Source organism: Ovis canadensis, chromosome 23 (assembly GCF_042477335.2).
Source record: "Ovis canadensis isolate MfBH-ARS-UI-01 breed Bighorn chromosome 23, ARS-UI_OviCan_v2, whole genome shotgun sequence".
Taxonomy (NCBI): domain Eukaryota; kingdom Metazoa; phylum Chordata; class Mammalia; order Artiodactyla; family Bovidae; genus Ovis; species Ovis canadensis.
This window is the reverse complement of record NC_091267.1, coordinates 39,546,567-39,618,655: the sequence shown is the minus strand read 5'-3', so window position 1 is coordinate 39,618,655 and position 72,089 is coordinate 39,546,567. Positions and strand designations below refer to the sequence as shown.

General features: G+C 38.5%; 1 protein-coding gene across 2 annotated transcripts; it reads right to left on the bottom strand.

Moving 5' to 3' along the window:
* Nucleotides 1–14,794: 14,794 nt before the first annotated feature.
* DSC1 (desmocollin 1) lies at nt 14,795–48,607 on the bottom strand. 2 transcript variants are annotated; one of them, XM_069569298.1, is made up of 16 exons: nt 48,545–48,607; nt 45,403–45,487; nt 43,311–43,513; nt 41,920–42,036; nt 40,076–40,231; nt 37,492–37,636; nt 35,583–35,749; nt 35,061–35,195; nt 32,877–33,062; nt 30,563–30,822; nt 30,013–30,155; nt 21,689–21,904; nt 21,120–21,362; nt 19,724–19,845; nt 16,947–17,189; nt 14,795–16,056 (listed from the first exon to the last, which is right to left on the bottom strand). In XM_069569298.1, the coding sequence occupies exons 1-16, from the start codon at nt 48,605–48,607 to the stop codon at nt 15,859–15,861; spliced, it is 2,682 nt and encodes an 893-aa protein (XP_069425399.1). In that variant the 3' UTR covers nt 14,795–15,858. The 2 variants fall into 2 exon arrangements, with proteins under 2 accessions (XP_069425399.1, XP_069425400.1); XM_069569299.1 differs by lacking the exon at nt 14,795–16,056 and adding an exon at nt 16,150–16,185.
* Between the last annotated feature and the right edge of the window lie 23,482 nt (nt 48,608–72,089).

Below are 72,089 nucleotides of genomic sequence, written 5' to 3'. Positions count from 1 at the left end.
TCGCTGTGGTGCCTAAAACGGAAAAGGCTTGTGCTCCAAACACCTAAGGCAAACACTTCTTCATCTGCAATTCATCTCGTGCTGATGCTTTTGTAAAAGAAAAGGCTAATCTCAAGTTAAGAGATTGTATGTATGCATACATCATTTATGTATGCAAAATGATACATAAACAGCATTCTATAAGGATGGAAAATCACCTTGCATAAAAATCATTTGTTGCGATGTTAATCTCTCAATTTGTACTTCCCTCTCCTTCCCCCACTGTGTCCATAAGTTTGTCATCTATGTCTAGGTCTCCACTGCTGCCCTGAAAAATAGACAACCAGTGGGAATTTGCTGTATGATGCAGGAGCTCAACCCAGTACTCTGCGACAACCTAGATGGGTGGGATGGGGTGGAAGGTGGGACAGAGGATGGAGGAGGGGACATATGTATACCTACGGTTGATTCATGTCGATGTGTGGCAGAAACTAACACAACAATATGGTAAAGCAATTATCCTCCAATTAAAAATAAATTCATTTTTAAATCATTTGTTAAATCTGCTCATGAATCGCAAACTGTTACCACCTTCTGAGGGCCTCTCCTGGGTGGCTCAGTGGTAAAGAATCTGCCTGCCATTGCAGGAGAGCCATGTTTGATCCCTGGTTGGGAAGATCCCTTGGAGAAGGAAAGGGCAACCCACTCCAATATTCTTGCCTGGAAAATCCCATGGACAAAGAGATCTGGCGGGCTACAGTCCATGGAGTTGCAAAGAGCAGGGTACGGCTTAGTGACTAAACAACAGCCTTCTGAAGTGGACCTAGGGACAGGAAGCTCACTCTTTTGTGGGATCACTTCATCTGGAACCTATTTGCTCTTGGCTTCTCTGACAGCCAAGTCTCCTGTTTTCTTTCTCTGCTGGCTGTGTCTCTGCATTCTCATTGCCTGGCTTCCTCTGCACGATCTGATTTCTAAAGACTGCACACAAACACATCTTTTCATATCTTTGGACTCAGGAGGCTCCTACCATCGCTGGGTGCTTTGCGTCTGCTCTTCCCGCCTCCTAGAACTCTCTTCTCTCTCCTGTCTCTCCTCCCACTCATCCTATAAATAGCAACCCTTATTTCCTTCCCCACAAGGTCAAACCCTCTCTGATAGGGTCAAATCTTTCTTACCAAACAGCTGCCTCTTCTTTAGAACACCTGTCACAATTACAATGTTAAATTTGAATCATTATTTGATTAATATTTGCAGGAGACACCAGAGATGTGGTTTCCATTCCAGGGTTGGGAAGATCCCCTGGAGAAGAAAATGGCAACCCACTCCAGTATTCTTGCCTGGGAAATCTCATGCACAGAGGAGCCTGGTGGGCTACAGTCCATAGAGTTGCCAAGAGTTGGACACAACTGAATGACTGAGCATGCACACACATTCACCAAAGACTACATTTTCATGACTGCAGTTGAGTTTGTTTGATTCTGCCCATCTCACCAGCATTAATCATCATGAGTCCTGGCACATAATAGATGCCTAATAAATATTTATTGAATGAGTGAGTAAATGAATAAATGAATGAATGATTCCTGACAAGCTCTTTGTTTACCTAATTTTAATGCTTATTGGCCTATTAAAATAAATCGTGTCTTTAGTCAAATTCAGCAGGGTGGGCATCCCTCATCTGATCTCAAACATGATGGAGTATTGGTATATTTGTCAAAATGTAAGCTGGGCCAACCAAGAATTTCTAGCATGGTTTTTGCACAAAAACAGACTAATAGGCTAAAGAGCCTATTTTTAAATTAAAATTCAGAAAGACACCAGTGCAGAAACAGGAACTTATATATGATGAAAGTATGGACAGTATACACCACCGGAAAAGAAAAGAAAATTATTTAGTGGTCTTGTTAGGAAAATTGATTCATTATTAAAGAAAAAAAAAACTGATTCTCTGCTTAACCTCAGTTAGAGATAAACTCATGTCCAAGTTCAGGAGTTTCCCTTTAAGGTCATGAGCAGTATCTTAAGTAGGTTTTAGAACCGCCCAATAGTCTTACTCTATGTCTAGTCCTTTCGCTTTCTCACTCTCCTTGGCAGTATTTTTGTATTTCCTTACTTCTGCTCAAGCTTCCCAAACACCCTCCTTTACCCTCAGTTTCTGTTACTGACTTAGCTTTCTATTTCACAGAGAAAATAGAAATTATTGAGGAAAACTATCAAGCTTCCCCACACTGACCCAGCTGTCTGCATCTGTGCCGTGTACATGGCCTTTTCTTCTATATGTGGAGGAACTCTCTGCTCATGGCTAGGGTCACCTTTTCCATTTGGGCATCCATTCCCATCTCTCACCTACTCAAGAACATCGCTCTAGCAATTCTTCTCCTTCTTTCCTATGTCTTCAATTTATTCCATCTCTATCTCCCCTGGGCCTCCCAGGTGGCACTAGAGGTGAAAGAACCCTCCTGCAATGCAGGAGACCCAAGAGATGCAAGTTCTATCCCTGGGTCAGGAAGATTCCCTGGAGGAAGACGTGGCAACCCACTCCAGGATTCTTGCCTGGAGAATCCCAGGGACAGAGAAGCCTGGTGGGCTATAGTCCATAGGATCACAAAGAATCAGACAAGACTGAAGCAACTTAGCACACACTATGTCCCACAAGTGTATATATATAAACAAAATGAACTTCTAGTTACAATATTGATTTGTAATTACAAGCATAGAAATTTAATTGTCATAAAGACAATTCTGTGTAACTCCCTCCGAAGAAACTGATAGGAGGGATTAATTTACTAAACTGAGGTTAAATGTTTTTCATCTGATCAGTGTTGGGGAAGCCAGCTTAAAAATGTGGAGAGATACACAGGTAGATATATACAAAGAGCTATAGATAGATAGATAGATAGATATTTGGTATGTAGGGAAATAGGGAAAGCTGGTCAACAGGTGCAAGCCTTCAATACAAGATGAATAAGCTGTGCGGATATAATGTACAGAATGATGACTATAGTTAATAAATTATGATTGTTGTTCAGTCGCTCAGTCATGTCCGAGTCTGTGATACACACAAAAAAATTAAAGTATGTGAGTTGATGAATGTGTTAACTTGATTCCAATAATCATGTCATAAAGTATACAGATATGAAATCATCATATTGTACACTTTAAACATATCAATTTGGTCAGTTGTACCTCAATAAAACTGAAAACAAAAACAATCCAATCATTCTCCAAGCATTTACCTGGCCAGATACCACGTTAGTATTTTTAGCCTAGCTCCACACGGAGCTCAGTCCCAGCAGAGTGGGTTTTCTGGGAGACATAGTCACTAATCTAAAGTTTGTTTTTAATTTTGAAAAGCTGTTCAAGTATTTCAAATATTTTTTATTGCTAGGGCTCAGGGCTGCTGCTGCTGCTGCTAAGTCTCTTCAGTCGTGTCCGACTCTGTGCGACTCCATAGACGGCAGCCCACCAGGCTCCCCCGTCCCTGGGATTCTCCTGGCAAGAACACTGGAGTGGGTTGCCATTTCCTTCTCCAATGCATGAAAGTGAAAAGGGAAAGTGAAGTCGCTCAGTTGTGTCTGACTCTTCGTGACCCCATGGACCGCAGCCTACCAGGCTCCTCCATCCATGGGATTTCCCAGGCAAGAGTACTGGAGTGGGCTGCCATTGCCTTCGGCCATCTCAAAACATGCCTCCATGGCATAGTGATTATTTTGAGTTAAAGTTATTTAAGAAATGTCCAATACAGGAAGGACACTCTGACCCTCCTCTCTGTCTCCCTGAACGTGAGAAATAAATCTCTCTATGCCTTCCTGGATCTGGAGGTAAAAGGTCATCCTTATCACAGAGACAAGGAATTTGGGCTGAGAAACCTGTATAAACAAACCTTTTACTTCTTTAATTGACTACCCCAAGCCCAAACTCTGTTTAGATTCTTTACCAATTAAGAACCAAAACCTAAGCTGCTTTGTCCTGTCAATTCCTCACAAATTTCTTGTTTCTTTGTCTAAAAAAGTATAAAAGTTGCCTGCTTTCACCACTCTATGACACTTCTGAGCTTGCAAATTAAAATGTTTTTTTTTTCTCCCATTAATCTGTTTCCTGTAGATTTTACTATTAGTCTGGGCACAAGAACTCAAGAGGATAGAGGGGAAATTTCCTCTTCCCTGACACTAACTAGCCTTTTCAGGAATATTCTCAATACACAGCAATTGCCTCTAAATTGTCTTCTTAGGGACTTTCCTGGTGGTCCAGTGGTTAAGAATCTGCCTTGCAGTACAGGATTTGATTCCTGGTTGTAGAACTAAGATCCCACGTGCTGAGGAGCAACTGAGCTCTTGCTCCACAACTGGAGAGTCCTTGGGCCACAAGGAAAGATCCCATATGAAGCAACGAAGCTCCCATGAGCAGGAACCAAGACTTGACACAGTCAAATAAATACATTTTTTAAAAATATTTTCTTGCTGTGGCTAACCTTCTGAGTGCCCTTTATACAGTTTGCTGCTGGTTCCTGAAAATTTAAATGTACCTTTTTTCTACTTTTTGTTTTCTCAGCCTCAGCAATAACAATCATCACCACATAAATAAAATGAACCTCCTCCTCACTCTCTGAAGTCTTTTTTTTTCCATCTTTTTTCCTTCACTTTTTTTAAATTTTTTAATTTTTTTATATTTTTACTTTGCAGTACTGTATTGGTTTTGCCATACATTGACATGAATCCCTTTTCCTTCATTTTTTGATAAAAGTTTCATCCAGATATAATCCACATCCTTTCTCACATTGATTTTATTTCACCCGATAGTAATCCTCACTGACATGCCATTGACAACTTGATTTTCATAACAAAACCCTCTAGCTTAGAGTTGGGGTGAGGAGTTGGGGGGGAGAGTTGGGGGTCAGAGAATGAAAGAGGTATAAGGGGAATGCCTAGTCAGTCCTCATCAAGCAGAGGAAGGAAAAAATGCTTTGAATATACATGCAGGAAAAAGTAGTTATACCATTTATTAACTAGATAGAAAACTAAATGTTAATAAAAAGTGCTCCCTGCCCTAAGTGAGCATCCAGTGTTTGGGGAAGGATTACATGGGTATTAAGCAATAAAGAATGCGTAGTGGGTGTGCGGAGCATCAAGTCTGTTCATTGAACAGGAAGTACCTTCCTGAGACTCCTGTAAACACCACAAGCTCAGAATATTCCGAACAGCAGCCACTATCTCTCCACAACAAAACAGCTTTGCTTCTCTCCTTGTGATTAATGGTTTCATGATCCTCCCACTTACTCAAGAAAGTATCTAGGGCCTTGTCCTAACACCCTCACATACTGTCAGTCTCCAGATTCATTGCTGTGTTTAACCACTCAACCCTTATCTGGACCATCTTCGCTGGTCCTCCAACCCCTCCAGCCCCGCCCACGCCCCCAAGTGGTTTTCAAACTGTGGTTTTTGGAGCTCAAGTAGACCTTGGTTTTTGCTTGTTTCATTTTGCTTTGGGTCACTTGCTTTTGGCTTTGCTTGGTTTTGGAATCCTTACTTTCGTTCCACCTAGAATGTCTTCTACCACTTTATTCGTGGAGCTTTCTCTACTTGCCCATGGAGGGGAAGCATTGTGAGCTTTCTGTGTGCTCACTAGCTTTCATAGTGTGCCTCTGTAATCTGTTATCTGGCCCAAAGTGTTATAATTATTCACTTCATTAATCTATCTCTTTTGGATGCATTCATGTGCTATTCTTCTTATGCTCTGCTAATTGCAGAATTCTGGGTTTGATGTTTGTTTGGACAAAGAGGCGATGGTGTTGTTACTAACAAAGTTAGGGATGGCAGGAAAGTATTAGTGCATGTAGGAGTTAAATCACCTGCTTTTGAAGGTACTGAATTTGAGATTTCTGGGAGCCATCAAACCAGAAAAAGCAGTGAAGTGAAGTGAAAGTCACTCAGTTGTGTCCGACTCTTTGCTTCCTCATGGAATGTAGCCCACCAGGCTCCTTTGTCCATGGAATTCTCTAGGCAAGAATACTGGAGTGGGTAGCCATTCCCTTCTTTAGGGAATCTTCCCAACTCAGGGTTCGAACTTGGGTCTCCTGCATTGGCAGGTGGATTCTTTACCATCTGAGTCACCAGGGAAGCCTGGAATAAGCAGTATGGGTATGGAATTCAAGACAGACATCTGCTTTGGAAATGCAAATTTGCATACTATCAGGATATGAAGAGTTAAGAGCAATTCCAAATGGAAGCCATCTATTTAACCCATTGATTTTGATGTGGAGAGAATGGGTCTGATGTGAGGAAGATGATGTGTCTTCCTCTTTACCACAGAAATGTCCCAAGTGAAGATCAAAATTTATATTATAAAAGGTTGTATGTAAAATATTAATATTTAACACAGATTCATAGGAAGCATATTTTCTTTCAGGATTGATAAGCTTAACATGCTTTTCCCACTGTATTGTGGACCTGAGAGAGCCATTTCAGGAACAATGCTCATGGGGTCATCTTTGCTCAGACTTTGATTTAAATCTTTGCTCTATGGAAGCCTAGCAGTCTGATCTTAAGTGAGTTAACCTCTCCCAGCCTCAGTTTTCTTATTGGTCAAAGGAAGAGTAAACATCTAAACTTGGAAGTATGTTAATAATTTTTGTCAATGAGATAACATTTGTATATGTATCCTATAATGTTTTCACAGAGTAGGGGCTCAATAAATGTGTTCAACAAATATTTACTGAGTTCCTTCCATGTTTGAGGCACTGTTCTAGACACAAAGATCTCTGCCCTCATAGAGCTTCCACTCAAATGTGAGGATGGGAGTGAAGACAATAACAACGAACATAATGAAGAAGCAAATTACACTGTACAGAAAATGGCAACATAATCCATTTTGTATTGAAAAGTCATGGAGTGCAAGCAGTCATAACCTTTAATGCCTGCAGGGTCCAGGAAAGTAATTAAACATATTAGGTTGCTTTAAAAAAGCAGTGCTTTTTCATTACTCTGCTCTTGAGAAGATAAAAGCACAGAAAATACGTCTCTTTTCTTCACTGCATCCACCTTCAGAGAACAATAGTACAAATGTCATGATAAACGGCAGTCGACAGCCTTCTTATCTGAGACAGAAATGGCAAGCCTCAGAGGGCACTGGCGCTGGCAGGGGCCCTCAAGAAGTCACTTGTCACTTCTTAGCATTTGGTAGCCTTTGGGAATATAGACTCAGTGTTGCCGCACCTGCCAATTTTTCAAGGGAAGTCACAAATTTGCACGTGGAGTGAAATGTCCTAGTTTTTTAACATAGCAGTTTACTCGTAATATTTTCAACTGTAAAAGCTTCTCTTCTCCTCAACCTCAGCTCCTCCCTCCCCTCCCCCAACAAAATTTGCAGGTCACATCTGGCTTAAGGATGTAAACAGGTTTTAATCTCTGAAAAGACTGAGGTTTTATTTGTGTGACTTTTAAAATTTAGGCTTTGCAATATTTTTTAAAACTTGACAAGTGAAAGAGCATGACCCTTCAGCCTAAATATTCTGTAGGCCCTTAACTATTATATAAGGGATAAATATTTTGCTAAGAATCTTACTTGCCTAAAAAAAGTGAAAGTATTGGTCACTCATTCGTGTCCCACTTTTTGCAACCCCATGGACTGTAGCCCACCAGACTCCTCCATGGGGTTCTCCAGGCAAGAATACTGGAGTGGGTTGCAATGCCCTTCTCCAGGTGATCTTCCTAACTCAGGGATCGACTCCAGGTCTCCTGCATTGCAAGTAGATTCTTCACTGTCTAAGCCACCAGGGATGCCTCTTCTTTGTCTGGAGCAGGATAATACTGGTTAAGAAAAGAAACCATGGGCTTCCCTGGTAGTCCAATGGTTAGGGCTCCATGTTTCCACTGCAAGGGTTGCAGACTCTGTCCCACATGCAGTGCAGCACAGCCAGAAAAATTAAAATGAGGTTTTTTTTAAAAGACTAAGAAACCATATTTTTCCATTGTGTTCACCCACAGATTACCTCCTATCATTATTAAACATTTTCCTTAGTTACAGTGCCCTGACTTTAGTCAGCTGAAATACCACATTTCTCACTCTCTTAAAGATAGGGATAGACAAGTGACTACGTTCTACAAAGTGTATGTAGGCAGAATTTGTTGGAGGAAGTCTCTGGAAATGCTCCCTAAAAAGAAAGTCTTCCTCCTTCCTTGTTTTTCTCCTTCAGACTCAGATGTGATGGCTGGCATTGCATTACCCATTTTGTGATTGTGAAGCAACTTGTACAGAGGATGGTTGAGCAGAAAAGGGGAAGGCTCCTGGAATACAGATGACATTAAGAAGCCTTTGTGCAAGTCTAAGACTCTCTAAACTTGTTCTACATTAGTGAAAATCAACTTTACCTATTGATTTTCTTAAACCACTTTATAAGTAATTGATTAAGAGATAATTAGGAGGTAGAGTGAACTGGCTGTAATTCTATGTGGGATACTGATGTGGGGGAAGGAGTCAAGGGTGTTGCCTATGGTCCTGGCTTGGACTACTGGGAGACACCATGCCCTGAACTGGCAGGATCAGATGGTGCATGACTTAAATATAAATAAATAAATAAACCACTTTATCTCTGTCATCAAATAGTCTAATGCAAGTCCTAGCTAATTCACTGAGGTCATTTTAAAAATATCTTTTTGTATAGTCTCTAATATGAAAGAATAGAATTCCATCTAAGTCAATCAGTGTATGGGATCACCATTTGTCATACAGCAAAACCATAAAGTTGTCTTCTTTGTCACCTGCTGAAACCTCTTCAACTTCCTGTGTTTGTTGAACTCACCTTTACTCATTGTGAAGTCTAGTTGAGTTGGCACAAGAAGCATTTTAGATTGTGATGTAATTCGTTAGATTGAATAATAGGAAAATAAATTGTATTTATTTTTATTTATCGGTATAGTAATTGGGGCTTTCCAGGTGACACTAATAGTGAAGAACCCGATTGCCAATGCAGGAGGCATAAGAGATGCAGGTTCGATCCCTGGGTCAAGAAGATCCCCTGGAGGAAGGCATGACAACCCACTCCAGTATTCTTGCCTGGAGAATACTGTGGACAGAAGAACCTGGTGGGCTACAGTCCATGGGGTCACAAAGACGTGACTGAAGCGACTTAGCATACACCTATAGTAATTAACTGAAAAACAGTGCCTTGGGATATTAGAATGCAACCAAACATTGAATCCCTCAGACTTAAGGGAGCACATCCATTTGATCACACAATTTACAGGGACAGAGACTGAAGCGTAGAAATAGTATGTTAAATCTTTAAAAGTGTGTTTTAAAATTAGAGAAGATATTTTTATTGAAGATTTTTACTTAATGCATCAATTAAATATTAAATGTCATGTATATATACTATAAACATACACACAAGCAAACAAATAAAAACCCTTATCAAGCACAGGTATAAGGGAGAACACAATGATGGCTGAAACATCATCCTTACATTGAAGAACATCTGTCTGGCTGATAAAATCAACAGTAAAATCCTTTTTATAGTTGAAGAGTTGAAGTAAATGAGATTCGATGAATTGTTAAAGATCATACACCAGATTAATAGAAGAATCCAGATCCTTTACTGCTAAAAACATGGCTTCTGACAAAGTCAGGCTTCAGGAGTTTTAAAAAAAAAAAAAAAAGAGTGTGTTCAAATGACTCAGAAAAGGTACACCTTCTGGACTTCCAACTTCCCAAGTAACGCTCAGTGGTAACGAATCCACCTGCCCAGCAGGAGATGATCCCTGGGACAGGAAGATCCCCTGGAGGAGGAAATGGCAACCCAGTCCAGTATTCTTGCCTGGGAAACCCCACTGATAGAGGAATCTGGCAAGCTACAGTTCAGTCACAAAAGAGTCCGACACAATTAAGCAACAAAACAACAAATAATTAATGCTTTATTTTGTCTCGGGACTGCTCAGAGAACACTGAACCATCTTCAAATCAACCATTTTTGACATCTTAGCCTAAAGAAAATGAGTTCCCAATGCAGATTAATTTTAATTTTATTGAATCATAACTTAAGTAAAACAATTATTTCTATCCAACCTCTATTCTCCCTACATCAGATTAGACTAGCTACTTTTAACAGAAAATCTAAAATTGCCTTGCTTAAACACAGAAAGCTTTATTCACTCAAGTGGACAAGTCTAGAGGCGTGAAGTCCAGGCTCCACAAAGCCACTAGGGATCCGGGCTCCTTCGTCTTTGTGCTCTGCCACTCTGAACAAGTGGCTCATGGCTACCAATTTGCAGCATCACAAGATGGCTGCTTGAGCACCAGGTATCACATCTATGTTCCAGAAATCATGAAATGCAACTGAGGGAAACAAAACAAACGCAGAAACTAAAGACATCTTCCGGCTAAATCAGCTCCTTTAAAACACCTACTCAAAAATTTCAGACACAGCAATTCACTTACTTCTCACTGACCAGAATTCAGTTTGAGGGATTGGGACATAATGGTTTCCTATAGCAATCTCAAATGAAATTAAGCTCAATCTGTAAGCGATAGCTAGGTTAGGGGATAGTTGGTAGACAATCAGCAGGGTCCCCCAGTGGACTCTCATGAGCTATCAAGGGATATATGTTTGTCAGTGTCAAATGTCTCCTTAATATTTAACTTTATTTTCTTTAAGATTTTTTTTGATGTGGACCATTTTTGAAGTCTTTATTAAATTTGTTATGATGTTTAGGTTCTGGTGCTTTGGCTGTGAGGCATGTGGATCTTAGCTTCCTGCTCAAGGGTCCAACCCACACTCCCTGCATTGCGGAGCTAAGTCTTAACCACTAGACCACCAGGGAAGTTACTAATATTTAGCTTTAAATAGGTTTAATATTAAAACCTCAACACTAAATTAACATTTAATTTTTAATAAGTATTTGTAATATTTGTTGCTGTAGTAGATAAGTCATATCCGACTCTTTGCAACCCAATGGACTATATCCCTCCAGGCTCCTTGGTCCATGGGACTTCCCAGGCACTAATACGAAGTGGGTTGCCATTCCCTTCTCCAAAAGATCTTCACAATCCAGGGACGGAACCCATGTTGCCTGCACGGGCAGATGGATTCCTTACCTCTGCGCCACCAGGGAAGTACATTTGTTATATATTTAATATCATGTATAAGGGGCTTCCCTGGTGGCTCAGAGGTTAAAGAGTCTGCCTCCAATGTGGGAGACCTGGGTTCAATCCCTGGGTCGGGAAGATACCCTGGAGAAAGAAATGGTAACCCACTCCAGTATTCTTGCCTAGAGAATCCTATGGACAGAGGAGCCTGGCAGGCTACAATCCATGGGGTTGCAAAGAGTCGGACACGACTGAGAGACTTCACTTCACTTCAATCATGTATAAATATTAAATTATTAAAATGAAAATAACTCTGAAAATTTGTTTTCATTTTCTTCTGCTTGATTTTCCAGTTTGAAACTAAAAGAAATAATAATGAAAGAATATGTTTACTCAGTAAAACACAACTGGTTCTGACAGCTTCCTAGCCACACCTATGATACTCTAAGTCAGCTACACCCAGAAAAATAAAAGGTTGAAAAGGTACGTGGTGATGAACTGGCTTAGTAAGAAAAGAATATGTCAAGACACCTATTTGCTAAAATGATCTCAGGGTACTGCATGCATTGCTTACACTGTCCAGGTTATTTAAGTTGGTTTTTAAACATAGTTTGGTAAATTTGTTGCCTAGACATAATCAGAAATAATGTCAAAGTCTACCATTGTATATTCTCCGACATACGGCACCATAAGGTACAAAATTCACAGGGAGTCAATTATCCAAGTACAGAATAACACAGAGTGGGGTGGAGGGTTCTGCTGTGTGGGTGGACAGAAGACAGAAGACAGCTGGTCTTGAACTGGGGTCACGAGGTGAGCCGGGACAAATTTCCCTACCCTTTGGCCCCCATAGACCTGCTGTCTGAGACTATCTGTGCACTCACTTTAACTGGCTAATCGTGTTGTTCTTCTATTAGTTTTTTCTGATTCCAATCATGGGATCGTCTACACAGTGCATGTCAAAATTTCACATACAGAGGGATTTCCTGGAGGATCTTGCTGAAGTGCAGATTCTGATTCAATAGGTCTGGGGTGGGGCCTGAATCCACCTTCTTCACCTGCCCTCAGGTGCTGTGAACAGCACTGAGTAGCAAAGACCTTGTACAGAGTTGTGAACTTGTACCCTGCAAACACCTGGAGGGCCTCCCCTGGGAGTTTTTAGTGAATCTGAGGAAGAACCCAAGAATTAGCATCTCTGGCACATTCCCAGGCAATGCTGATGCTGCCAGTTCAGGAATCACACTTCAAGAACCACTGGTTTAGAGTTTTCATTATGGATCTCCAAGAGGTGAGAAATATGGTGAATGTAGAACAATAATCTGTCCCCCTTGTGGAATGCCTAGTATGAACAAAAGGTCTTTGTGAAGTTGGATTTTAAATTTTGTGTAAATGAATTATATAAAAGTCATTTCACTCTTAATTTCTAAAAAGTTTTCTAAATATTTTAAGAAAGACAAAATCAAAACAAGAAAATTCTTTCATTTCCACATTGGATCAAAGGGTTCCTTTTAGTTTTTCTTGAACTATACCTGGCAGAAAATAATTCTATTTGAATTTTTGGTATGAATTCTAGGTAAAAACTCAGGTATCTCAAAGGAAGCATTGAAGTTTCTTTTTAATAATAATTCCATGTTTTAGCATTTAACGGTCCCTAAATATGAACAAATAAAAACACTCCATGATTATAGGTATTCACTGTTGCACACTGACAAATAAACTTTAAACATTTTGAAATCTCATGTATTCTCAGGCCAAATACAGAGGACAGTCACACTTATTTCTTAATTGTTTTTTCTCTAACATTAGTAAATACACATCTTCTCTACAGATTGATTTTATAGAATGCTTTTTATTCCTATTGTTCAAAACACTTACTTTAAGAAGTAAATATTTTTAAATAATTTTATCTACCTGCATGAAATGCATATTATAAATATACTTGGCACATAACATTTCTTAAACAATTATTCCACTTATATATTAGAAAGTGGTTATCATTTCATTTGTAGTGGCAAGGATTTGAGATCAAGTGTGGTTTTTACTTCTCATGCAACACTATCCTTTCAAAGAATTTTTTTGATACTATGCTCACTCAAATTTACTAGGCCCTATGAAGTAGGCAAAGGTCTATCCATTCTTAGTAATGCTTTCTGCTGCTATAAATAGTCCTCTTTTCTTTAATCTAACCATGTAGTAAGACAAATGCAGTGTCTGGCCAAATGAAAAATGTTCCTTCAGATTTATTAGAAAAGCAGATAAAAGAGACCAAAAATATGCAGCAATATACAGTTTGTTTCATTAATCTAATTAAGGAATTTCAAGTAGTACAGGACTTGTATGACTAAACACAACAAAAAAAGTTAGCTTTTCGTCTCTATGATGAAAGTCTTCAACTCTAGAACAACTATTGTGAATATTTTCCAAATAATAGCATATTCCATTCTCTAAAAGTAAACACATGCATAGATATCAAGTTTTACAGAATATTTTTTTTAAAACCTAGGAGGAATTAGAAGCTCAATAAAGTTAAGGAAGTATTTAACAAAAGTTCATTTGTAACAATTCTGCCAATTTTCTTCTATTTTGGAGTTTCTTGATGGAGTTTCCATTAAGTTTTTCACATGAAATAGTTTGAGATCTTGATAAAATAAGAAAGTTTTAATTGTATGTTTTCCATAACTATAGATTTCATTACTGAAAACAATTCAGAATGATTAACTTACCAACAATTAAGTGAAAATTAACATACATGAAATAATTCATAATATATAATATTCTATTAACTAAATTCATAAACAGTCTAGCAAAGTTTCATAAATTTCATTAATCATACAATTAACATTTGATTTTGAGTGTAACTAGAGAATAACTTTGAAATTCCTAAATAAATCAAAAGACATCATAGTTCTTCTATGAGACGAATTTTAATGATATTTTGAAACATCTTAAAATAGTCAAATTCCTTAATACAAATTCATTTCCTACACTTTCTAACAATTCTGGTCATAGTTCTAAAGTATCTTCTCTTGTTGATTTGAGAAATCAGCCTTTGGCCTTTATTTGTACCTATGTTCAGATACAAATTTTCTCTTTCACACTTAAATTTAAGAAATATGAAGACATAAAACAAATGTAAGCTAATTTTCAACTAATTATTTTTAATTGCTCAGCAAACATTCTGCATCTATGTTCAAAAATATAACTTAGAACATTATTATGATATATTTCCAAAATTTTAATATTATAAAATTTCAAAACTAGCATCATTGTCAGAATAACATGTACACCAGATAACAGATATTCAGAAGCTGCATTACGCTCCAAAATTATTTTACTGACAATGCCCATAAAAATAATACAGAGAGGACACCTTTAAAAATAAAAATTTTACTTGCTAAAGCTACTTATTTATTCTGCTCTACTATTCAATTTCATTTCAAGAAACATCTTTATTTAGATCCTGTGACTAAGAAGGAGAATAATTCACAAAATTTAAGAAAATTAGTCACTCATGGTTTTTGAAGATTAAGTAGCTAAAAGATGAAAAAAGTTTTTTTGTCTGAATGAAAAATTTCCTTGTGATATATAGTGCTAATGTTTTATGAATCTATCGCATTTGGCACAAAAAATTAAAATATTATTTAAATATATGGTTTTTTCTAAATTAATAAAATAGAATATTTTATTAAAATGCTATGTATTCAAAATAGCTCATTAACTCATGTTTTCATTCTTTTATCCAGCATCACTCAACAAATGTTTGGTAAGAATTAAGTTAACACATTTCAGTTTTTTAACATATATATGCCAGACACTTTTTCTTATTTAACATTTTCTGAAAGTGATTACCAATGTAGCCTGAGTATCCATTCCAGTATGGATAGCCATTCAGTGTTTAGCATATTCAAAGGGCTATCAGGTTGTAAGCCTAATGCCTACTGGTCTAGTTACTCAAATGCTTGAGGATGGTGGGATGGTGTCAAACTAGAGAGAACATGTCCTTGCCAAGGTATTTACATTTTTTAAAAGTAATAATGCATCACAGTGGACCAACAAAACAGATTTTCGTGTTTCAGTCAACCCGTGGGCATTAAGGCTGCAAGTCATTCATGGAAATGCTTTTCTAAAAAAATCTCAGTGACTCAAATTTCTGTGAGCCTCTTCTGGTTCACATCTTTCCAACAGTTCTAGAACCTGTAGGAATCTGATAACCCATCCACATCAACAGAGATCCCAGGATCAAGCTGGGAGCACCTCCACAGGGTGAAAACACAATGAAAGATGAGCTCTTATTCACCAAATCAAAGACTGCATCAGAGAATGCATAAAAAATTCTTCAGCATAAGCCATTCAGGTAAAGGAAGCAATTCTGTAGCACCAAAGACAATACTTCTAAAAGCATAATTGTCCCCAAGATTCTGAAGAAAATGTTTCATTTTCATTTAAAATAACAAGGTATTTTTCTTTAATCTCCACAATCCCTGACTCCCTCACATACTCTTCCAGAGCATACCAAGTAACATAAGTTTTCAAACAGAAGGTGTGAGAAGCACACAGTGCAAGCCCGGAAAGGGCAAGAAAATGTACATGCATAGAAAAGGAAATTAACAAATGAAACACTGATTTCTAGGGAAGACAAAAGTTATCTCAGACAAGAAGAATTTAGGGGAGCCTTATCTGTACACAACTGGAAGTTTATCTCCATAAACAAATACTTTAGCAGTTGCTGCTATTGTTTTACATTCAATAAGCTCCTACACATGCGCTGGTAGATGTTACGCTATTAAAAGGCACATTTTATTTTTTTACACATGTTTTCGCTAGCGTCCTAAATTTGGGTTCCAGATGATCTAGGAAGTCAAGCCCCTCTTCTTCCTGCCGATCGCTGCAACAGCCCACTGAGCCGGCCACAGACCCTTTCCCTTCATAGTTATAGGAGCGAACGTAGTCTTCGCAGAGCTTGTGTTCCTCGTCTTGTCCGCACAGATACACCTTCTGTGTCGAGAAAGAGCACATTTTATTAGTTTTTTTAAAAAACACCTAAATGTATTAGCTTAAAAATAATGGCTTTGATTTACCTTTTACTGTTTAATTTTTAACCAGAGTGTGTCCTCTAATGGATTCCTACATATAAAAAATGCACATGATTGGTCTGTATTATATTCATTCTTAAAATATAGCAAATATATAAATGCTCCTACTGAACACATTGATAAAAACTAAAGCTCCACATGCATCACACAACTAGCTTACAATTTCCCATTTAAACATGAGATTTGTATCACTGAAATGTGTCTACAACTTTTTTTACATATTTAGGGGAAACAAATATAAGCTATGACCCTTATGTTTATACATTATTACATACTTATAATAATATATATAACTGGCTAATATTAATCTACATTGACTGATCTGAACATAAAATGAGGAACTAAAACCCAAAATAAAAGCTTAATGATCCGTCTGGTTGATGGCAATCATTAAGATTTCATAATCACATGGAAGATTCAGCATACTAAGAATATTTATAATTTGTGATCCACATAGTGCCCTGTAACATTTCACTCTAGGTGATTTTCCTGGCAATTTTTAGGAAAGAAGCTATGCTGCTGCTGCTGCTGAGTCTTTTTATACTTACTAAAGTAGAGAAATGCCTACATATGCCACTCCTAGGTCAAGTTTTGGAAACCTTATTTTAAAAACTGATACGAGGTCATTTTCTCTTTGGGTTAGGACCTACTATTCATGTATCTATGATAATTCAACATGAAAAAGGTGGTGAGCTCCAGATGTATAAGGAGTGAAACTTTGGGGAAATCCTGATTTATAAACAGAGTTTAACTTTCACGTAAAGAAATGAAGATGAAGACACTGGCACTTACTTCGCCGAGCCGAGGTTGGGTGAAGTTGTGCCAGTCACTGTATGTGTATCTGCCAGTGTCCGTCACTCCCTTAACAGATTCCAGGGTCTGATGTCCGCCTCCTTTGTTGGTATCCAAAGTGTAGCCGCCTTTGACCATCTCAAAACTTTGCTGTGTTTTGACTCCTTGGCCACCAAGGGTGCCAACAGACATGCTTGTGTCACAAACGTTGGAGGTCTGTGTGGGGAGTCTAATATTTGCATCCTAAAATAAACAAATCAAATTGTAACGAACAGTTTTCTTTCATTTATTTCCCACCATGGACAAATCTCATAGGGGTAAATCTGAGGGCTTCCCTGATAGCTCAGAATCTGCCTACAATACAGGAAACCCCAGTTCGATTCCTGGGTCAGGAAGATCCCCTGAAGAAGGGATAGGCTACCCACTGCAGTGTTCTTGGGCTTCCCTTGTGGCTCAGCTGGTAAAGAATCTGCCGGCAATGTGGGTGACCTGGGTTCGATCCCTGGGTTCGATCCCTGGGTTGGGAAGATCCCCTGGAGAAGGGAAAGGCTACCCACTCCAGTATTCTGGCCTGGAGAATCCCATGGACTGCATAATTCATGGGGTTGCAAAGAGTAGGACATGACTGAGCAACTTTCACTTTCACAAGGGCAAATCACTTAACTGCTGTGGCTCTCTAATTCCCCATATGTAAAATCAAGATAATAATAATACTCATATCATTGGTGTTATAGGTCAAATCGCATCCCCCATCCCAATTCAATTGTTAAAGTCCTAACCCTCAAGTGTCTCAGAATATGATCTTATTTGAAGATAGAGTCATTTTGAGTTGAAATTAGTTAAATTAAGACAAGGTCTTGATCAAGTAAGATGGGTCTCTAATCCAAAAGGGGAAAGTTGGACACACACACACATACACAAAGCCATATGAAGACTCAATCAATGATGTCATAAGCCAAAGAATTACCAAAAGCTGGGAGGGAGAAGTGTAATAGAATCCTAGCACCTTCAGAGGGAGTAGGATTCTGTCAACACCTCATCTCTAATGTTTAGCCTTCTGAACTGTGAGACAATAAATTTCAATTCAGTTACATTCATTTTGTCATGCTTTGTTACTGCGTTGCCATGCCCTCCTCCAGGGGATCTTCCTAACTCAGGGATCAAACCCAGGTCTCCCGCATTGCAGGTGGATTCTTTACCAACAGAGCTACCAGGGAAGCCCCTGTTTGGCTTAGTAAGTGCTCAAAAGTATTCAGTTCATTTCAGTCACTTAGTCACGTCCAGCTCTTTGTTACCGCATGGACTGCAGCATGCCAGGCTTTCCTGTCCATCACCAACTCCTGGAGCTTGCTCAAACTCATGTCCACCAAGTTGGTGATGCCATTCAACCATCTCAGCCTCTGTCATCCCCTTCTCCTCCTGCCTTTAATCTTTCCCAGCATCAGGGTCTTTTCCAATGAGTCAGCTCTTTGCATCAGGTGGCCAAAATATTGGAGCTTCAGCTTCAACATGAGTCCTTCCAATGAATACTCGGGGTTGATTTCCTTTAGGATTGACTGCTTTGATCTCTTTTCAGTCCAAGGGACTCTCAAGAGTCTTCTTCAACACCACAGTTCAAAGGCATCAATTCTTTAGCGCTCAGTCTTCTTTGTAGTCCAGCTCTCACATCCATACACGACTACATCCATACATGGCTAGAAAAACCATAGCTTCGACTATACAGACCTTGGTCAGTAATGTCTCTGCTCTTTAATATGCTGTCTAGGTTTTTCATAGCTTTATTGCCGACAAGCGAGCATCTTTTAATTTCATGGCTGCAGTCACCATCTGCAGTGATTTTGGAGCCTAAGAAAATAAACTCTGTCACTGTTTCCATTGTTTCTCCATTTATTTGCCATGAAGTGATGGGATGCCATGATCTTGGTTTTTTGAATGTTGTTTTAAGCCAGCTTTTCACTCTCCTCTTTCATTTTTATCAAGAGACTCTTTAGTTCCTCTTCCCTTTCTACCATAAGGGTGATGTCATCGGCATATCTGAGGTTATTGATATTTTCCCTGGCAATCTTGATTTCAGCTTGTGCTTCATCCAGCCCAGCATTTCTCATGATGTACTCTGTATATAAGTCAAATAAGCAGGATGGCAATATACAGCCTTTTTGTACTCCTTTCCCAATTTGGAACCAGTCTGTTGTTCCATGTCTGGTTCTAGCTGTTGCTTCTTGACCTGCCTACAGATTTCTCAGGAGCATTAGCTATCATCATTATTTGGGCTTCCCAGGTAGCGCTAGTGTTAAAGGACCCAATTCCAAGGCAGGCAGGCTGAAGAGACTCAGGTTTGATCCCTGGATCAAGAAAATCCCCTGGAGGAGGACAGGCAACCCACTTTAGTATTTTTGCCTAGAGAATCTCATGGACAAAGGAGCCTGGCAGGCTGCAGTCCATAGGGCTGCACAGAGTTGGATACGTGAAGCAACTTAGCTTGCATGCAGGTTACCATTATTACTATTTTACATAATAATCAACTGTTATCATTGAACTTGGGCTTCCCTGATGGCTCAGATGGTAAAGAATCTGCCTGTAATGCAGGAGACCTGGGTTTGACGAATAAGAGAATGGCAACCCCCTCCAGTATTCTTGCCTGGAGAATCCCACGGACAGAGGATCCTGTGGGGCTACAGTCTATGGGGTTGCAAAGAGTTAGTTGGACTTGACTGAGTGACTAAGCACAGCACAGCCTCATTAAACTACCATACCAAAAACGGTGAAATCTGATTTACCATCACTTCTTCTCCAGGTCCTTCAGTATTTGATACAATTAAATTTTGCTGGGCTACATCTTCTGGAAAACACTTCTTTACTGTTTTCTTAACAGTAACACAGAAACATGTGAACAAAATACCTAAAAAATAAAAAATATATAAGTAAAATCACAATTTTTCATGCTGGCACTGTAGATCATTTGATTTATAGTAAATTATTATAATCATTTGAATTATATAGTAAATCATTTGAATCAGATTTTTTTTAAGTTTCTTCACAGAACTTTAAAAAATTGGCTCCATAAATTGAGATTTCTTTGGGTCATACAATTTAAAAGAGATTATTAACAAATATATAGAGACTATCTCTGTCTTAGTGAGGTTATGTTATTAGGCTAAACAAGAAACAAATCAATAGAAAGAGGAAGTGAACATAGTCTGTGAATAGCTCTCTTCCCAGGTTCAGATTTCAACATTTTCCTTCTTTTCTCCACACTGAAATAGTAACTTCATTTGATTGGACTTTAAGCTAGTATTATTGGCATTAAAGTCCATAAGGAACAACTCAAAGATCTTAGAATCACAAAACAAAGAACATTAGACATAAATCAAACAGGAAAAGCCATTACATAAAACCAGCGCTTGGTTTTGAAAGCATCCATCAGGTGCTAAGAGGAATATCCAGTTTAACCCGAAACACAAATCACTGAACACAGCAAAGGCTATGGGAAAGGTCTGTAAATGCAAATAGACTGCGTGCAGTCAAACAGATTTTTGAAAAAGAAAGAAGGAAGGAGGGAAGGGAAAAGAAGCAAAGGAAGGAAAAAAGGGAGAGGAAGGGAGGGGAGAAGCCTGAGCCAAGATTTCCATCACTTTTGCATCTCCAAAAACCAGTTTGCAGAATGCAAAATCTTCCATTGCTTTCCTCAGCGACTCATCATATGCCCGTTTCCCTCACACTCTGGAGTCTAATTAAGATGTGTGCTAAATGATGTCATTAATATTCATTAATATCATTGAACACAAACATCTAAGTAAATTTTTAAACTGCTCTTTTCACTAACTCTTTTTATGCATCCACTCCATGAATGTGGCTGGTTGAAAGATAATCATACTTTGCATGGGAGGGAAACTTATTAATTTTACCCAACCTCTTCATTGCACCATTAAAAAACAAAAAGAGCTTAAAGAAGAGGAAATGATTTATCCAGTGTCTCACAGCTAATTATTGGAAGAACTGTGGCCATAGTTCTGAAAACTCCTTTTCTTCTATGACTCACAACTCCAAGCCATTGAATTTGCACAAGATTTTTAAAAGGACACACTTCTCAAAGGCTATCATTGTCACTAATGTAAAGAATTGTCATATATTTTTTAAAATATTAGATAACACATTCTATATAATTATACTTACATAACAACAACACAGAACCCAACACCATGGCAAGAATTGCCCATTTTCCAAGGAATACATTTGCTAGTGACGCCTCTCTCGAAAGTTTATTAGGCATTCTACATTCGGATGGAATTGTACAATCACATACTCTCACTGATAACATGTGTGTTGCAGAAGCGCCATGTCTGTCTTTTATTTGGATAGGAACAGTGTAATAGTTATAATCAAGATCTTGCCGCCCCCGAAGAATGGCAGTTTTACCTATGCGAAAAAAAAAGATTTTGATTTCTTGAAAAGACAGGAAAAGTAATGGATATTGCTTTATGCTCATCTTTACTATTCTATATTTATTATGTTATTCAAATATTTTATTAAAATGGATTTGTCTGTTTTCTTAAAGATATTCAGAATAAGAATCTAATCATATTACTCATTGTCTCAAGAAACAAGGTATTATCCTTTATCTGGGATCAATAAAATATTTTACTAAGATTAAGATTTATTTAGTATAAGTAACTAAGGTAAAAGTCTAGGCCACCAAACATTCTAAGGTCCTATTGATTAGAAGGTTTAGCATAATTACACACCATCCCTTGTCTCTACTGTCCAAAGTTTGCTGGCAGAATTATCGAGAATGAATTGAAAAGGTGGCCCATTGTCAGGTCCATCTTGATCTGTAGGTTCGAGGACAACATAATCCTTATCATGCCGGCACATTGTCAGTTCTTCTTCTTTTATCTGCGGTGGGTGGTCGTTTTTATCTTCCAAAAGAACTACTAACGTTCCAGTGCAAGATCTGCCGTCTAAGAAAAATAAAAGATAGGATCTTTCTCCACTTGAACACTTATTTTCAACAATCTCTATGATGTACAGTTGACATCTGCTTTCTACTAGTTGTCTGAACTTGAATTTCACACACTTTCCAAACCACAAATACCACTGCTACCAGTACAAAACAGTGACATTACGCTTCCCTGGAGATTGGTAGCTGTATCAGATAAGTGGTTTTTAAAATTAAAAGGTATGAGATTATGAGTAATGTCACTACAGAATGACCGATTTAGAAGATAATGGATTTCTTCCATCCTTCTTTGAAAGTGCATTCGGTGTTTAAAATATGAACACTTTACATTAGGTCACAATCACTTCCTGACTTTCTCTCCTGACCCTTTTCCTCATATACTCATTGTTCAAACTTTGTCATGTGTGTGCTTAGTCAATCAGTCATGTCCAGCTCTTTGCGACCCCATGGACTGTAGCCTGCCAGGCCTCTCTCTCCATGAGGATTCTCCATGCAAAAATATTGCAGTGGGTTGTCATGCCCTCCTCCAGGGGATCTTCCCAACCCAGGGATCAAACCCAGGTCTCCCGCATTGCAGGCAGATTCTTTACCATCTGAGCCACCAGGGAAGCCCAAACTTTGTAAAACTGATCATCAAACCCAGAAACTGTGCTCCATCCTGTGTGCAGCTTTGGCACGTGCTATTGCCACTGCTGGGAATACTTTTCTCCTCCCCTTCGCCTGATAAAACCTTATTATCCTTTAAGAATCCATTCAAATGTCACCTCTGCATGAAACTTGCCATGACTTCTATGGACAATGCTTGCCACATTCTCCTTCAGTTTCTCAAAACCCTTGTTCATCTTTAGCTCACGCACTTAACTTTTCATCCTAAGGGCTGCTTTGTTTTCATCTTGACAGTTCAGTGATCTGCCCAGTATTTCTTGGCTAACTGAACACTTGTAGTTCAGTTGGTAAATTGTTTTGAACTCTTTACAACCCCATGAACTGCAGCACCCCAGACTTCCCTGTCCTTCACTGTTTCCCAGTTTGCTCAAACTCATGTCCATTGAATTGGTGATGCCATCCAACCATCTCATCATCTGTCACCTTCTTCTGGTTTTACCTTTGATCTTTCCCAGTGTTAGCTAGGTAAAATAGGGAAAAGGAGTCCAAAATGGCGGTGGCTAAAAGACAAGGAAGGGAAAAGCCCACGAAAACAGAACAAGAGAAGGTCTGAGGACTGCAGTGAGGACCTCAGGTAAACGAAACAACACTCCTGGCTGGCCCAATTTACATAGGACAGGCCCAGGGAGAGAGAAACATATAAATAGAGGAGCCAAAGCTAGCTCTCTCTCTCCCCCATGCGCTGGGGCGCTCTTCTCCTTGTGTCTTTGGATCGATTTTCCTGCTATCTTCTAAGTAAAATAGAGCTGTAACACTGATTTGTCTAAGAGCTATAACATGGTCCATTCGAGACCTGAGAGCTATAACACGGTCTATCCAAGACCTAAGAAGCTGTGACACGCCTAGGGGGCTTTAATGTCCGTCACTCCAAATCTTTGTTGTGACGAAACAAAGAACTGAGGAACATACACTCGAGTGACACCAGCATCAGGGTCTTTTCCAATGAGTCAACTCTTCGCATCAGGGGGCCAAACTATGGGAACTTCAGCTTCAGCATCAGTCCTTCCACTGAATATTTGGGGTTGATTTCTTTTAGAATTAACTGGTTTGATCTCCTTGCTGTCCATAATTTGAAAGCATTAGTTCTTTGGTGCTTAGCCTTCTTTATGGTTCAACTCTCACATCCTTACATAACTACTGGAAAAACCATAGCTTTGACTATTTGGACCTTTGTCAGCAAAGTGATGTCTCTGTTTTTTACTGCTTAGGTTTGTCATAGCATTAATTTTTATACTTAAAAAAAAATCAATTGAACAAACTGTAAAAACGTTGTATCCCCCCACCCTAATCTAATTAGTATGCTTTTGAGAATAAGAACTCTTACCTCCAGAACTCCACTATTAATGGCCTAATGCTTCAACACATAAATCTAAATAAATATCTTAAATTAGCATAATGCCTATCACGCGTGTTTAAAAGAGAATGAAGTTCAGAGAACATGTTCAAATTTTAAAGCTTGTGATAAAATTACAAACTACTGTAAATAGTAAGGTTTCAAAATTGAAATAAACAGAAAAATAACTGATGATATTCCTCTCTTTTGTTGCTTTGAATGCTGGTCTAAATTTTGGTGTATAAACATTGAATTTATCATATAGACTACCATAAATCATGTGCAAATTTAATGTTCTTTCTTTTTAGATTAAAATAACAATTAAGCCATATCAAGTAACATATTTCAGTGAAATTTTTTTCTGTTGAATAAGAATTTATTCAAAGTGACTTTTAAATTAGTTACTTACAAGGTAACAGCAGTATATACCTATTTAAAAACTATTCAATCTAAACAAATTTAACAACATCTAGAAATTGAAGAGAAATAACAAGTTTTGTTTAAAAAAAAATCTACAACAGCATGGATATCTCCCTGGTGATTCAGATGGTAAAGCATCTGCCTGCAATGCAGGAGACTCAAGTTTGATCCCTGAATTGGGAAGAGCCCCTGGAGAAGGAAATGGCAACCCAATCCAGTACCCTTGCCTGGAAAAGCCTATGGATAGAAAAGCCTGGTAGGCCACAGTCCATGGGGTCACAAAAAGTCATACAGGACTGAAAGATTTTACTTTCACAACAGCATATAAACATTTTGAGATTGCCATAAATTTGTAAATAAATTTGAGTACAAATGACAACTTCAACACCTAAAAAAGTGAGAAGTGGGAAAAAATAAGCTTTTTTTAATGTAAAAAATAGTTACAGGTACTAGCATGAATCAACATGTGTATTAGGATTTTAACTATTAAAATATAAGAAGAAAGCTATTTCTCTTTCAGGTACAATAGAAATCACACTTTAAAAAGTGAAATAAAGAAATAGGGCAGCCATCCAGAAGCAAATAAAGACTCATTTAATTCCGTATTCAACCAACATTTATCACATAAATGATTATTTTCCATCACAGTCTCTGTTTTAAGCATGTTAAAAAAGGAAAACTCGAAACTGTTAAAACGGCTAGTAGGCAAAGCCACAGCTGAAAAATAAGTCCTAGATGTCTTCTGAAAGTATGAAAGCCTGATTGCAATTTTTTTCCTTCTGGGAAACAGAGCAAAAAAAAAAAAAAAAAGAAAAGTAATTCCTGATAATAGTTGAAGACTGTGAAAAGGTAATTAAGTATGTTTGTTTGCCCGTTTCTAAACCTTATTTTGGGTTTTCAAGGTGGCTCAGTGGTAAAGAATCTGCCTACAGTTCAGGAGACACTAGTTCAATCCCTGGGTCAGGAAGATCCCCTGGAGAAGGAAATGGCAATCCATTTCAGTTCTTTCTTGGGAAATCCCATGGACAGAGGAGTCTGGCGGGCAATAGTCTGTGAGGTCGCAAAAGAGTCAGACACAACTAAGGAGCTAAATAAGAACAAACCTTATTTTAAGTTAAACACATAAGCAAATGCCAAGAATCAGTGAGTAAGGAATGTCATAATCTCCAGGCTAGAAAGTACATCTTGGGTTAACTAAAATCTAAATTTACAACAATAAGAACTCTGAAAAGCAAGAGTTCCCCATTGTTATTTAAATGTTTCCAGGAACAGAAAGTTCACTGGGTTATAAATCAGCCCACTCCATATATAGAACTCTTTAATGAACGACTGGAAAGTTTTCAGATTCTTTCTTACCAAGCTGTAATACATCTCCTAATCATTTCTAATTTTTTTCTTTTTTTGGACTATACACGCAAAAAGTTTACTTCTTCCACATGACAACCCTGAAATATTCATTTTAAGAAAATTCTTTTTACACTCAAGCATATCAAAGCATTTGTAAACTTTTGAACTCAAGTTTCTACATTAAAACTAAGTGATCCAAGTGCCTGTTATGCACCTGAATTTGCAAAGGTCTAAGCAATAAAATTCACAACCTGGAACCTGGAGACTCACAGAACAGCAGAGGAATGGCGAATACCAGTACCTACATGAAGCAAACATGCCAAGATCTCTGCTAGATGCTTGGTAAAAAGATATTTAGCAAAGATAAGGGTCTTCATATGAACATGAGTTCATAGCCTAGCTAGAGGGAAAGACTGTATATGAGAAACACAGAGCTCCATTTTATAGAGAAGACACATCATCTATATGTGTCTTATACTTAATTATATATAAGTATATATACTTATACTGTGATAATTACAGTATTGTTCCCAGGGAAGCAGGGTTAAAAACATATTCAGAGAGGAACTAAACAAAGATTAGTGAGAGTTATCACAAAAGTCATCACTGCCATCCATTTGAAGAAGCAGAGGGACCTGAATTTCAAACAGAAGGGGCAGCCTTATTGTAGGTGGAGAGGGTACAAAACAGTGCTTTTAGAACGAAAGCAGAGAAGCAAGCAACCTGGTTGACAAAAAAGAACTGACACAAAAGATACAAGGAAATTAACTGGATACCTAGATGATCATCATGAACTATATATGAGCATCAAAACTAAATATTCATGTAGAAATATAAGTAATTACTTATATATTTGACCCTTGGAAGCATATATTAAAATGGATTAAAGTTTAAATAACCAAAATCCTTCACCATATAATCTTCCATTAAAATTCCTAACACCCTATCTTTCCTTCTTGAGCACAGCCAGGTTATCCATGAGCTTGAGACATAGATATGACATTTCATTTGTTTGTACTATGATCACTATACTTACAGACATCCTTTTATCACCAAAAGACAAAGTTAACTTCTTATATCTCTGTTTTCCATATTTTCCTTCTCCCCGAAGAGTATTTCCTTTTTTATCACCATTTCTGTGAAATCACCTCCCTTTATCCTTTCAGCTTGGTAACACTTTAACTGCTTTCCACTTCTTATGATATTCATACATTCTTTGATGGGGAAAGTTTTTATACCAGAGAATCTTTTATAAGAATATAATCATCCTTCAATTGATATTATGTGAAAAATTTGATTTTGTCTTATGAATCCTAGTTTTCATGGCTTAGAACTTAGGACTTAAAAGACAATCAACATCGGTGCAATAAGTGAGTAAATATAAATCCTTGTTTCACATCATAATTGTGTTCCTGAACCAATCAGATTTCACCTTTGCTTTTTTATAAGCAGCAAATCACCATGATTATAAAGCAGTGGAAGTTTTAAGTGTATTTCTCAGTTCTTGTTTCCCCCAGGGTTTAGTAGGGTATTTTCTTTTCCTACTTATACTGAAAGGTTTATAATAAAAGATTCTGTGAGAGCTGCCAAGAGGAGAGGAAGGGCTTGTCTAGTGGTCCAGTGGTTAAGAATCTGCCTGTCAGTGCAGGAGACACAGGTTCAATCCCTGGTCGGGGAAGATTGCACATGCAGTTAACCCCGAACACCACAACTATGGAACAAGCGCTCTAGAGCCCCCAGAGCCACAGCTACTGAAGCCTGCAAGCTCTAAAGCCCATGCTCTGCAACACGAGAAGCCCCCGCCATGAGAAGCCCTCACATGGCCACTAGAGAGTAGCCCCTACTCAGTGCAACTAGAAAAGAGCCCATGTAGCAATGAAGGCCCAACACAGCCGAAACTAAATAATAAGCGAATAATTTTAAAAAAATTAAAGGAAGATCATATCACATGATTAGGCAACAATATTCAAATTGTGGATTTCTTTCAGACTTTGAAACTGAAATATTTTCCACTCGTGGGCATACTTTTTTCAGACTGCTTGGTTTTCTCATTGATTACGACGTGCGACAGACCATTCCCATTCCCAGGCAACAAGAATACACCAAGGCTGAGAGAGAAAGTAAAGAAAAAACCTAAATGGGACAGATGTGAATGGACTGGCTTGCCCTTGCCATGTACATCATAAGCAGCAGCATCTTTATTAGTTTAACCTTTGTCTCTCAACAGAGAATCTATTTTTTTTAAAGTAGATGTGGCTTTTATTGTAAAGCTATAGAAAAAAGTAGAAGTATAATATGTGAGAAAATATTTGTCTTTATCTTATTATCAAACTATTAAAGGGTAAAATGAACAAGCATGAAGAAGTAATTTTTCATAAAATGAACAAGTCATTTCATGACTTTGGACCATTTCAGCTTTTTTTTATTTCCATGGGATTGGACTTGTTTATTCATGCGCTTGCCCATTCCTGCTAAAGAAATTCAATGGTTCTATAGAAAAAGACCAAAAACAGAGAAAAAGACCACAGCATTGCTGTACCAGCTTGTTTGTTTTGAATATCCAGTGTATAAAAATATGCTAACCATACCATTGTAGAGCTCTATACCAAGATTACAGGTGTAGAACCCTGCAGCAGTGTCACAGGACAAAAATCTCTGAAACTGACCAAGCCCCATAGCAACTGTTGCCATGAGCCTCTAGATCTAAACTGGCCAGTTCCTTGACCCCATATTAGGTAAAATACCCACCCTATAGCATCCTAACCAATCACCTAATGCCACCATTTTCAGTAGGAATTTTCTCTGTCTTGAGGCCATAAAAATCAGCTACTAGCCCAAGAAAAGAGTTGATTCTCCCTTGAGCCGGCCTGTTCTAACAGCTTCTCCCACTCTAATAAACTTTATTCATCTCTCATTCTGCCTCATGTCTGGAAATTCTTTTCCAACCCAGGTATAGACCATGACAACCATCTTGGATTAAACAGATAGTCAAAAACATAGGCTCTATCAGAAAAACCCAAGTTCACTCATCTTTATCATTTATGGAAATTTACCCCAAATGAGTGAGTGGATAACTGATGAGATGAAATGCCATATTGTCACTTTTACTTATGTTTTTTATAATCTTCTCTTAAAGTCTATTTTTATAATGTATACATAGTATGTTATGATGTTAGCATATTAGTGTATATATATATATATATATATATATATATAAACACACCAATAAATATCCTGGGGTAGTTGTTTGGCAGGTCTCAGTCTATCAATAATCAAAGTCCCAGCTGAACTGACCCTTGTGATCATAATGATTGCAAGACGCCCTAAGTAAAAACCATCAGGAAGCTCTGGGGGCAGGGGAAGTTTTATTATTTACCAGTCGTGGAAATCATACATCACACAGCCAGAGTAAGTTTGTGGGGGGCGGTGTGGGACAAGGGGAGTGACATCTGGGATTTTGTTTGCATTGAGGTGGAGGCTGGGGCCTTGGGTTTCACAGGCTCACTCTTTATTGATAAATTTAAAACACAAGAGCAAGAATTTAAAGCACAGGAAGAGAAAAACAAGCAGCTCAAACAGTGAGTTATTGAAATCAACCAAGATCTCCAAAACAAAGGAGCCTGGGGAGATAGGATAGGGGGTTGACATGGTTCTGGATCTAGCTCTGTGGCTCAGAATCTGTTTATTTGAGATGGCAATCAACGCTTAAGTCAAGCACTTGCATTGCAAAAAGAGAAACCAACTGACAGAGCTTACGCTGCAAAGGTTCATATTAAAAAATGATTTCCTGCTTGGAGGGTTATGTTCAAAAGGGTTTTGAGATCACTATTTTAGGACATTTCTTCACAAGACAGGTTCTAGAATTAACCTTGGAGAATGATTGCGAATCTCAGTAAAAAAAAGACTTCAAAAACCATTGTTTGGACATTTATTTAGGAAATAGGATAAAGGTTTTATTCCCCAGTAAGAAAGACTCAGAACAAACCTATCTGAACCCATCTGTTTCAGGGAGTTGAACCCCTCCAGCAAGTTCAAATCAGAATAATCTAAACCTAAAAATCCTGAAAAAAAATAGAGATCCTTGATGATGCCACCAGGTCCATGGCAGACATCAAATAATATGAACCTTGAAACTGAAACCTGCAACTTTTGAGTTAGTGATACACTGAGACCTCAACTGCGTGGCTGCCAAGAAATTAAGCAATCATGATGCAACCATTGTTTGCAATTAAACAATCACTGTTTGTATTAAATTTTGATGTGGAAACAAACAAATTTAACTCCAAGATTTCCTTAAAAATATATCCTATATTTATATTTCATTTCTAGAAACTTGCACTCACCTGCATCGAATGCAATCACAGAAACATTGTATTGGTTGTTTTTTACAAATGTTGATTCTCTATCTAGCACTTTTACAGTTTTCAAGTCACCAGTGTATTCATTAATTTCAAACCAGTTATCTTCATCTTGTATCTTCTTATACCTAGTTTTCAGAAATCAAATGTAAAAGTTCAAACCAAAGAGTGGACACAAGCTCAAAATCTGTCATTCTGAAAAACACATAGAATGTTCCCAAATTCGAAATTAATCATCAATCACAACTGGGGCTTCCCCGGTGGCTCAATGGTAAAGAATCTGCCTGCCAGTGCAGGAGATGTGAGTTCCATCCCTGGGTGGGAAGATCCCCTGGAGGAGGAAATGGTACCCTTATCCAGTATTCCTGTCTGAAAAATTCCATAGACGAAGGAGCCTAGTGGGCTACCGTCCATGGGGTCACAAAGAGTCAGAGTCTACACAGTCCATGGTGTCACAGAATCAGACACTATTGAGCAACTGAGTGTGAGGATGAACATCACAATTAAAAAGAAGAAAATTTTGAAAATATCTTACCTTAAGCCCTCGCCAGTGCCCCTATCCGGGTCCACCGCTTTGTATCCAAGGAGTTCTGTGCCTGCAGGGAGGCAATCTTCACTCTGAATAACTTTTACTGGTGGTTGGCATTCAGGACCCTCATCATGGTCTTTAACTTTAACAGTGACAATTGTAGTACACATAGTCGTCGTTTTTGAGTTTACTGCTTTAGCGAATTGTGCTTCGTTAAGGACACCAATTTGCAAAACAACTTGGCGATTGACTTCATAGTTCAGTGGCTGTTCAATAAGCACACTTGAATGAGTCAATATTTAACACTATATACAGAAGACAAAAGTATGATTCTAAGTTTTAGCACCAAAGGGAGAATCATTATGTATGAAATGTTACCAGAAGTTGCAGCTCATGTTTTAACAATGGATAATCAGCTTCCTATAAGCGACAAACACTACCAAGTGCAAAATTGTTTATTTTTAAGATTCAACCAATTTTTCTTCTTGCTTTCCTTCAGGAAGTTCCTGCCTCCATTTTTTTTAAACAAGTTTGAATATGAATAAAAATACAGAATATTTGAAGGAATTTCAATGGGCAATTTCTCATTATTTTATTATTTATCAAATAGGGTAACAGTGATAACTAAATCAGCAGAAGTCCCTCTAAGCTAAGTATATAAAATAATTAGATAGACTGTAATCAAGCAGGACCCTATGGAGCCTTCCTAGGGCAGCCTTGTCCCTCATATCCTCTGCTTTAGCTCCTTTCTGAAGTACCTAGATAATGACACCTGGTGCACACTTGTTGAGTTCTTTTAAAGATGTGAAACTCTGCCCCCAACCCACCAAATGGAAGATGTTAACTCCTTGATGACCACGAGCACATAGCCCTTAGACCTAAAGATTTATACTGTTAACTCCTGTTACCTCACCATCAGCCAATCAGAGCACTGTGTGGTAGCTGACCACAGACCTGGAATGTCCCTTCCTCACCTTGCCTTTGTAAATGGCTTGTTGAAACCCATAGGGGCTTCCCTGGTGCCTCAGACAGTAAAGAATCTGCCCACAATGCGGACCTGGGTTTGATTCCTGGGTTGGGAAGATCCCCTGCAGAAGGGAATGGCAACCCACTCCAGTATTTCTGCCTGGAGAATTCCATGAACAGAGGAGCGTGGTGGGCTGCAGTCCATGGGGTCACAAAGAGTCGGACAAGACTGAGGAACTAACACACACACACTATAGGGGAGTCTGGGGTTTTCAAGCACAAGTCAGTCACTCTCCTTGTATTGGAACTTTTACAAGAAAGCTGCACTTAACCACAACCGAGCGTCAGTAGGTTGTCTTTACCACGCAGGAGTGAGTGGACCCAAGCTTGGCTCCGTAATAAGACTACTAGGACATGAGGTTTGGCTATAATGGAGCAGTTACTGTGAGCATCTAAATCAAAAGATATAATTGTATTACCTAGCAGCACCTTTTCAAAGTACATTATATTTGGGTTTGTTCCTGAAGTGAATAACTAGAAAGAATCTCCAAACAATTAACAATTAGAGACTAAATCTACCAAAATAACAAAAAAGAGAGAACTAAACTTAGGAAAAAAGGTCAAATATTTAAAAAAGAAAGAAATAGAGAAAAAAAGATAGACTAGGTAATATTATAATTAAAGGACATTTTCTAAAAATTTAATGAGGAAGGCAAAATTTATGCATATCCCTTCTAAGAAAATACACTGCCTCTAAGAAATTAATATGGAAGTTGTAACAAGTTAGTGAACGTTGCAGGTAGAAGGTCTCAGAAAGAAACCAAGTTCAGTTAAAGTGAACATTCTCTGAGACAGCAAATGCAATTAAATTTTTAAAATCCCAACATACTTGTTACCTCAAATATTGGAGAATTAATGGGAATAGATGCTAAATGTTTAGTAAATAGTCTGTTTTATAAAATATACTGTAGAGTGGTAAAACTATAATATGAGTGTGAAGAGAATCGGAAAGTCAAGAGGTTAATTTCAAATATTGATTTTTCCATTTTTCTCCATCTTATACTTCATAAGGAATTAGATAAGTGGGTGTCTAAGACCGCTTCTAAAGTTAGTATCTATTTATTAGTTTAATATTTCTCTGCCTTGGTTTTCCCCATATATAGAACAATAAGTTTTGTACCAACCACCTCTTTCGTCTAAGAGAAAATGAGGATAAAATAATAATAATAAAGCTCATGTATGAAACAATATAAATCATTTCAGCATTGCATTGCAACAACTCTAGTTATATACACACAGGAATTACTATATACATACACACACACACACATATATACATATAAATATTTTTTACCTTGACAATACACAAGACTGCTTCATTTGTATTTGGGTCTGTACTAATTTGGAAGGTTCCGTTTTCATTTCCCTTTAGGATCTGGTACACAGCTCGCGAGTGAGGTGTGTTTGGCAAATCATGGTCACGTACCGCCATTCGTAAAATTTCAACATCAATTCTGTTTTCTTCTACTTCTACAGTATACTGAAACAATTGCCCATTGTTATTATAAATTCATAGTTTTAATTTTCTACTCAAAGTTTTATTTAAAGGAAAAGAAAGCAAAGTGATATGGAAATGTGCAAACACACAGTGGGAAGGATGTACACATTTAACGCATAATGCTGTTTCAAATCTTGTCCATTCTTCATGCTTTACCTTTTCAACTTCCTGACCAACAAAGGCCTGTCTAGTCAAAGCTATGGTTTTCCAGTAGTCAGGTATGGATATGAGAGTTGGATGATAAAGAAACTGAGCACCAAAGAATTGATACTTTTAAACTGTGGTGTTGGAGAAGACTCTTGAGAGTCCCTTGGACTGCAAGGAGATCCAAGCAGTCCATCCTAAAGGAAATCAGTCCTGAATATTCTTTGGAGGGACTGATGCTGAAGCTGAAGCTCCAATACTTTGGCCACCTGATGAGAAGAGCTGACTCCTTGGAAAAGACCCTGATGCTGGGAAAGATTGAGGGCAGGAGGAGAAGGGGATGACAGAGGATGACATGGTTGAATGTCACCACCAACTTGATGGACATGAGTTTGAGCAAGCTCTGGGAGTTGGTGATGGATAGGGAAGCCTGGTGTGCTGCAGGCCATGTGGTTGCAAAGAGTCAGACAAAACTGAGTAACTGAATTGACTGACTGAGGTGATTTTTCTAATTCAAGCCCTCAGATCTAGCTTTAGTCTGAACCTTTACAATATTTATAGTCTATTACTCCTCTTTTTAAAATACATAAATGTTTTCTATTAAGATATTAAACCTTCAGTTATTTAAAGATAATTGTAAATTGTATTTTTTAAACTTTTAATTCACAGACAAACACTTTAAGGAAAAAAATTTGCCTTCTTTGAGAAATGAAATCATAATTCCTCTCCCCTAACCCCCTCAAGAAATATGGTTACAGAAAAGGACTTTAGAAAGATGATAGCCTAATAGCCTTTGGAATATAACAGGTCTAGATTCTTTTTTTTTTTTTTTAATAATAGATATAGATTCTAATCCTACATTTTTGTCGTACATGATCTCTTGGTATGAGAGCATGGGTAAGTTACCTAACTGAACTTTCATTTCCTCCTATGAAATATGAGATAAAACATATCCTTATAAATTACAAGGATTGATGTAAACAATTAGATGAATGTGCTTCTCACTGCAGGTTTTCTCTTCTTTGACTTGTATTCTGGTATAGGTTAATGAAAATGTGAAGATTACTCACGAAAAGTTCAAGGAAGAATCATTTTCTAGAAGTATCATCTAATATATATTTCTTGTATTGTGTACTTCCTAAATGAAAGCTTCCTCATATATAACCCATATATAAAGAGCCTGTGTATAGATGGCAGTGGGCAACCTATACTATTGAGCTCTCAGTGGAGCAGAAGATATAAACTAGTCCCTTTGCTCTCTTATGAAGATGAGGTGTAAAGAACGCAGACAAATGCCCTCTTTTCCTTCACCCTGTAAAAGGAATTTAACTCCAAAGAATTTGATTCCAAAGCTTGGTATCCAAGAAACACCAACTATATGAATGAATTCCGGGCTAAGAACATGATGCAAAGAACTGACTCATTAGAAAAAACCCCGATGCTGGGAAAAATTGAAGACAGGAGAAGAAAGGGAAGACAGAAGATGAGATGGTTGGATGGCATCACCAAATTGATGGACATGAGTTTGAGCAACCTCCAGGAGTTGGTGATGGACAGGGAAGCCTGGTATGCTGCAGTCCATGGGATTGCAAAGACTGGACACAACTGAGCAACTAAACTGAACTGAAAGACTTGTAGATGACTAAAAGAGTACTTATTTTCCTTGCATCCTAGCACTGTGATTATTTTTACAGAAATCATATTTTTATGTGGATGTTATTTGTAAATGGTAGCTATTAAAGCCAAAATATATAATCTCATGGAGCTACCAGACTCTAGATCTGTTTTTTGAAGATGTAAATGAAGCTAGATAAATGAATACACATATATACTCACAGAAGTTTCTGTAAAATATGGTGCATTATCATTTTCATCCTCAAGAGAAATAGTAATTGTTCCTGTATTAAATAAACCAAAAGGTTGGCCCCCCATGTCTCGAACTTCCATTATTAACTTGTACGTATCACATTTCTGAAAGAAAGGAAAAAGATACACTGATGAACACATAACTTGTGAGTCTCATAGCCATTTCTCAGGCTTTGATTCTTTCACAAACATTCTTTTTTGATTAAAAAAAAAAGCCACCATAAATGCAAATAAAGAAAAGATAGTCAGTACAATGAAAAGCTGGTGTTTCTGATTTAATATTTTAAAAAGTAAAGCTATTTTAATATCCACACATCAAACCAGGTCAACGATCTCTGAGACCTTGTATCTTCCCACGATCTCTGTAGGAAGATCTCTATAATGGAAACATTCTTGGAGAGGTGGCCACCAAGAACTTTACTTTAACTTCTCTGGGAATTCATGATCAGTTTAAATATAGTTTAGTGATTGAGAAATTAAGCAATTTATTACTTCTCTATCCAGTAAAGGTGTAGTTGTGGTGATGACACCTGTGTCTGGATGTACGGTGAAATGTCTTGGATTGTTTGGAATTTGCTGCAAGATTTTGTATTTCAGACGAGTATGTAGAGTGTCAGGTTCATCGAGGTCTATTGCGGTCACTTTTCCCACTGAGGTTCCTGTTTAGATAAATCCAATGTTGTCAACAACTTAAAGGAGTGATCTAATTGAATTACAAACAAAAATAAAATCAAGGCATTGCTGTGGCATATTCACCCCTAAAACCCCCAAGTTGATTAATTTATCAATAAATAAGCCTGCCACCTGATGAGAAGAACTGACTGATTAGAAAAGACCCTGATGCTGGGAAAGATTGAAGGCGGGAGGAGAAGGGGACGACAGAGGATGAGATGGTTGGATGGCATCACTGACTTGACGGACATGAGTTTGAGTAAGCTCCGTGAGCTGGTGATGGAGAGGAAAGCCTGGTGTGCTGCAGTCCCTGGGGTCACAAAGAGTTGGACATGACTGAGTGACTGAACTGAAGCATGCATGCATGCTTAGTCATGTCCGACTCTGTGACCCCATAGGCTGTAGCCCTCCAGGCTCCTCTGTCCATTTCTCAGGCAAGAGAACTGGAATGGGTTGCCATTTTTTCCTCCAGGGGATCTTCCCAACCCAGGGATTGAATCCACATCTCCTACAGCTCGTACACAGATAGGCAAATCTTTTTTATCACTGAGCCAACAGGGAAGTGCCTAAATGCTCTCCCACAGCTTTAAGCTCCCCTTACCTGGAAACTTCAATTAGGTGGCTACCACTGATAATATGATTTGTATTCTACATAGGTAAGAATATTCACCCTACCCTTGGGAACAGGGGTGCTCAAATTCTTCCTCCTAATCTAGTCCATGACCATTTCTAGATGAGACCTTTTCTATGTATCTTGTTTCTTTTCTACTCAACTTGATAATGTTAAAGGAAAAGACTAGCTTTGCATATGATAACTAAGGTTTCATGCTATTATACTTTAATAGATGTGCTGAATTGCTAATACATACAAGACAAACATTACACAACAGTCTGAGTGTCATTTGGACAAGCTTTATGGCTCAGAAATCAGAGTATTGGTAATGTTACTGTAGCAAACCATTTCTTGTGGAGAGTAACATTAAATATGCACACACAGTGACAACAGAATGGAGAAGGCTTAGACACTAAGAACATATCTTGTGATTTTATAAATTAGACTTGTTACACCCTTTGGTTTGATGAGGTCACAATCTTGGCTGCTAAGAGCATCAGACTAGTTAAAAAAATTTTTTTTCCAATTTGTTTGGAAAATAAGCAAAGTAAAGGAATACATATGTTATAAGCCTGATCAGCATTTCCACCATAATCTATTTTTGAGTCCTTGAAAAGGTATTGTGACTTTGTAAAGATTCAAAAGATCTATTGCTTTATAAATACATCATGGACACCTATGCACATGATCAAAATAGAAAATATAAACAGCATTTGTCTGTCATTGTGGATTAATCTAACAAAGTTAGAAACTTTGTGGATCAGTTAGCAGCCTTCTACATGTGCCTAGAAAATTAATACAAAGACTTTGACTTTGAAGAGCCTATGATCTTACAAGACTACAAAGTTTTATGTAGAATATTTTTTAAAATATTTATTCATTTGGCCACACTGGGTTTTAGTTGTGGCATGTGGGATCTAGCTCCCTGACCAGGGATGGAACCTGGACCCTCTGCAATGGGAGCATGTAGTTTTAGCCATTGGACTGCCAGGGTCTGTATGTAAAATACCTTGAAAGTCAAACATTTAAAAATATTTTGCCTAGCCGTGCTTAAAACAGTAATAAAGAATTCAACTGAAGCAAAAAATCTCATGTTTTCCTAAAACATGAACTTACCAGTTCGGCAATTCTCAGGCACAGTAAAGACAGTCACTTTGTTTTCAAAATATGGGGCATTATCATTGTCATCTTCCACTTTGAATACGAGGGGAAGTGGGTACTCAGGTGCATAACCATCTGCAGTGGTTGCATAGGCATAGATCTGGAAGGTAGATGAACACCGTCAGTTGATTCTTAAATAACAAATCAGGCACAAAATTGAACTTAGCAGTTGGGGAAAGTCATAATACTTAAAAAAAAATCATTGGCAAAGGTCTATCTAAGAATGTATGCAACAGAGAGACAACACAGCCACACAATCTATGCCCGCCCTCCAGCTTCAATCCTTTCTCATTGTTTTCCCATCAAATATCACACACTCCCGCTCAATGAGGCTTCTCTGGTCCCTGAATTAACTGCGTACTGTTCTCCTTGTTAGAATGCATGTAGACTTCCCCAGGTTGTGCTAATGACAAGTTGTTATTGGTTTTTTTTCCTAAAGTTTGTACAAAATATGATTCTAGTTATTTGTAGACTTATATATGGACAACAAAGGATGAGATGGTTGGACAGTATCACCAACTTGATGGACGTGATTCTGAGCAAGCTCCAGGAGGTGGTGATGGACAGGGAAGCCTGGCATGCTGCAGTGCATGGGTTCACAAAGAGTCAGATATGACTGAGCAACTGAATTGAGCTGATACACATATATGGAGAAGGAAATAGTAATCCACTCCAGGATTCTTGCCTGGGAAATCACATGGACAGAGGAGCATGGTGGGCTACAGTCCATAGGGTTGCAACGAGCTGGACACGATTTAATGACTTAAGAAATAAACAATATATATCAACTGTTTCTGGGTGATTCATTTATGCTCTTTTCTCTATTTACCTGTATTTTCTCATTATTCTATCCTTAAAGATGTATTTCTTGTGTAGTAAAAGTGTTAGCAAAATTATATATGCATTCCAAACTCTATCTCAAAAGGATATATCTTGGCCCCAAATGCAATGATTTAATGCCCTTTCTCTTAAATACCATAAGATTATTTTTGAACTCTTCTTATGCAGTATACACACAGTCAGTCTTTGGTAAATGGTTGTTGAGTTAAACAGATTTTCTCCACTAACAGAAACAACTAAAGCTGCCCAGAGTGAACTCTGTGTGAATTCAGTTCTTCACCGTAGCTAACTTTCTTGATTCCCCTACTGTAACCATTTTCTAGAATGAACCAAGATTAAAATCCCAGGTATCTAACCCCTCCCTCTTTAGCCTTATGTTAGTCAATTGCCAGACCCTAGAGAGTGAAGCATTTCTGTGCACTAGGTTCTTGAGATTACAGCATTTCTGTGTCTCTTTATCATTCATCTCCTCTTTTCTATTTCCAAAGCCACCATCCTCATGTGACCCCAAATGCATCCTATCAACTTTCCTGTTGTATCCTATACACACGTCCAACCAGCTCAGTTCAGTTGCTCAGTCATAGCCAACTCTTTGGAACCCCATGGACTGCAGCACGCCAGGCTTCCCTATCCATCACCAACTCCCGGAGCTTGCTCAAACTTATGTCCATGGAGTTGGTGATACCATCCAACCATCTCATCCTCTGTCGTCCCCTTCTCCTCCTGCCTTCAATCTTTCCCAGCATCAGGGTCTTTTCCAAGGAGTCAGTTCTTTGCATCAGATGGCCAAAGTATTGGCCGACCAACTTGCCAACCAACATCCAACAAACTTTCCTATAATTGTCCTGACCTTCTCCAAACTATGTAGCTTTCAGGAGTCAGATGCATTTCCATAAAGCACAATTTTAATCATGATATTCCTGAATAAGACTCTTCTGTGATCTCATCATTATCTACCAAAGTAACAGAAAATCCTCATTGCTGTATTGAAAGGCCATATTACATCTTCACATGCTCACCTGATGGGAAAGACATTTCCACTTCTAATCTCTAGGAGAGAAGTTTTTGAAATAACCGTCCATGTTCCCTATGTTCCCTTTTTTACTTTCCCCCAAACAACCTCCAGCTGGGCTTTTTCAGTAGTAAAACTTATACTTTGGTTTTCATCAGTCTGATCCCTGTATCTTAATAAATTCCGCACTAAGGGATCCAGTACTCTTGCCTGGAAAATCCCATGGATGTAGGAGCCTGGTAGGCTACAGTCCATAGGGATGCTAGGAGTCGGACAAGACCAAGCAGCTAACACTTTTATTTTCATCCTGAAACAATTAAATCAGAATTTCTGGGAACTGGCCCAATCATCAGTATTTTTTTAAAATTATCATGTGATCAGAGCTAAGTTATTATTGAGAACTTTAAATTCAATAAAATTCGCTGCTCTTTTCCTAGGATTATATACATCAAAACCTGATCTTTAAAGTTGTTATTAAATATTCCCTTCCCCCTCTCTTTTCTTCCCTTGTAATAATCATCCTTTTTCATCTATTGTACCAATAGAACTTTAAAGTTTGTATGACACATGAACAATATTTAAAATATTAAGACAAATCATTGATTCTTCTGATATATATAAATAGCTTGAAAATACTAAACCAGTAATAAAAAACATAAATCTGAATTAATGATGCAATCATCTTACCGGAAACTCTTGATATTGCTCACGATCTATGCTTCTTGTACAAAATATATCCCCTGTATCTTTCTCTATGAAGAACAGATTGAAGGGCTCTTTGTCTACCCCTGGTCCACTTATGGAGTAAAAGATGGTGTAGTTTTGTGCAGCATCAGACTGAACCTGTAACAATAATTGACAGTTTAGGAAAAGAGCAAATATATCATGATAAATCTTTCAACCTAATCTCTTGTGATAGTTTATTTTTTATTGTTGTTGTTTAGTCACTAAGTCATGTCCAGCTCTTCTGTGACCCCATAGACTGTAGCCAGACAGGCTTCCCCGTCCATGGAATTTCTCAGGCAAGAATACTGGAGTGGGTTGTCTTTTCCTTCTCCAAGGGATCTTCCCAACCCAGGGATTAAACCCAGGTCTCCTGCAGTGGCAGGCAGACTCTTTACTACTGAGCCACCAGGGAAGCCCTTATTTTTTATTTCTTGCTCTCTTTCCCACATATCTATTCTTTCTTTCCCAGTGTCTCCCATATTTTTAAATTCTCAATTATATCCTGCATTGTGCAAAGCCACAAACTCTGTCACTTATTATTGAATACTAAATTCTTTGAAGTTATCTGCATATGTATGGAAAAATCATGGCATTGATTATTCTTTTTCTATTCTTATTCACTTATTCTTATTCCTGTATACAGCCATGATTTCAGTGGTTTTGAATTATTTGGAATGGAAATTTTTGTGACTAAAAAACTGGAAATAACACAACTTTCCTCCCATAGTTAATGCATCATAAATTGTACAATTTCAACTGAAGATCATGGCATCCGGTCCCATCACTTCACGGCAAATAGATGGGGAAACAATGGAATTAGTGACAGACTTGATTTTCTTGGGCTCCAAATCACTGCAGATGGTGACTACAGCCATGAAATTAAAAGGCACTTGCTCCTTGGAAGAAAAGCTATGACCAACCTAGGCAGCATATTAAAAGGCAGAGACACTACTTTGCCATCTAGTCAAAGCTATGGTTTTTCCAGTAGTCATGTATGGATGTGAGAATTGGACTATAAAGAAAGCTGAGTACTAAAGAACTGTTGCCTTTGAACTGTGATGTTGGAGAAGACTCTTGAAAATTCCTTGGAATGCAAGGAGATCAAACCAGTCAATTCTAAAGGAAATCAGTCCTGAATCTTCATTGGAAGGACTGATGCTGAAGCTGAAACTCCAATACTTTGACCACCTGGATAAAGAACTGACTCATTGGAAAAGACCCTGATGCCAGGAAAGATTGAAGGCAGGAGGAGAAGGGGACGACAGAGGATGAAATGGTTGGATGTCATCACCGACTCAATGGACATGAGTTTGATCAAGCTCCAGAAGTTGGTGATGGACAGGGAAGCCTGGCCTGCTGCAGTCCATGGGGTCGCAAAGAGTTGGACAAAACTGAGCAACTGAACTGAACTGAACTGAAAACTGGCCTAAATGAAGTGGCAGTAATACCACTTTTTGGAAAACAGATATATTGGCCTTTTTTTGTGAGGGTAAGTGCTAATGAAAGGGAGAATTGAATTATGCAAAATCTGTAGGCATGTCTTCTGTATGTGAATGCTAAATTCTGGCAAGATATTTGGGAGAATCTGGATGCAGACCTAAAAGAATCAGAAACTCAAAATATACAACTTGTTTCTAATGCTAAAATGTGACTTTTGGAGGGAAGTGATAAAATTCAAACTCTTCTACAGGACCCTAGTTCTCGTAAATAGATGGTCCTTATTAGTACCAAGGGCTTCTCAAATGGAAAGTTTTAAAAACAAAGAAGCAAAGCTAACATATAACATCAAATGAGATGACATGTACCTGCTGCACGTGCTGTGGAAATGGACCTAGTGAGTTCTCCATCAGTGAACATGGAATAGGCGCCCATCGCCTCTTGCTTCGCCTGAGGACTGCGTCTTTCATATGTCTCTTAGGAACCTGCATTGGATGAGAGGTGAAAAAATACAGCATTGCTCATCATTCTAGATCCAGTGATTTTTCAGATAAACAGTAACATGAAGAAAATAGGTAATGGTTGCACATAACAATTTTATGGATAATGCCCAATTTCTGTTTTTTTTTGTTAGTAACACACACACACACACACACACACACAACCAGTTTCACCTATTTCCTGTTTTAATCATTTATCACCTAACCATCACCAGAACTTTATAGGGTTTTGATAAAAGATACTATCTGAAGAAATACTGACCGGCTAAAAAGAAATAATCCAAAAAATAAAGAATTGATTTTATTCCACTAAGAGTGGTACAACCAAAATTTGCTAAAATGCTAGCTAACTTGAAAAGCATTTGTATACCTATATAAAGACACATAGTGTGTGTTCCAGCATATTTTATTTCATATGGAGACTCTTTACAATTTGGATATAAAATAACATTGTATAAGCCTTATGTTACATTAAGGTTTACGTTAATGTTATGTAACTATATAACATTAAGTCTAAATGTTAAACAAATGTAAAGGATATGTAATATGTAAGCATATTCTACATTTGATGAAGATTCTCACAGTCAAAAGGAATTGAGCTGAAAAACTTCCTTATAAATCAAATCACTTATTAATAAATTATCTTGTAAGACCAAATCCATTGTGCATAATTTGTTTAAAGTGAGATTTATATGAATTCCAGGAACCTTCTCCCTTCCTAAGCATCATCACTCCCTGCAAGAAGACTATCTCAGAGTCAGAACATTCAAACCAATCCTGTGGACTGGCCATACAGCATTCTCTGAAGAAAAAGACCCTGTAAAATGTTCTGTTAAGATAGGAATAAACTGGAGACCTTCTCATCTTTTCTTTAAAGAGAGACTCAAAGCCACAGTCACTCGAGGGAAAGCCATACAGGGTGGAGTGTCACGCCTCCAGCCAGAATCAATCTTCAATGAGTCTTAGACCTGCCCTGCCTTGTTCTGCAGGTAAGTCACTCTTGTTGCCACACCTCAGAACATCATTTGAAACCTTTGATATTCTGCCTTTGTTCCCTGGCTACAGAGCTGTTCATTTTTACACCACTTATAAATCACTCTATTGCTCATTAAAGCAGTCTAGTCTTTACATATGTTTGTTATAAACGGAATAGAAAAAAAACTGAGTATTCCAGAACAAGAATTTTAACAAGGATGGAAATAAATAAGATGAAGGGCTCTGGTGAGCAGATTATTGTGCTTAAGTCTTGTCTAATATACCTTCTTTCCTCCTGCTTCCAGTATGATTTCTATCTCCTTCTGCCCCTGTCCCTGACTGTCTGAGAGCAAAATGGAAAAACTCTTCTTTTCAGAAGACAAAACAAGGTCATGTGTTGTGTAAATGGAGCCATCTTCTAGAATCCTGAAGTCAGGATCACTTGACTGGATTAGGCTGGCGGACTGGAGACACTCCTTCAGATTCACTGCAGGGAAGAAATTTTACAGTAATTTGTAAAGTGAAACAAGGATAGAACAAGTTTTACAGGAATGACAACCTCTAGTTAATGTGGGAGAAGCAAAAAGAGGGAGGTTACGCTAGGGGTGTGTGAAGTACTTACTATTCTAAAACTTATAGGCCATAAAAATTAAATAGTTAAATTGATGGAGTTGCTGTCTCCACTGATTTCATTAGCAATTAATTTATGGATAGATATAAAATACTTTTAATGTCACTGGATTTATTGTTTCCACTTTAACTCATTATTATGTACAAATGCATTGTTCTCTATTACATGTAGTATAACTAACTGCATGATGTCAGATTTTGAACTTCTTTGAAATCATCGGTGATAGCTATTAATAAAACTGTCTTGCAAAAACATTAGAAAACTGTTCTACACTTGAATAATATTTCTCAGTAATATTGCGTGTACTACTTCTATAAAATCTTTTGGAAACTTAATAAACTCCATGCTTAATAATCCCTAGTGGTTGTATTAAAATATTTCCTTTGCAGATTCATATTTAATATATTGGATTGGCTAAAAAGTTCATTCAGATTTTTCCATAGGCTGTTACAGAAGAAACCCCAATGAACTCTGTGGCTAACCCAATATTTATCATATTTACTATGTGTCTTTAGAGTGTAGGCTGTGTATCCTTTCAGTACCTTTGAAAGAAAAAGGAATTAATTTAAAACCTCCAGACACTGGGCAAAGCATTGTCTGTCTTGGAAAGAATACCACTTCTGTATATGAGATATGTTTTTCTAGTCATAAACTTAAGGCTAGTGAAAAATACTGATGAAAGGGATGTTATTCCTGGACTTAGAACAACCAACTCATGTCTCAGATATAGCTGTAGCAGTGTGTGTATGCATCCTCAGGCACTCAGTTTGTCTGACTCTTTATAACCCCATGATTGTAGCCCACCAGGCTGCCCTGTCCATGGGATTTCCCAGGCAAGAATACTGGAGTGGGTTGTCAATTCCTTCTCCAGGAGATCGTCCCAGTCCAGGGACTGAATCCACATTCTCTTGCGTCTCCTGCATTAGCAGGCAGATTCTTTACCGCTGAGCCACCGGGAAACCCTGGCTGTGACAGTAAGACTGCTGCTGCTGCTGCTGCTGCTGCTTCTAAGTCGCTTCAGTCATGTCCGACTCTGTGCAACCCCAGAGATGGCAGCCCACAAAGCTCCCCTGTCCCTAGGAGTCTCCAGGCAAGAACACTGGAGTGGGTTGCCATTTCCTTCTACAATGATTAAAGTGAAAAGTGAAAAGTGAAAGTGAAGTCGCTCAGTAGTGTCCGACTCCTAGTGACCCCATGGACTGCAGCCCACCAGGCTCCTCTGTCCATGGGATTTGCCAGGCAAGAGTACTGGAGTGGGTTGCCATTGCCTTCTCCGACAGTAAGACTACTTAAAATTTTATTTGACTTTCAGAAGCTTTTCTGTAAAATAGATCACATAAATTCTTGCTGGGCACCTGGTCTTTGTCATCAGTCTCCAGGATAAATTTTCTTTTGGGCACTTCAATTTTGTCATGTCTATTTTCTATCTAACCAATGAAAGAATGTTGGTTTGGCGATTTTGGCAGCAGATCAGTCATAGGAAATTAAAATACGTTTCTCATTTTGGTGCTTTGTTTGTACTAAACTTAGATAATTTAGACTTCTGATGTTTGCTGATTTTCCTGCCAAGAAAAGTAACACAGCTAACTTGGTGCTTTAATTGTTTCTAACCACAACCAAAAAACAAGTTGTTTATCTTTCATTTCAAGTCGAATTTTAATGCCAAAATGACTACCGTATAGCTTGAGCAGCCGAAAGCTAAATGTAGCAGTCAAAACTATGAAATTCTTAACATCCTTTCTCACCTTTGCCTACAAGTGCTTCAGCCCGAAGATGAGAAGGAACTTGAAGAGAAATTTTCTGACAAGCATCGCAAAATAATATTAAAACCTCAAAAGAAAGAAAAAAATCAGGAGTTACATTTGATCAGAAGCTTTCACATTACAGTTTTGTCTTACTGATAAAAATATTGTGAATTTCAATAACAAATTAATCTTCTAATCTTTCAATATTTTTCATATTCATTTAAAAAGGAAATAGCAAAGAAAGTGGCTTTAGGAACACAACGGTCATTTAGTAGCAATGAAAAAATTAAAATGAACAGAGTTCTTAGAACCTGGATTGTATTGCATCATTTCAAGAAAATGAGTTACAAACTATTGACTTTATATGTAGAGTTTATCATCTCTAAGGTCATTCATAAATGTCTTTCTGATTTCTCAGCATGAAGAAAGTACTTAACTTTGGAATTCAGTAATTATGTATTTGTATACAAATCATCCTTTTCACAGCCCCAAGCAAACTGAGGTACTTGAGGATGTTTTTAACCTCCTAAAGATCAACATCCACCAGTATTCCCTGATCTCAAATTACTCCTCAAAAAGGCTTGGCTTATAAACTTCAAAGTCTAAATGATCTCATTCACAAAATTAGTCTAAAAAAGAAATATATTTCAAAATATGGAGAGTAGACTTCAACAGGGTAAAGATTTTTAGTTCAATTCAAGACACAAATATTGCTTTACAAAGCCATATACCTAACTCAAGAAAAAACCGAGCCTACCTGAAAAATTAAAGAAACGCTATCAGTTTTAAAGTGAAGTCGCTCAGTCGTGTCCGACTCTTTGAGACCCCATGTACTGTAGCCTATCAGGCTCCTCCATCTATGGCATTTTCCAGGCAAGAGTGCTGGAGTGGGTTGCCACTTCCTTCTCCAGGGGATCTTCCCGACCCAGGAATCGAACCTGGGTCTCCAGCATTGCAGGCAGACGCTTTACCGTCTGAAGTGTCTGTAAATTCAGAACCTATTTTTCTTGGCATTTTCTGTTTATTTGCTTCCTCTACTCTTTTTCAAAATGACTGTTTTGTTATTACTTAAATATAAAATAGAGCTTTAACAGGTAGGTGAATTTTATAACCAATATTTCTCTGAGGACGTATTTCTAGAGTTAAGGGAAAGTCGCTCAGTTGTGTCCGACTCTTTGCAACCACATGGACCATACAGTCCATGGACTTCTCTAGGCCAGAATACTGGAGTGTAGCCTTTCCCTTCTCCAGGGGATATTCCCAACCCAGGGATCAAACCCACATCTCCCGAATTGCAGGCAGATTCTTTGCCAGTTGAGCCACAAGGCAAGCCCTTCTAGAGTTAGGGGACCCATTATTTGAGAGAAGGAAAGAAAACCATCAGCTATACTATGGATGTACATTTCTTTTCTAACTCAACCCAAGTCTATTGGCTATATCATGTAGGCCTATTTAAATAGTCTGTAATTTTGCAATAACTATGTTAGATAACACCAAAAACTGGAATTTAAAAAGTTGTATTTGTATTCTGGCTTTAAATTAAATAACCTTTTTTTAAAAAATGGGTCTTTTTACTACTTACTTGACTTCTTAATATTTTCATTTCTAATGTCACGGAATGTACAAAAATATACCTAAAGAACTTTCTGTATATAAAAAACTATATATTAATAATGGTCTAAGTATATAATGTGGAAGAGCATTTTATAATTAGAAACAGATACGTGTATATACACATGTAGATTCATAGACCTACACATTGATACTATATAGTCACACATTATTCTCAGAAGATACATCTACATATCCTCTCATACCTCCATCATTTTTCCTTCCTGCCCTAGGGTCTCCACTTCACTGGTTCTGCCTCACAGACAGAGCAGATCTCTAAGACATACAATATATCACAGTCTTCAAGTTAAACAAGCAGCTTAGTTATTTGGAGGAAGCTGGGGTCAGACTCATTTTTAGGCATCATGGGCATAAGGAATGGATGGGCAGTGGATGAACCAAAGGGTACTGTGCAAAGCAGAGACCAAAAGTAAAAGAAATCTGGGTGAATATCTTGGAAAGCTTTCCCTTCATTTTACCTAACTAATAATACTAACTAAAGATCTCTGTTTTCCCCCTAAACATACCCCCAGACAATTATAGGATGAGCATATGACCATTAACCCCACTTATTGTATTTTTTTTTAATTTATTTATTTGGCTGTGCTGGATTTTAGTCACGGGATCTTAGTTGAGGCATGAGAACTCTTAGCTGTGGCATGTGGGATCTAGTTCCCTGATATAGGAATTGAACCTGCGTTGGGAGCATCGAGCCTTAGCCACTGGACCACCAGGGAAGTCCCCTAGTGTACTATTTATACAGAGAAAATATTTACCCTTTTACAATAAAATCTTTAAATACTGAAAATATAATCTGAAGCTAAAATATTTTATTAAAATGAAAACAAGAAAGAAATTCAGTGCTCAGAAACGCCAGATGTAGATATGGGACAATGTCTCTCTCCCTAACCCCCGCCAAAGAAAAAATTAGCACCTAAATACACAGTTACAAAAAAACATAAGTGGAAGTCAAGTTCATGTATTTTATCGATGAATGTCACATTTTTCTTTATTATTATTTTTTTTTTTCCAGTTAAATGCCTTCCTTGAACTAAGAGCTCCGCCCTTCTCTCAGCCCTTTCTGGCTAAAATGAAGCGAGTCCTGGATAGTTCACATCTTAAGCAGACTCCTTTTCCTCTTCTCGAAGCTCAGGGGAACTAAGCAGGTGAAACAAGTACAGCTTATTTAGTGACTAGTAGCAAAAGCAAACCTCAGAACTTTCTGGGCCAAATGCCTGAGGAGTGAATTCATCCCATTGCTCCCTAGAAAAACACCCTAGCAAGACTGAACAGGGGATTCCCTTGAAAAATGAACAGCTTGGCGGTGGAAACTTGAGAAGCAAACCAAACACCAGCCTCCTGGGCCACAAGTCTCTCTGTGCTTCCTTGAATTTTACTCAGCTCTCCTCCGGTTCTTCCAGTCTCCCTTCTCTGCCTTCCACTCCCGCCCTCCTCTCTTTCAAGCCCGACCTGAAGGAAGGCAGCACCGAGTAACATGCTTAGACTCCCTAATCCTTTGCTTGTTACTCACCAGGAGAGAGAATAGGAGCTGCTTCCAGAAGATGCTCCCTGGGGCGGCAGAGGCCACAGCCATCAGAAGTGGTCCTGATGCTCAGGGATGGTGACTGGATAACAGGGCAGTTTGGAATACACGGGGCGGCTTCAGCAGATTCCCCACGGCTGGCACCTGGGCAGGGTAACCTGTTGTCACCTTGGCGCGGATGAACTTGGTTTGGAGAAAAGTCAGCAGGCAAACGGGAGAAATGACAGGAGAGGGAGCAATGGGACAATTGCTTTCCTCCTATTCCCGGGTTAGTCTTCGTCCTTCAATTCAGTTACCTCGGAATGGAAAGAGGTTTTCCTACAACTAGGGAGGGTGGGGTACAAAACACCCCCAAACGCAGCCACTGGCTCCTCCTCACAGCTTTCAAAATTTCTCCTGCCACTTGACACATTGGCAGAAGCAACAGGGAACACCCTCCATCCTCGGCCCTCCTCCCTTCCCCCCAGGTCGATGCTCTGAAGTCCTCCCCGGTTATTACCCACTCCCACGTCCTCCCCTCCTTCCTAGCCTTATTAACCTGTCTTGCCCCTGGGCACAAACATAGATTGTGCATGAACTCCATGCAAAGAAGCGATGCCTCCTCAACCGCCCTTGGCAAATCAGGGATACACAGGCAAGTGCAATCACATACATCAGGAGTTATCTCCCCATCTAAGCATTTAGGTGTAGTCTGTCACACACAGCAAAGCCGTTCTGCTGGAGATCGAGGGCCGCCGTCCACAGTAGCAACTTCGCAGATGGCGTTGTGTCTGCTCCTTATTATCCATTGCACACTGGTTTGATTCTCTAGCTGTCAGAGGAATTTACTACAGTGTATATCGATGTTGTAACAGTAAGTGAATGAGATATAATTTTCTTATTGCAGTCTTCAGTTTTTTTAAATTCCATTTATTTAAGCTGGAAAAAAAAAAAAACAAAACCCTGAGTTCACCCATTTCTTCCACCATTTCCCACCTCCTGCTTCTCTTCTAAACCACCAGTCTGTTCTCTGTATCTATGAGCTTAGCTTTCCATCTATTTATTTTTTTCTTAGATTCCACATGAAAGTAAGATCATGGGCATTTACCTTTCTCTGTCCTATTTATTTCATTTAGCATAATGCCCTCAGGTCCATTCATGTCATCGCATGAATAATATTCCATTGTATATACACACACCACAATTTCTTTATCCACTCGTTCATTGATGGAGACTTGATCAATGGAATCCAGGTTGATTCCATATCTTGTCTATTGTAAACAATGCTTCAAAGAATATGGGGTTGCATATATCTTTTCAAAGTAGTGTTTTCCTTTTCCTTGGATAAATACCCAGAAGTGGAATTACTGGATATGGTAGTTCTATTTTTAATTTTTTGAGGAACCTCCATACTGCTTTTCATAGTGGTGGTACCAATTTACATTCCCATCAGCCGTGTAGAAGTGTTCCTTTTCTCCACATCCACCCTAATACTTATTATTTCTTATCTGTTTGATGATAGCCACTCTAACAGGAATGAGGTGATATCTCATTGTGGTTTTGATTAGCATTTCACTGTTGATCAGTGATATTAAGCATCTCTGAATGTACCTACTGACCAAACTCTATGTCTCCTCTAGAGAAATGTCTATTCAGATCTTCCGTCCATTTTTATACTGGATCATTTGCTTTTCTGCTGTTGAGTTGCATGAGTTCTTTACATGTTTTGATATTAGCTCATTATCAAATATATGATTTGCAATTATTTTCTCCCATGTAGTAGATTATCATTTCATTCTGTTGATAGTTTCCCTTGCTGTGAAGAAGCTTTTTAGTTTATATAGTCCCACTTGCTTATATTAGTATTTGATTTTGTTGTTTTTGCTTTTGGATTAGATTCAAAAAATCATGGCCAATATTTAGTTCAAGGAGCTTACCACCTCTGTTTTCTTTTAGGAGCTTTATGCTTCCAGGTCCTATCTTCAAGTCTTAGTCATTCTGAGTTTTTGTGTGTGGTGGAAGATTGTGGTCCTGTCTCTCTCTCTCTCTCTCTTTTTTTTTTTTTTTTTTTTTTGCATTTAGCTGTCCAGTTTTTCTAGCACCATTTATTGAGGAAACTCTTTTCCCCATTGTATATGCTTAGCTCCTTTGTTGTAAATCAGTTGACCACATTAACTGTAGGTTTATTTCTGGGCTCTCTATTCTGTTCCATTGATCTGTCTGTTTTCATGCCGATATCATACTATTTTCTAAAAAATAATGTTAGGCAGTACTTCTCATAGAGTGCTTCCTGATTGGGGTCCTCCTCTCCCTCCTTGAGGAGGTAGCGCCCATTGGCCAACATCCTCCTCCCTTGGCACACTTACCTAAAGGTTCACTCGAGAAACCCTGAGGCTGACACCCACCCCTGTGTGCCTGGGCCTCTGGCCATTCCAAGCCTGGCAGGTGGGTCTGGGGAGATGCCCCCTTTACCGGCAACTCCATGGGTACATGGTGCACTGCTCGAGCTGCCAAGCCTTGCTCACTGCACCACTGGGTCCAGATCCAGCTGGCCAGACATGCTGGGTCTTTAGCTCAGCTGGTGCTGCAACTGCTCCACCCTGCTCATGCAGCCACTCTCTGAGTGTAATACCACACTATTTTGATTGTGATAGCTTTGTGATGGAGTTTGAAATCAGGTCCCACAATGTCTCCAATTTTATTGTTTCTCAAGACTGCTTTGGCTCTTTTGGGCCTTATGTGGTTCCATACAAATTTTAGGACTGCTTTTTCTCTTTCTGTGAAAAATACCATTGGAATATAAAATATCAATTCTCTTCTTATTGCATTCTTTTTATTACTCATGTAAAGATGTTTTCCCTTGAATATCTTTATTTGAGAACACCTGTAATCTAAGACCAACTCTTTTAAAAAATCACTCCATTCATCCAAATTACTTGTACATTACATGCAGGACATTCTTGCCTAAAAGTACATTTTCCCATCAAGCTTAGTTTTTTTAAACACTAATGACCCTGGCAATGGCAACTTTAGCATCAGTTCTCCCATCATAACTCAATGAGTTCAATATCAGTATCACACACATAGCAGCAATGGAAGTTAGGAAAGGAGGGTAAATCTTTTCATATGGTAATTGTTTAATTTGGAGCATCAAAAGGAAACTTAAATTCATATTTAATTAGCCACTACTAAGAATCAGAGGGAGAAGAAAATGGCAAACCCACTCCAGTATCCTTGCCTGGAGAATCCCAGGGACAGAGGAGCCTGGTGGGCTGCCGTCTATGGGGTTGCACAGAGTCGGACGTGACTGAAGCGACTTAGCAGCAGCAACAGCAAGAATCAGAAACCACCAACAGGCATTTCACTAAATCCTCCCAAACAGCCCGGTGAGGGCTCCTTTTAGATAATGAAACCGTGAGAAAGGAAGTAACCAACCTCCGCCCATTAACCCAGAGAAAATGGAGAAGTAAACATGTGAACTCGGGTCTGACTGTCACCAAGGTGCGACTCCTTTCACTCTTTCATGCTATTCTGATAATAAATGTATATCAATATACTGAAAATGGGCAGAAAATGATGATCAGGAATGTGAGAATTCTGTCTTGTTGAACGATAAGCCAGTCTGAAACCAGTGAAATGTATTCAGAAGCAGATATATGCTATACCTCTTAATTGCAGTCAATTATTCTAGAATACTATGGGCATCTGGCCTCTTTTATGAGGGTCTTTCTATAGGCAAAGTAAAATGGCTATTCAACTACTTACTTTATAAATGTTTATACTTGAAATTGAGCTTCCCTGGTGGCTCAGATGGTAAAGAATCTGCCTGTAATGCAGGAGATCCAGATTCAACCCCTGTTTTGGGAGGATCCCCTGGAGAAGGGAATGGGTACCCACTCCAGTATGCTTGGCTGGAGAATCCCATGGACAGAGGAGCCTGGTGGGTTACAGACCATGGGGTCGTGACTGTGGGACCACAAGTTGACCATGACTGATCAACTAACAGAGACATATACTTGAAATTAGTCTTCTTGTTCTTGCTACTTATATTTCTACCTCAAAAGAAAGAAAAAAAGGTACAATTCAATCTCCATGCTTCAGAAAAAGGAAAAATTAAAGATTTTCTTTTGATAATCTGACAGAATATATAGAGATGGAAATAATAATATAACTGGAAAATAAAAGGTCCTGGAAAAAGAACTGAATGATATTTTGTACTATGTTATTGCCAAAGATAGAATCACCAATAAATATATATTCTGAATCTGTGTTGCAATTGATTTTCACTAAGAAAATAAAATCATTTCAATTGGCAAATTTTATATTTGATGTTTTAGAAGAAAAGAATGAAAATGTAGAAACAAGAATAATTACCAAAGCTGAAGCTCCAGTACTTTGGACACCTCATGTGAAGAGGTGGAAAAGACTCTGATGCTGGGAGAAATTGGGGGCAGGAGGAGAAGGGGACGACCCAGGATGAGATGGCTGGATGGCATCACGGACTCGATGGACATGAGTCTGAGTAAACTCTGGGAGATGGTGATGGACAGGGAGGCCTGGCCTGCTGCGATTCATGGGGTCGCAAAGAGTCGGACACGACTGAGCGACTGAAATGAACTGAACTGAACTGATACGTGTAAATTCAACTGAAATTCTGTGTATTTTAAGCATAATTATCTAAGTATAGATTTAGATAATAAACATATATTTAATTATATATATATATTCCTGAATTCAAAGACTAAAGTTCTTCAACTCTTGAATCCTGGAAAGTTGGGTTATATTTTCCAATTAATGCAGTCATAATTGCATCTTCCTATGTTATGACATTCTCCATTGAAATGGGGAAGAATGCATTACAAAAATTAAATTGGTGATACTGAAAAAATTAGCATGTATGACCTGTAGCAGAGATGCAAGGCATTTATCGCTAAGTTCAAGTTAATCCAGAATCTTCTCCATGGTTCTGGAATCTTTTTTTTTTTTTAATTCTACTTCTTTTAGCCTGCCTGCTACATGGTTTTTGTTTTTCCTCCAATTAACTCTTTCTTAAAAGTAATTTTAAAAACTTTTTAAAAGGCTAACTCTGAATCATTGGTTTGTAAATTTACCACATCAACAATATTTTCCCTGTATTTGCTACTTATGCACAAAATTTTCCTTAAAATTTAAGTACTTTATATGAAAACAATTTATTTTTATAATAAAATAAAATTATAATAAGTCAATTACCTTAAAATCAAGTTAAATGAAAGCAAAATTTATCCCTTTCAATTTCCTGCCATCAGGTTTTTCAAAAAGAGCTCTATTTTATATTTATGTGTACATTTGATGTATTTTGTTTCTTTTAATCTGTGTTTGAATTAACAACATAACTGACTGATAGTGTAGTACGGTGGTTAAGAGCTTAGACTCTGGCTTCAACTCCTGTCTTTACTATTTAGTCACAATATGCCAGTAGGTAAGTCACTTAACCTTTTGTGCCTCAATCTCTTCATAGTAAAATGGGGGTAATAATAGCTGCTAATTTAGGCTATTATGAGGGTAAATATGATATTACATAGAACACTTTGAACACTGTCTGGTTCATAGCAAGTACTAATGTTTTATACCATATAATTGCCCAGGAGTGTAATAAAAAATCAGAGACTAAATTTTAAATGAAATACACACTAAATTATTGCAAATCCAAGGTCCCTTGAAAATGCTATCTAAAGATATATAAGCAGATAGATTCGTTGAAGAAATATTTAAAGGTTTGTATACTGGGCTCTGATCCCTGCTAGACGATTAGCACCATATACAGAAAGAAAAGAAGATGAAATCCTACTATTCAAAAAGGCGTACTTTGTGGAGCAGAACACAAATGTATTCTCTTTTAGTTCAAAATCACAGCACAGCACATAGGTTAAAAAGAGGCACTTTAACAAATATTAAATATCTTAACAATTTAGAGAGAAATTAAGAAAGATAAGGATTACATGCTTAACAGAGAGACTCCTGTAAAAGAAAAGAATTAATTTAAAATATGTATATATTGCATATTTTGCTTTCCACCATAGATTTATTTGTTTAGGTTTATTTATTTCTCACACAGAGAAAGATTTAAGTTTAAAGATCTACCTGACCTTTGCAGGTCTTTAGTTTTTAGTTTAAGAAGTGTCAAGAATACACGCCTTTCTATGAATTTCAAAGAATGTGTCTTATAGAAGCACGTGACAGTTTTCATAAAAGATATATATTCACAGCTAACTTGCAGAAAGTGCTGCTTATGAATAAAGTCTAGGCCTCAAAATAGCCTCTTGCTCATAAAATATTATCTATGTCAGGCTACCCAGTTTATTCTGAAAGACTTTGGACTGGTAGGAATGCTTTACATGTTAATGAAGCCCTCACAAAGCATATTTAGGTTAAGTGTATAGGACTGAAGTAAACAGAAACTACAGGAGTAACAGAGTGTGTGGGCTTAATGTGGAAGATCAGAAATGTATAAAGGAGTTAAAAAGAAGTTAACTGTAGAAGCCATCTGGTTCTCAGAGATCCAGTGTGCCATGGAAAGTCCCTACAATTCCAGTGAACTCATGGACTTTTATCTGGGTAAAATGTTACTAAAAGTTAGAAGTAACTCATAGCTATTGACAATTACTGAGGAAGGATTTCTTAAGGCTGTTTGCATAGAGTACTGACTAATTTTATGAAAAATGACCACTTCCCATTATCATCGAAATTGTTGGCAGACTTATGAAAAGAAACATCAGCATAAATATCTGCATAATTTAGAACTCTCTCTATTCAGCACACACACCCAACTTAAATTGGCTTAAGAGAAACAAAACAAAACAAAACAAAATTATTGAGGATAAAGGCATTTGTTAGGTCATGTAATTGGGAAGTCCAGGGATGTCCTGGATTCAAGCATAGTTCAAGCCAAGCGATCAAATGATGTCACCAACATACTGGCTGTCTCGGACTTCCCTGGAGGCCCAGGGGTTAAGAATCTGCCTGCCAATGCAGGGGACACCAGTTTGATCCCTGGTCCAGGAAGATTTCACATGCTTCACAGCAACTAAGCCTTTGTGTCACATTTATCTGGGTAAAATGTGAGCTGGGTAAAATGCCGAACCTGAGCTCGCACATCACAACTACTGAAGCCCATGGGCCTGAAGTCTGTGCTCTTCAACAAGAGAAGCCACCACAGTGAAAAGCCTGTGAACCACAGTAAAGACCCAGCACAGCCAAAAATAAGTGAATAAATAAAGCTATTGGTTCTCTCCATCTCTTAGCTCTGACTTTCTGTTGGTTTCACTATCATTCAGTTTTCTCAGTGCAGAGCCAAAGATGGTAACCAGAAACTCTCAGACTAGTCAGTTGTTCAGTAATCCATAGTTGAAAGAGCATGTCTCATTTTTACTAGTTGGAGTAAACACAATCCCACTAGAGAATCTTGCCCCAAAGGCTGAACTCAAGGGAAGGCCAGAGCACATGGGCGAGAAGTGGTGAGGAAGATCTTGCTCCAAGACAATTGTCAGCTATTGACAGAAAAAAGTACCTGGAAAAACAAATTATATGATGACCAGTAAACTGACCTTTTCTTTATTCTCATTTCAACCATGTCAGTGGATTATCCATCAATCATTTATTAACACCTTCTGTTTCCTAAGCACTACTCATGGTGCTGCTGAATGGAAGCTGGATAAAAACACCATCTCTGCCCTCATGAAGCTTACAGTCTACCATCAGTTTTAAAAATTAAAGTACTTCATCCTGGTGAAAGAAACACAATGAATATTTTAGACTTTTATTCTCTTTCTGATATTTCCTCCAGTTATTACTTTCGGTGCTAGTTTTCAAAATTAAGTTTTTAAAAAGTATTTTTAAATGACAGATGGAATTTTACTGTCAGTTATTCATATTACATATTAAAATCATGTTTTTAAATGTTTATTTTTAAACATAAAAGTATATATTCCTTACCTAAACTTTGTTAAGATAGAAAATGAGGAAGGGAATCTTCATCTATGATCTAAAGGTAATCTTCCAGGGTATATACTCCAGTCCAGTTTCTGTATATAGAATTTTTTAACATTGTTACACTGTGCTATAAATATAATTACATAGCATGCTTTGTCCACTTAATAAAATAAAACAGACAGTTGTCCTATGTCATAAGTCCTATATAGATTTACCAGTGACTGTATTAAACTTCTTCAAATAAATGATTTATGATTGATTTACCCAACTCCTTAATATTGGGTATCTGTCATTTAATTTTTTATTTTTATGGTTATAAAGACCATCTTGACAGATGCACCCCTTCTCTATTTGTTTGCTAAGTTGCTTCAGTTGTGTCTGACTCTTTACAATCCTATGGACTATAGCCCACCAGGCTTCTCTGTACATGGGATTCTCCAGGCAAGAATACTGGAGTGGGTTGCCATTTCCTCCTCCAGAGGATCTTCCCAACCCAGGGATCAAAGCTGCGTCTCTTATCTCCTGCATAGGCAGCCAGGTTCTTTACCACTGGTGCTATCTGGGATGGCTCTCTCTAGATTTAGGAGCATCTTTTCAAGATAGAGTCCTACAAGTCCTACAAAGTCCTACAAAGTTCTAGATCAAAAATATTTAATTTAATGGGACTTAATAGCTTTTAGTATATAAAATCAACTTGTGTCACAAAAGCAGAGTACCCATGTACATTCTTTTTTTTTTTTCCTAATTTTGTCAACCTGGATATTTTCTTTTTTAAAATTAATTAATTAATTTTAATTGGAGGATAATTACTTTACAATACTGTGTTGATTTTTGCCATACACTGATATGAATCGGCCATGGGTGCACATGTGTCCCCCCATCCTGAACTCCCTTCCCACCGCCCCCCCCCCCCCCCCCCATCTATCTGGGTTGTCCCAGAGCACCGGCTTTGAGAACACTGCTTCATGCATTGAACTTGCACTGGTAGTCTATTTTACATATGGTAATATACATGTTTAAATGCTATTCTCTCAAATCATCCCACCCTTGCCTTCTCCCACATAGTCCAAAAGTCTGTTCTTTACATCTGTGTCTCTTCTGCTGCCTTGCATATAGTATCGTCATTACCATCTTTCTAAATTCCATATATGTGAGTTAATATACTGCATTGGTGTTTCTCTTTCTGACTTACTTCACTCTGAATAATAGGCTCCAGTTTCATCCACTTCTTTAGAATTGACTGAAATGCGTTCTTTTTTTATAGCTGAGTAATAATATTCCCTTATCCATCCGCCTCCCAATGGACATCTAGGTTGCTTCCAAGTCCTAGCTGTTGTAAACAGTGCTACAATGAGCATTGGGGTACACGTGTCTTTCAGTTCTAGTTTCCTCCATGTGTGGGAGCAATCCCCCAGCACTGAGATTGCTGGGTTGTATGGCAGTTATATTTCCAGGTTTTTAAGGAATCTCCACACTGTTTTCCACAGTGGCTGTACAATTTGCATTCCCACCAACAGAGCAAAAGGGTTCCCTTTTCTCCACAAGATCATTTATTTTTTTGTAAACTCTTTGATGGCAGCCATTCTGACCAGCATGAGATAATACCTCATTGTGGTTTTGATTTGCATTTCTCTAATAATGAGTGATGCTATCTACGTACATTCTTACTGATAGTGAATGCAACAATAAACACTCTCACCAGGGTCAAAGTTATCATATCACTAAAAATCTTTCTATGTTACTAAGTTAAAAAAAGTTATAATTTTAATTTGAATTATTTACCTAATCATGATGTATAGCACTTTTCACAACTACCAAGCCATTGTAGTTTTTTTTTTTTTATAATGCCTATATTCTTTTTTATGTATTGGCACATATTTGAAACTACAGAACATACCAAACAAGTTAATAATTAAAAGACTTTCTTCAATGGAGTTTCTTGAGATGAGAAAGTTTTTAGACTTAATTTCTAGCCTTTTGTAACTTTGTGATTGAGTCAACAGAACCCATTGACTGCAAAAGTATTTCTGCCTATAAGTCCATTGAAACACTAATCTTCCCTAAGAAACTACTGATATTTTCTGAAGTAACAACCATGAACTCACTCAGAGCTTTATAAATTGATTTTTGGCTAGATTGAAATATGTGTTGTCATTTCTATAGCAAATGTGATTCATACTCAATGGAACCATTTCTAATTTCTTTCATTCTTGAACTAAAAGTAAAACCCATTCCCTAAGGTTCCTGTAGCTTGTTTTGGATGTCATAAAAATAAATCTCTATTGATCAGATTTTGTATAGTGTTTAATGAAATGCCCCTAAGAATTTGTTCTTATCTAAGGTTAACTGAACAGACAGACTGTCAAATCATCAAATCAGTGGTCCTGCTGCTGCTTAAGGCTCAAAGAGTAAAGAAGAGGGATTAAATTGTTGGTCCTTAAGGGTTGCTATGAACTGCAGCTATTTCTTATATGTAGTGTTATTTAGTTGCTTGTTACTAAGTTGCTTCAGTAGTGTCCGACTCTGTGCAACCCCATAGACAGCAGCCCATCAGGCTCCGCCATCCCTGGGATTCTCCAGGCAAGAACACTGGAGTGGGTTGCCATTTCCTTCTCCAATGCATGAAAGTGAAAAGTGAAAGTGAAGTCACTGAGTTGTGTCCAGCTCTCAGCGACCCCATGGACTGCAGCCTACCAGGCTCCTCCGTCCATGGGATTTTCCAGGCAAGCGTACTGGAGTGGGGTGCCATTGCCATAGCAGTGTCTAACTCTTTGCAACTGCATGGACTGCTGTCCAGTAGGCTCCTCTGTCCATGGTGGGATCTCCCAGGCAAGAACACAGTGGTGGGTTGCCATTTCCTTCTTTAAGGGATCTTCTTCATCCAGGGATCAAACCCAATTCTGCTGCATTGGCAGGTGGATTCTTTACATTCTGAGTCATATTCAGGAAGATAATGAGAATGGGAAACAGAAACTGCTGTGCATGATCAAACACAACATGTTCTCCCGCGTGAACAGAGAAACACTTGGTTAAGTGTTTTATTAAAAGTTTTTAGTAAAAAGTTTTAGTAAAAGTTTCCCTATACACATTTGAACTAGACTGTTTCTGAGAATATTTGTACTTCGAAGATGTGCCTGGCTGCCCACTGTGCTTCTCTTGAGACTGATCAGAGGTCTCAGGTACAATGAAAGAACTCGGCTTTATCTCAACTTGGTCTCAACTATTGTGCTGACTCTTTTGCTATTTTACCTTTATTCAGAAAGAAAAGAATTCTGTTGTCTGTTTTGCTGAACCCCAATGGTGTTACTTTCATTAACACCTTAAAATTTTAACACATTAAAATTCTTATATAAGAATTTTTAACTCATAGGATATATAATGCATGAAATAGTGATTGATGGAGAAAGGGAAGATAGTGCCCCATGAATATTTGTGGACTAAGTTATATTAAAAATACACATCTACACTTTACGTTTGTATTAACTGTGTAAACACATTCCTTTATATAAACGGATTAAGAGTGATTAACATTAAACAAAAGAAACCACACCTTTTAAAGCATACTCCCTTTATGAAATAGCTTCAGTTAGCCACTGGACTCAAATTACTGTTGCATTGTAGATGCTTCTGCAATCAATTGGTAACATACAATTCTCCAGCCCTGGAATAATTTAGGGAAAGTGAGTCTAGAAAGCACTGACCGTAGGAACTCCCAGACTTAACTCCCAGAGTTTGGATTCGTATTGGAATGGGCCCAGTATTTTGCCAGGTCGTCAGACAGTGTGAATTAGAATAAGACCCCTATTTATCAATAAGGATTTGCTATGTGTTCATTGGAAGGACTGATGTTGAAGCTGAAACTCCAATACTTTGGCCACCTGATGCGAAGAGCTGACTCATTGGAAAAGACCCTGATGCTGGGAAAGATTGAAGGCAGGAGGAGAAAGGGATGACAGAGGATGAGATGGTTGGATGGCATCACCGACTTAATGGACATGGCTTTGGTTGGACTCCGGGAGTTGGTGATGGACAGGGAGGCCTGGCTTGCTGCAGTTCATGGGACTGCAAAGAGTCGGACACGACTGAGCTACTGAACTGAACTGAACTGAAGTGATGTGTCTCACACTGCCTGGGAATGTGAGAAAAACAAAATTTGTAGGGGAAAACAATTATGCCCTAAAAAATGCTTACAATGCTGTGAAGTAGACAAAATGCCTATGTTTCGAAGAGAGAACAGAACAAGAAATATATGAAAGAAAGAAAGTGTTAGTTCCCAGTCATGTTCGACTCTTTGCAATCTCATGGACTGTAACCCATGAAGCTCCTCTATTCACAGAATTCTCCAGGCAAGAATACTATGGTGGGGTCCCATTCTCTTCTCCAGAGGATCTTCCCAACCCAGGGATCAAACCTGGGTGTCCCACATTGCAGGCAAATTCTTTACTGTCTGAGCCACCAGGGAAGCCCCATGAAATACATGAGCACATGCTGAATATTGGTCAGGATTTCAGTTTTCCAGCATTCAGAGGAAGGACATTCATAGAAGAGTGGAATAATCAGAAAACCAGAACATCTTAGCCAGTGTTAGGTGACCAAGCATAGATACTAACATGTTCTTCAAGCCTAGACCAAGGACTTCAAGCACAGACCAAGAAAATGGTCCTGAAATCAAAGTAAGTGTGTATTAAAACAAGGATAAACAAGTTAGTGGTGCCTCACTAACTGTAAGTGAAACGGAGGTTCAGAAAGAAAGTGTATCTTGTAAATGGAGAATTGAAAGATAGATAGGAATTAGATAAGCGAAAAGAGGATGCAGAACATCTGATCTAAAAGAGGCACGTGGACACGGTGCCCCTGCCCAGGGTTGCAGTTACCTGCCTTGGATTCCAACCTGTAGCTATCAAGACCCAATTGTCCTATGCAATTTTATATAAGGGGCTTACTTGAACATCCACAGATTTTTGTATCCTCAGTGGTGTGAGTCGGGCATCCTGGAACCAGTTCCCCTTGGATACCCAGCGACAACTGTAAATGTGAACGGAGGACTGACCAAAATGGATTAGCGTTACTGGCTAGTACAAGTAGGACCAACCTTATCAACTGATAATTAGCACACCCCTTCTTTGTATCTGGTGCTTTTCTAGGTTTTCCAGGATTACAGACATGGCCTCTTCTTAAAGTGTGAAAAAAAAGAGACAGATGAGAAAAATTATCACACTGCCTGATGTAATCGGAGCTATGAACAGGTGTCATGAGAGTACAGAGAAGAGAAAGTCACTTGGCACGGTGGATAGGAAAGCAGCGCGTTAGATTTGGTGCGTCATAAAGGAGGAGGCGCTGTCTGAGTGGCTCTTGAAAGATGAAGTGAAGTTAAGCAACTAAAGTGATCCGAAGGAAGAACAATCTTCAGAGAAGTTTATAACCAAAACCAAAAACAGTGTGAAGAACAACGCTTATTCAGGAAATGATGAGAAACTCTCAGGATGGAGGAACTTGAAGATGTAACACGTAAAGGATCATTAAAGAAACTGGGAATTTCCATCCTAAAGAAGAGAGGATTCAGTGGTGATACTATATAATAGTTTTTCCAAATATTTATCCCACAGGGAAAATCTTACACTTGAATTTTTTTGTTGTTTTTCTTGTTGTTATGTTTTAGAACAGTTTCAATCTTCTAGAAAATTTTCAAGACGAGTACAAACTTCCTAGACACTCTACACTCACTTTCTCCTACTATTATCTTACATTATTGTGATACATTTCTTATAATTGGTGAGCCAAGATTGATACATTATTATTAGCTAAAGTCCATACTTTATTCAGATTTTTCTTTAGCTTTTATTTTGATTCCTTTTTCTGTTCCAGCCTCCCATCAGGAGGCAGATGTCATATCATATAACATTCAGTAAGTGCATCTTCTTACGTTCTTCTTGACTATAGTAGTCTCTTACATTGTCCTTGCTTTCGATGACCTTGACAGTTTTCAAGAGTACTGGTCAGAGACTGTGTGTCCTACGGGATTTGTCTGATGCTTTTCCCATGATTAAATTGCAGTAAAAGTGCCATTTTCATTACATCATATCAAAGTACATGCTAGCAACATGACATACTTTACACTTGTTTTGAAACATGCTGAGAAACAGATAACATTCAAAAGGAGATGGTTATAGAGAAAGCTTTAAATACATTAGTCAGAAGGACTCAGGATCAGAGAGAACGAAGTTCCTTGCCTGAGTTCACATGGCTAGTAAGTAGCTAGACCAAAACCCAGACTCAACTGATTTTAAGTTTCTTCTTCCACTTTATTAGGTTATAATGGATTAAATTAAATGAATAAATGCTCATAACATTACCGCCAGGGATGCATGGAAGGCATGTGTCCTGGTTCTTTATACCGAACTATGTTCCAAAATCTGCTCTCAGAGACATCACGTTGGTAGCTTGAAATCAACAATGGTGGGAGTATTTACCCCATGGCAAACACCATAGGCTCTAAATCAGAACATTTTTTCAAAAATTTATTTTTCTGGAGAATTGATTGTTAAACAACCAACAGAGGGATAACATTGATTATTTATTTTATTTGTTTTATTTTTAAACTAGGATAGTCTTACTCTATTTTCGATTGTGAGGGGGGAAAATAATGAAAGAAAATATATCAATATGTTTCACCTTCTTATAAAGAATTAAAACAAAATAAACATTTTGGTTTCTAAGTAAAAAATCTAACTACAGAGGGCTTGAAGATTCAAGTGGAAAACAGCCACAGGTAAAAGCAAAGAGTTCAGCAAAAAAGGAAAATAGAGAAAGAAACTCTGTGGGTTCTTGCCCCTTTATTTTGTCATTATTTTCATTGGTAATGATGCTGTTCTATTCATTTTTGTTTGTTTGTTAAATCTGGAAATCCTAGTATGCTTGAAGCAGCAAGCTTGAAACCTCAATAAACTTGAGGTGTATTTCCTGAATACAAGTTCCAAAGAAGTCTTTCTCTGTGAAATGCGTACTTCTAGAACTCCGGGCTGATTTAAGAAGTACAAATGTGCTTAATAGATACTGTAAATTAGAATGCTGCTTATAACATTTAAACTATGAAAATATAGACAGAATTCCTTCCTTCTCACCCCACCCCAGAAACTTAGTTGCAATCTGAGTCCTGGCTGAAAGGCACCTGTCTAACAAGAAACACCTTTTACAGAATCTCACTGGGCAGAGTCACTTGAAAAGTCTAGTCAGCAGAATGGAGCTTCCTTCCCAACCCCAGTTAGTGATGAAAGTGTTAGTCGATTTCTCTGTGATTCCATGGACTGCAGCTTGCCAGGCTCCTCTGTTCATGGAATTCTCCAGGCCAGAATACTGGAGTGGGTTGCCATTCCCTTCTCCAGGGGATCTTCCCAACCCAGGGGTTGAACCCAGGTCTCCTGCACTGCAGGCAGATTCTTTACCAGATGAGACACCAGGTATTACCTCCCAAAGGAGGATGAGGACTAGGTGTTCTGACAGGGGGGACTTGAAGGAAAGCGCTTGATCGTATGCATTCTATATTCAATGTCAGCCTCTGAGAATGTCATTTAAGAATCCCAAATTCATGTGGATAGAACATGGTGATTCAGTCAGTGAAGAAAGTAGCATCTGATTGCAAAGCAATTTTCCCTAAAGAAAAATATCATTTAAAAAACTCTTTCCAGTGTTTAGGGTGATTAAAAATACACAAATATTTTGCCGCTATTTAGTTTTATTTATATTGTGGGCATCTGTGACTGTGTGTGCATAAAATGAATATTGCGAATTGGTCCTTGAATGCTCTGAAAGGGATGGATGGTTAGTTAAACCAAATACACATACACAAACACATATGCAAGGAAAAGGTAGAAAATTTTAAAAGAGAAACTTTCTTTTTTTCAATGAGAGGCAGCAGTAGGATGGATTGGAGGGAATTTTGTCATCAAACAAAAAACAGACCAGTTGAGCTTGTTTAGCATTTTTATTGGACGTATCCTGTGTTTCTCAAACTTGGCTGATTATCAAAACACCGAGGGTGCTTGTTAAAAGCACAGATTCCTTTGGTCCACTTCAGACTTAAGGAATCAGATTCTTGAGGGAGTGACCAAGGAAGCTACAGTTTTAACAGTTGCCCCTGGTGATTCTGATAACTAGGCAAGGAAGAGAAACACTGCTTAGGTCAGGGGTTCTCAACTTCAACCAGTTATAAAATTAAAAAAAAAAAAAATTACTGATGTCTAGGTCCCACTCCAGGCCAATTAAATCCAAATCTCTGGGATTTGAGCTCAGATACTTAAATAAACAAAGAAACCAAACAAAGATATCCTTCCAGGTGATTTTAATGTGCTGCCAAGAGTGAGGACCACTGGCCAATCTAAATAAGCTAAGAGAATCCTCCTCTAACAAGAACTAACGAACTTTTCACAAGAAATGCCTTTTGGCCAATCTGTGGATATCTTTAGAAATTTAAAATAAAAGGTTGCAAATTTGGGGCACTTCTTCGTGTCTTGATGACTACAAAGAAATGAGTCTATTTCTTCCTCTTGTCATTTCATGTATTAATTTTTAAATAGAGAAATGGAAGGTAGAGAGGAAGAAAAAGTGGATTTACTTCCATGCATATTCTGAGTATTTAAAATCTCTAAGGACATCTCACTCATTCCCCAAACAATTTAAACCAGGGCATACATAGCAACTCACTCCAGTATTCTTGCCTGGGAAATTCCATGGACAGAGGAGAATGGCAGGCTACAGTCTAGAGGGTTGCAGAGTCAGACATGTCTGAGTGTGCATGCACACACACATGCTACCCTATGTATACAAATATCTGCTTGCTATTTAAGAATCTTCTCTTTATTTTCATTACTCAGTCTTGTAGATAAAATTTTCTTCTTTAATTTTAATAAGGTCCAATGAACATTAAAATAAATAAAAAGTGGCTCATGGCTAAGATCAATATTATTGGAGAAAACTTTCTTTTTTAAAAAAATATGTTTCTTTAAAATTTCCAGTTTAGACTGGTTGTGAATCCCAAGTGTTACTTATGCAATAAAACATAGAACTAAGGTAATGATCAAGAACAAGATACGAAGCTGCAGATTTACCTATAAAGGTTTTCTTTGAACAGTCAAGAGAAATGTCATGCTTTGTATTCACCAAATTAGGAAGATTTAGCTTGCTTTCACATACTTTGTATATTCTAATTAAAGGGCTCTATGAAACAATGTACAGCATTTTTAAAAGTAAACCTTTTTTAAAAAGTTTTTTCGTTTGTGTGAAATGCGGGATCCTAGTTCTGCAGTCAGGGCTTGAACCTACACCCCGAGCATTAGAAAGGCGGAGTCTTGGCCACTGGACCACCAGGGAAGCCCGACCTTATTTTTAGAGCAGGTTTAGGGTCACAGCAACACTGAGAGGAAAGGACAAAAAGTTCCCACATACCTCCTACCCCCACACATTGTAGCTTCCCCTATTTGCAACATCCCCATCAGAATGGAACATTTATTACAACTGATGGCACACTGATACATCATTGTTATCCAATGTCCAGAGTTCACATTAGAGTTTATTTCTGTGGTATATACTGTATGGGTTTGGTGAATGTACATGTAGCCTCCATTATAGTATTGTACAGAATAGTTTACCTACCCTAAAATTAGGCTGTGTTCCACCTATTCATCCTTCCTCCCCACCCCAACCTTTGCGGACCACTGATCATTTTACTGTCTCCACAATGTTGCCTTTTCCAGAATGTCATATAGTTGGAATTATACAGGGTGAAACCTTTCCAAATTGGTTTCTTTCATTTAGTAATATACGTTTAAGTTTCTTCATTGTCTTCATGACTTGACAGCTCATTTCATTTTAGTACTAATTAATATTCCATTGTCTGAACGTATTGCAATTGGTGAGTCCATTCGACTGCTGAAGGACATCTTGGTTTCTTCTAAGTTTTGGCACTGGTGAATAAAAGTGCTATAAATATCTGTGTGTGAGTTTTTGGGTGGACATAAATTTTCGGTTCTCTTAGGTAAATACAGAGATACTATTGCTGGATCATATGAGTATGCTTGTTGTTGTTTAGTCACTCAGTTGTGTTAGACTCTTTGCAACCCACAGACTGTAGCCCATCAGGTTCCTTTGTCCAAGGGATTTTCCAGGCAAGAACATTTACGCATGCTGAGGCACTTCTGTTGTGTCCAACTCTGTACGATCCTATGGACTGTAGCCCGCCAGGCTCCTCTGTCCATGAGATTTTCCAGGCAAGAATAATGGAGTGGGTTGCCATTTTCTTCTCCAGGGGATCTTCCTGACACAGGGATTGAACCTGTGTCTCCTGCTTTGGCAGACTGGTTCTTTACAGCTGGGCCACCAGGGAAAGAAACTGTCAAGCTGCCTTTAAAACAGCTGTTATCATTTTGTTTTCCTTTTATTCCACATCCTTGTCAGCATTTAGTGGTGTCAGAGTTCCAGATTTTAGCCGTTCGAATAGGTGTGCAGTGGTATCTCATTGTTATTTCAGTTTGCGTTTCCCTGATGACATGATGTGAAGCATATTTTCATATGCTTATTTGCCATCTGTATATCATCTGGAGAAGGTAATGGCAACCCACTCCAGTATTCTTGCCTAGAGAATCCTGTGGACAGAGGAGCCTGGCACGCTACAGTCCATGGGGTTGCAAAGAGTTGGACAGGACTGAGTGACTAACACACACACACACACACACACACACACACACACACACACATCATATTTGATGAGGACTCAAGTTCTTTGGCCCATTTTTTAGTTGACTTGTTTGTTTTTTTACTGCTGAATTTTGAAACATTCTTTGTATATTTTTGGCTGCCAGTCTTTTATCAGATACATCTTTCACAAATATTTTCTCCCAAATGTGTAATATTTTTGTTTGTATGTGTGCACTTTTAGGATACATTACCAAGTTATAGGTGAACATATATACATTCTGTGGCTTCCCAGATGGTGCAATGGTAAAGAATCTGCCTGCCAATGCAGGAAATTCAAGAGACTTGGATTCAGTTCCTGGGTCAGGAAAATCCCTTGAGAAGTAAATGGCAACCTACTCCAATATTCTTGCCTGGAAAATTCCATGGACAGAGGAGTCTGGTGGGCTACAGTCCATGGGGTTGAAAAGAGTTGGACACAAATGAGCGCATATGCATAACACATATACTTTCTGTATGTTCGTTTCTGTATATTCCTTTCATTTAAGACAATCATGTAGGTATTTCCTAGTTTATGTTTATATTAGCTTAGTAGGGCTGCTGTAACAAAATATCACAAACCGGGTGACTTAAACAACAGAAATTTATTATCTCATTGTTCGCAAGATGTGAGCAAAGTGTTTTTTCCAGGGGGAAGGATCTGTTCCAGTCCTGTCTCCCTGGATTAGAGATGACTGTCTTTTCACATGTCCCTTCACATTACCTTCCCTTTTTATGTGTCCCTGTGTCCAAATGTCCCATTTTTTATAAGATACCAATTATATTGGATTAGGGCCCATAATAATAGCCTCATTTTAGCTAATGGGCATATGCTATGACCCTGATCCCATGTAAGGTCACATTCTGAGGTACCAGTCCTCAGCATATAAATATTCCTGTGCGTGCTAAGTCACTTCAGTCATGTCCAACTCTTTGTGACCCTATGGACTGTACCCCACCAGGCTCCTCTGTCTATGGATTCTCCAGGTGAGAATACTGGAGTGGGTTGCCATGTGCTCCTCCAGGGGATCGTCCCGACCCAGGGATCAACCCACGTTCCCTGCAGCTCCTGCATTGCAGGTGGATTCTTTACTGCTGAGTCACTGGAGAAGCCCATATGAATATGGGGGGAACACAATTCAACCATAGAGATGTTGAAGTCATTTATTCAACTCTTCCAATCCAATGAAAGGAGACAATTTCACTTCCTGTGTTTACACGCCCTGTTAATGACATATAATTCCCCTTATGCCCAGGTGTCTGCTTGGATGTTACCTGTGTAGGCAAACCTTTCCTGGTTCATTACCCCCACGTGAATTGGTACTGGATGTGTTTCTCATAGAAAGCCTCCTTTTCCTCTGATTAGTCATTTCCAGTTGACTGCCAAGTTTTCCTTCCTGGACAATAAATTCTTTCTGTTCAGGGACTGTTTAATCCCATTGGCTAGAATTATGCCTCCCACAGAGAAACAAATAAATTTTTGTTGAATAAAAAAGAAAATGACAGGATTAGGTGTTAAGAAATTAATTGGTCCCCATGAGACCACACCAGTAAGTCGTCATTCTTGCCTTGACTTAGCCACACCCTATCTCTCTGTCTGGAATTCCTCCTCCACAGTTAGTTCACTCCTGGTTCATCCCCCTTTCCATGGTGGTGGTGGTTTAGTCGCTCAGTCATGTCCCACTCTTTTGTGACCTCATGGACTGTAGCCCTCCAGGCTCCTCTGTCAATAGGATTTCCCAAGCAAGAAACTGGAGCGGGTTGCCATTTCCTTCTCTGGGGGATCCTCCTGACCCAGGAATCCAACCTGAGACTCCTGCTTTGCAGGTGGGTTCCTTACCACCTGGGAAGCCATGAATCAGCTTATGTCTTCCTCTCAGAGAGCTTCTCCTGGCCGCCTGAGGGCAGATCCCATGATCGCAATGACTTTCTCTGCCAGTCCCTTCTTTGCTTCCTTCCTAGCAGTTATTATGATTGCACACTGTATCCCATCTATTTTTGTCTCTTCGTCTATCTTCTCCATTAGAATGTGCCCTGCATTAGGGCAAGGCCCCAGGAGTCTTGCTGATCATCGTATCCACAGAGTCCAGCAGCTGGGTCCAGCACACAGATTTTGTCCCTTCCCCTGGTGCTGGGGTTTCCCTGGAAGGGGGGTGGGGGGAAGCTTATGATGAATAGACTATTTCTCTTGTCCCTTTAGGAAAAATTAACAGGCTTTTGTATTCTGAGTTTGGAATTCCTTACCGAAAAATCTGTTACAGAGTCCTAAAAATTATTTTCAAGCAGCGGACTTCCCTGGTGGTTCCCTCTGTGCTTCCAATGCAGGGGGCCCAGGTTCCATCTCTGGTCAGAGAACTAGATCCCACACACTGTAACTAAGAGTTCGAATGATCCCACGTGCTGCAACAGAGATTGAAGATCCCACATGCCAGCACAGCCAAATAAGTAAATAAATTATTTGCAAGCATAAAAAGGAGAGAGGTAAAGATGGAAGAAAAAGGAAGAGGAGAGATCGGAAACACGGCTGAGCTCCTGGAATAATGCTCTCATTTAGCATTATGCGCTCATGCTAAGTCGCTTCAGTCGTGTCTGACTCTTTGCCACCCCATGGACTGTACCCCACCAGACTCCTCTGTCCATGGAATTCTCCAGGCAAGAATACCACAGTGGATTGCCATGCCCTCATCCAGGGGATCTTTTGGACCCAGGGATCAAACCTGAGTCTCCTGAATTGTATGTGGATTCTTTACAGTCTGAGCCACCAGGAAAACCCCATTTGGCATAATAGGTAATGTCATTTAGCCATTTAGTCTTTTAAAGGGTAGGTTTGCCTCTTATGCTTGTGTGTTTTGAGTTAAAACATTTTTTTGCACATGAATTGCTTAATCTGTGAAATTTGCAGTCACCTGGATTAAATATTGAATTTGTTACAACATTGTTTCATTTTTATACTTTGGTTTGTGAGTTGGGAAGCAGGTGATATCTTAGCTTCCTGACCAGGAATCAAGCCCCCACCTCCTGCATTGGAAAGCAAAGTCTTCACCGCTGGCCCACCAGGGGAGTCCCTCAAATATTCATATATAAATCTAAAGGTAAGTACATTTCACAGCAAACAGCATCCTGATATAAGGTTGCAGAGTTTCTGTTTTTGTTTTCATTTTTGACCTCTTCATTTGTATGAGAGAGAACATTTTAATAAAAATCATTTGATTTCTTTTTATTTTACTGAGGATATTAAATATTAAACTCTAGTTTTCGCTTAGCAACTTAGTGGAATTGCACTAATAAATAGAGTCAAACAATATTCTTAGGAAACTTATTTAGGAAATCATTCCAATAAAGTAGCTGCTAGGCTTCTTAGGAGAATTTACTTCAAAAAGATGACTCCTACTGTTATAAACTACAAGTCTACTAAAGATAATATAACAACATAAGATATAAACTCCCAGTTATCCTCTGTGTACAACATGAAAGTATCTGTATTTAGATTCTGCTTATAATCCTTGCCAGTGTGTTTTAAATATCATAAAATTGCATAAAGTGACATTTTCTGAGGAATAACTTATTCAGGACTCAGAGTCACTTCAAACCTGTGTGATGGGGAAATGAAAGTGACATGGCAAAAAAACTGTATGATCAGGAGGCAAGATGCTCTTTGTATCTGTATTAAGTCAGCCAGGAAACATGCAGATCTGGGAAAGAAACAAGAGAAGGCAAGGCTAAGAGATCGAGGGTGGAACATACAGTGTGTCCCATGCATTACATTCATTTCTCAGAGATGAATTTAGGCTGTCAAAGATCAGATAATTTTGACCTGTGGTGCTGAAGGCTCTTGAGAGTCCTTTGGACAGCAAGGAGATCAAACTCATCAGTCCCAAAGGAAATCAACCCTGAATATTCATTGGAAGGACTGATGCTGAAACTCCAATACTTTGGCCACTTGATGTAAAGAGCCGACTCATTGGAAATGACCCTGATGCTGGGAGAGATTGAGGGCAGGAGAAGAAGGGGATGAAAGAGGATGAGATGGTTGGATGGCATCACCGGCTCAATGGGCATGAGTTTGAGCAAACTCTGGGAGACAGTGCAGGACAGAGAAGCCTGGCGAGCTTCAGTCCATGAGGTCGCAGAGAGTCAGACACAAATGAGTGATGGAACAATAACGAAGGAAAGCTGTCTTCCCCTGTAAGCTGTCAGGATTCCTGGCTTCAGACAAGCGAAATGAACACCAGTTAATATCACAGAAAAGGAATTTGATGAAGTAATAAGACATACATGACAGAATCAGCACAAAAGCTAATGAACCAGGTTCAGAAAACTGGGAAGAGCCAGGGAGACGTCACTCTGAGAAAACACAGTGAAGACCCTATTACAGGATGCCTCTGGCTAGGATGGCCCCTGCAGTGACAGGACACAACACTGTCACCCTCACAGGCTTTCAAAGCCTCTGATACAGCCAGGAATATCTTCTCAGCCTTTGTTTCCCTTGCTCAAGTATCAAATCCCCAGGAAAGGGAGTCTAAACTCCAAGCTCACATGCCAGAAGGCAGGGAGAGGAGATCCCTCACCTTTGCATTGCCTCCCATGAAGTTCCTCAACAGATGTGTTCCCTGCATCAAGAAGAGTAATAGCTTGCATTTTTTGGCCTCACTGTGTGGCATGAGGGATCTTAGTTCCCCGACTAGGGATTGAACCTACGTCCCCTGAATTGGGAGTGTGGATGAAGTCTTAACCATTAGACTGTTAGGGACGTTCCAATAATAACTATTGCTGATGTAGCTTATATGATGTTCTAGGTCCTGTTCTGAGCACTTCACAGACATTAGCTTCTTCTCACAACCACCCAATGTGATAATTA

Coding starts and splice junctions, on each gene's coding strand:
- DSC1 (XM_069569298.1), bottom strand. CDS start 48,607: ATGGCTGTGGCCTCTGCCGCCCCAGGGAGCATCTTCTGGAAGCAGCTC. Junction 45,488..48,544: donor AGCTCCTATTCTCTCTCCTG/GTGAGTAACAAG, acceptor CTTTCTTTTGAG/GTTTTAATATTATTTTGCGA. Junction 42,037..43,310: donor TGGAAGCAGGAGGAAAGAAG/GTATATTAGACA, acceptor CATCCAATGCAG/GTTCCTAAGAGACATATGAA.